The sequence below is a fragment of the Miscanthus floridulus genome, chromosome 17, assembly GCF_019320115.1.
Source record: "Miscanthus floridulus cultivar M001 chromosome 17, ASM1932011v1, whole genome shotgun sequence".
NCBI classification, from domain to species: Eukaryota; Viridiplantae; Streptophyta; class Magnoliopsida; order Poales; family Poaceae; genus Miscanthus; species Miscanthus floridulus.
The window spans coordinates 42,287,035-42,359,123 of record NC_089596.1 but is presented as its reverse complement, the minus strand read 5'-3'; positions in this window follow the sequence as shown (position 1 = coordinate 42,359,123).

Genomic DNA, 72,089 nt, shown 5'->3' with positions numbered 1-72,089 from the left:
GGTTGCCACCTCCTAGATGGCTTGGTGGTGGTCTCTGTCGAGGCCCACAAGAAGCTTGTGCGGTGCTCCAGAGAAGAGCTTTGTGAGGGGCAGTATGCTCGCCCCACGGGAGCCACGAAGAGCAACTCTAGTTGAGCGTGTCATTAAGCTACCCTCACTTTCAAGGTAGGTTCTTGTAGTGTCCGACATGCAAGCTCGGCGGGTGATGCCATTTAGCTGCCGAACCACCAAGTGAGCGGTCGACACAATGGGGACGTAGCTTGGTGGCAACCAAGTGAACCTTGGGAGAAAATCATCGTGTCATCCTTGTATTCCCGTTGGTTTGCATCCTCGTTACACAAGCTTGTAATTACTTTCATATACATTGTGCTTGTGTAGTTTCTCTTGTAATTAGTTAGCTTGTGTAGCTCACTAATTACCTTCTTGCTTGTGTAGCATAGAAGTAGCTCCCTTGCCTGACTAATTTGGTTTGTGTAACCTTATTAGTCATATTGTTTAGTTTGTGTAGCTAAGTATTTGTGCTCTCTAATTTGTCATTGGTTGCCTTGTTATTGAGCATTGCTAGTGAGCTTAGGAGCTTTGTGCTTTTGCTTACTAGCATGTGTAGGAGATCCCTCATTGCTTAAAGTACTAGTAGCATAGGTTTGTGTGACCTTGCTTCTAGAATTGATTAGGTGAGCTCTAGCTAGCCCAGCACCTTTGTTGCCTAATTAGGATCATTGCAAGGTGCTAGGGAACATAGATATAGGGGTGTAGTCTTGGCTAGACCGATAGTTTTAATTCCACATTTGTTTTAGTTAGCCGGCATAATTAAATTTAGAAAGGACTATTCACCCCCCTCTAGTCCACCATCTCGACCTTTCACCCGTTTGTACCCTAGGCACAAACAAGACCAACCCATTCCACTCCTATCATGGGGTCCAGGTCCCCATACAAACTTGGATTCCAAGCCCCCACACTTGAGACCTGGTCTTAGTATGGTGCTTAGTCCTCTACCTTTCCCCGCCTCCAATCAATCAGTCTAGAAAGAGCCGGAACCCACGACAAGAGCGTAACAATCCTTCCCACTCCCATAAGCAAGTATGTGCTCAGGATAATAAGTCTATGACCTAACTACCATCCATAGCAATGGATGGTCCTTAATCGACACGAACAAGAAAAACAGTGTAACCAAGCTAAGCCCCGTTGGCCGCGGGACACAACCTATTACACCCACCAAAACCCATACCATATCCCTATTCGGTCTCCATTTTTCCTTTCATCATTTTATCATGAGAGTAAATATAATAATCACTTATTGTGAGTAACGGCAGGTTACTCACACTACCAAAAATGTAAGCATAACATCTACTCGAACCTACACTAGTAAGACTCATAGGACAGATATATCTATGCATGTGGTTTTCATAAAATTCCTATAACATAAATGCACATCACATATATATTCAGTGATTATAAAAAATAAGGGTTATGCACCGGGGCTTGCCTTGGGCAGGCACGGTGCCAGCTGAGTCAGTCAGTGGCGGCTCCAGGACCTCCTCCTACATGAGAATCTCCTCCTCGTACTCCTTGATGATCTCCTCGAACTCATGATCACCGGTGGTCACGATCTCCGCCAACTTGTTCTCAACATGCATGCGATGATGATGCACCACTTAGCATTTAGGCAACAGCAACTCTTAAACTAAGAATACACATACTAAGCTACTAACCTAGCCCTAATGACAAAGGTGCTAAGCTAACTATCATCTTCATCAAGCAAGGTGTTGAATTCAACTAACAAACCCTTAGCTTGGCAATTTAAGGATATAGCTTTGTTAGTACTAGTGATTTAATGTATATTGAAACAAAGAGCATTTAACTACCATAATGCTTAGTCTATTCTAAGGCTACAAAAATTACAGTGAGCACATAATAATACAATGAAGCTATGGGGGTATTAACCCCTATACCCTTATGGCTAAGCTTGGGCCGGCCTGGATCGGTGGGTCCGATCCACCAAAAGACGACGTGCGGCCCGGCTAACCTGATCGGAGTCCCACACAAGGAGTCAAGGCGGATTTGGTGATCAATCAAGATCCTGGTCGGTTAGAATAGGAATCCTTATCCAGCCACATATGGCAATTGTAACTGGCTAGGATTAGTTTCCAGATCTGCATCCCTGCCCCTCGGACTATATAAGGTGGGCAGGGGACCCCTCTAAAAAACATCTCTCATTGACATACAGCAATACAAATCAGACGCAGGACGTAGGTATTACGCCTTCTTGGCGACCGAACCTGGATAAAACCTCGTGTCTGTCTTGCGTCACCGTCTTGTTTGTGGCTTGCGCATCTGTCTGCCGACAATCTACTACCTTGGGCATACCCCTAGGTAGAATGCCGACCATATTTTGTCGACAGTGGCGCGCCAGGTAGGGGGTGTGCGTACTGCTCTCCAAGCAAACAAGATGGTCATCATCTCCGGCTCCATGGCTATGCCAAACGGCCTCACGTTCACCGTTGGCCAGATCACCTGGACCACTAGCTCTGATGACTTCATCGTCATGACCCTAGAGGAGGTGTGGATTCAGTCTGCATCGACCACTGCTTCACCTACATCGGCTATGGCTCCGACCACGGTGGATACGGCTCCGACCACGACGGATATGGCTCTGACCACGATGGATACGGCTCCGACCACAGTATATCTGGCTCCGACCACGCCTGCATCACCTTCAGCCACGCTGACAACTCGTCATCTGCTTCCCCACTACAAAGGGAAGCAGATCGACAACACCGACCTGCTCGACTCCATCGATTGGGTTGGCACCAAACTCGCTGAAACCCTAGCTCTGGTAAGTACGATTCAAAGTCAACCTAATGAGCAGGTAACCGCTCCCCACAATAGATCTACCCGACCAGCTCGGACCAGTCGCCCTGCACGACTTGGTACAGATCTCGTGGTCACATCTACTCCTGAAGGGCGCTCTGCTCATCACTGGCCAGCCTTCGCGATGGGTCTCTGACTCTCCGAGTATGAAGCCTTGATGGAGAATCACCAGGCCCAGCCCTACGGCCTGCCAAACGCTGCCTCCAGCTATGCCTACAACCTACAACGCCGCTTGGATCTGTGTTTTATGCACCGACCTCGGTCGAAGCCACACAACTTCGTCAACATGGTCCAGATTGAAGATTATCAAGAAGGGTCCATCCACATAGTCCAAGAGGGTGACTCCAGCTCCTTGTCTGGCACCGCATCTAATGCATCTGTCCACACCGAACTTCAGCATCACGAAGATGAAGGCGTCAAGTACGATCTGGATATCCCAGACCACGCCCCGGGGTTCTCACAATTCATGTCTTTCCCACCAAGATGAGGGGATTTGATCCATGTTGTCAGCAATGACGAACCACCAGCAGTTGGCGAAACAGAACAAGAAAGGACTGCACGCGAAGCACACAATATTGACCGGTTTAATCACTGACAAATCGAAGCCGAAGTAGACCAGGAGGCACGACGCATAAGGGTCCAGCCACGTGACCTCAATGATGCTTTTGACAGGGTGGGGGACAAACAGGTCTTCCGGACTCCAAGTGCCAACGTAGCCGTCGCCATGGCGATAATGCAACGCTACCCAACACCCCAGAAACCCAAGTAGTTCGCGATGAAATACAAGCCTATCTAACGGCTGCTATGGCCCAGACCGCGGAGATTGTAAACCAAGCTCGGGCTCCATCCGTTTCAGTCGAGTCAAGCCATAGCCGCCAGCACCCAGTCGCTCACAGCCACTCAACCAACGTGGCTCGCACAACAACGACCCATCAGACAACTGTTAAGGTGGAAACGGTGGCCATGATGGTGACCAGGATGACAACCGCCATTGCGAGGACAGCCGCCGCGACGTCCGGGATGATAACCGCCGGGACAACCGTGACAATCGCCGCGATAACCACGGTCACAGGGCTAATCTAGATGGCAATCGAGATCACCGCGATGGCAATAACGATCTCCGCCATTACCTCGGTGGACGCGATCTGTGTGCTCGCATCAACCAGAGAGCCGACGATCGAGCATCCCATGAAAGTTATCGCCATATGGAATATGACACTGCCCATGGCCCGCCGGGTTTGAAGCAGTTTACTCCACACCTTCGCCAAGTCATATGGCCCAAGAATTTCAAGCTCAAAAAACTTCAGAAGTATGACGGCAAGGAAAACCCCGAATTATGGGTCATGCTTTACGAGACTGTGTGCAGATTAGCCATGGCTGACGAGCACATCATGTCTAACTATTTCCCAGTCGCTGTTGGCCATGCGGGTCACCAATGGCTGGTCAGCTTGCCGGTGAACTATTTCGACTCTTGGCAGGAGCTCAAGCAAGCCTTCATCGACAACTTCATTGCTACTTGTGAACAACCAGGCAACAAATACGATCTGCAATGGATTCGAGATCGAAAAGATGAGCCACTGCGCGAGTACGTCCAGCGTTTCTCGGAGATGCGCATCAAGGTCCCATCAATCTCCGACAACGAGGCAATTGCGGCTTTCATCGCTGGCCTCCGCTTCCACGACGCCCTAAGGGACAAGCTTCTCCGCAAGAGACCTGATTCAGTCACAGCACTCCTGGCCACCGCTAAGAAATATGCGGACGCCGACGACGCTAAAAAGATAATTATTGAAGAAGCAGCAAGGGTTCCACGCTTCGACCACCCCCCACACCACGACGACTACCGCCGCAACCATGGTCGGAACGACAATTTTGACCGCCGCAACCAGCGCAACGACTCCTGCGACCACCGTGACCAACGTAATTAGCGGCGTAACCGCCGTGACGATTACAGGAGCAAGCGTGCTCGGGAAGACGACGGCGAGGTCAACACCGTTAAAAAGGGTGGCGGATGTCGTAACTATGAAGATGACTACACCAAAGCATTGAAAGGGCCCTGCCAGCTCCATCCTAAGTCAAACCATACCATGGAGAATTGCCACGTCCTCAAGTCTATCTACACGCGTCAACAGGCTCCGGATACGTCTGACAAGCCTAACGACATAGGGGAACAACGCAACAAGGATAACGACGATGATGATGTAGACCCTCGTCACAAGTATGTCAAGCCAACCGATCGTGTGCACACCATCATCGGAGGCAAAGTGTCCATCAAGACCAAACAAGAACACAAGCTGCTCGCCCGTGCTTGCTTGAACGTGGCCAACACCGACAATCTCCTCACCGATCCGCGGCTCCCTCCGTGGTCTCACCACGAAATCTCCTTCAGCGGAAAGGACCAATGGGCCGCAATACCTTAGCTAGGGCATTTTCCCGTGGTCCTTGATCCTTGTATCAACAAGGTTCAGTTCAACAGAGTACTGATCGACGGCAGCAGCTCCATCGATATACTGTTCAAGAACAGTCTGCCCGCCCTGAAGATAGCTCAGGCGGACCTCAAGCCGTACGAGGCATAGTTCTGGGGTGTTCTCCCTAGACAGAGCTCTACACCTCTCGAGCAGATCACGCTACCTGTGCAGTTTGGGACCCCGGACCACTTCCGCACCGACTATGTCAACTTCATGGTCGCCGACTTCGACGGCACCTACCATGCTATTCTTGGTCGACCGTTGCTCACCAAGTTCATGGCCATACCTCATTACAGGTATCTGGTGCTCAAGATGCCTACCGAGAAAGGAGTTCTAACCCTCCGAGGCAACATGTACGCAACTTATACCTATGAAGATGACAGTTTCAAAATAGCAGAGGCTCACGACCTCTCTATTCGCATGGCCTAGACCGTGCTCGATGCCAAGAAGACCTCGACCGACCACCAGGAGATCCCAGAGCTCAAGGCTCCACGCAGGAACATCAAGTCCAAGGAGCACAAGGTGATCCAGCTGGTCAATGGTGATCCCAGCAAAACGGCCCTTATCAGGGCCAACCTAGATCCCAAATAGGAAGACGTGCTCGTCAGGTTTTTGGGGAGCAACATGGATGTGTTCACATGGAAACCTGCTGACATGCCTGGTGTACCTCGGAACTTGATCGAGCACTCCTTGAGTGTCAACGGCAAGGCCAAACCTATCAAGCAGAAGCTACGACGGTTCGCTCGCAACAAAAAGGAGGCGATTAGGGTAGAAGTTACATGGCTTTTGGCAGCCGGATTTATCAAAGAAGTGTATCATCCGAAGTGGTTAGCCAACCTGGTTGTTGTACGCAAAAAGAATAATGAATGGAGAATGTGCGTTGATTACACTGATCTCAACAAACACTACCCTAAGGACCCCTTTGGCTTACCTCGCATAGACGAGGTCATAGATTCAACCACCGGTTGCAAGCTCCTTTCCTTTCTCAATTGCTACTCTAGTTATCACCAGATCGCTCTCAAAAAGGATGACCAGATCAAGACATCTTTTATCACGCCCTTCGGCGCCTACTGCTACACGACCATGTCGTTCGGGCTCAAGAACGCTGGGGCTACCTACCAACGCGCTATACAAGCTTGCCTCAAAGACGAGATAAAAGATGACCTCATCGAGGCTTATGTTGATGATATAGTTGTCAAAACCAAGGAAGCTCATACCCTTGTTGACAACCTGGAACGCACCTTTGCATCCCTTAATACATTCTAGTGGAAGTTAAACCCAAAGAAGTGCATCTTTGGTGTTCCTTCTGGCATACTACTCGGCAACGTCATCAGTCACGATGGCATATGCCCTAACCCAGAGAAAGTCAAAGCTGTCTTGGACATGAAGCCGCCCAAAAAGGTGAAGGATGTTTAGAAGCTTACCGGATGCATGGCTGCCCTCAGCCGTTTCATATCAAGATTAGGCGAAAAAGGATTACCGTTCTTTAAACTACTCAAAGCATCTGAAAAGTTTGAGTGGTCGGAGGAAGCAGACGCTACCTTCACACAGCTGAAACAATACCTTACGTCACCTCCGGTCCTCACTGCTCCAAGAGAAGACGAAATACTCCTGCTATATATTGCGGCTACTAATCGAGTGGTCTCCACGGCCATGGTGGTCGAGCGAGACGAGCCCGGCCACGTCTACAAGGTACAGCGACCAATCTATTTCATTAGTGAGGTACTCAATGAGTCCAAGACCAGGTACCCATAGATTCAGAAGTTGATCTACGCCATACTGATAACATCCCGAAAGTTGAAACATTACTTCGATGGATATCGTGTGGTGGTCATGACTGAGTACCCTCTGCGAGACATCATTAGCAACAAGGATGTGAATGGGCACATTGTCAAATGGGCAATGGAGCTATGCCCCTTTTCCTTGGAGTTTGCAAGCCGCACTACAATCAAGTCTCAGGCACTTGTCGATTTCATCGTCGAGTGGACAGACTTAAGCATGCCTGCCTCTCCCGGATCCGATGAATATTGGACGATGTACTTCGATGGCTCTCTCAACATTGATGGTGCGGGAGCAGGAGTCCTTTTCATGTCGCCATCCAAGGAGCAGCTCTAGTACGTCCTTAGGATTTATTTCCCAGCATCTAATAATGCCGCCGAGTACAAAGCATGCCTACATGGTTTGTGCATTGCGGTTGAGCTCGGTGTTAAACGTCTCTACGTCTACGGAGACTCTGCTCTGGTCATCAACCAACTCAACAAGGACAGGGACACAACCAGTGAAAAGATGGATGCATACTGCAAATTGATTAGAAAGCTGGAAGGCAGGTTCTATGGCATCGAGTACATACACGTGGTCCGGGACAAGAATCAAGCAGCGGATGCACTATCAAAGTTAGGATCATCCTGAGCAAAAATCCCACATGGCGTATTCGTCCAAGACCTGCTCACGCCTTCCATCGAAGAGGAAGATTCCACGGTAGACAAGCCTCTAGACTAGCAATTGGTGGCTACGGTTCCGGCATCAAGCACCACCGAGCCCCCTTCGACCACTCATGAGCCCGACTGGAGAATACCTTTCATCAAGTACCTAACAGATGGCAGCGGTTACACTAATCGGACAGAGAACGAGCGCCTGATGCATCGTAGTAAGCAGTACCTGCTCGTCGATGGCAAGCTATGGCGCAAGAACGCAAAGGAGGAAATCTTGATGAAGTGTATAACCCAGGAGAATGGTGAACATCTCCTGGACCAAATCCACTCTAGCTCCTGTGGCAACCACGCGGCCTCAAGAACGCTGGTCGGCAAGGCTTTCTGAGCAGGGTTCTATTGGCCGTCAGCAGTAGCCGATGCAGAGAAGCTAGTCCGCCACTGTGAGGGTTGTCAGTTCTTCGCCAAGAGAATCCACGTACCGGCACATGAGATCCAGACAATACCAGCCTCCTGGCCCTTTGCATGCTGGGGACTGGATATGATCGGGCCCTTCAAACCAGCTCCAGGGAAATTTACATGCGTCTTCGTGCTGATCGACAAATTTTCTAAGTGGATAGAATACATGCCTTTGGTACAGGCATCCTCAGAAAAGGCTGTCACGTTCCTCGACCAGGTCATCCATCGTTTCAGCATACCGAACAGCATCATCACTGATCTGGGTACTCAGTTCACCGGGAACGCTTTTTGGGACTTCTGCGATGAAAGGAGCATAGTGGTAAAATACGTCTCGGTGGCGCACCCTAGAGCTAATGGACAAGTCGAGTGGGCAAATGGCATGATCTTGGACACGTTGAAGAAGAGGATGTATAGAGAAAATGACAAAGCTCCCAGAAGATGGCTCAAAGAGTTACCAGCCGTGGTCTGGGGACTCAGAACTCAGCCCAGTCGTAACACCGGCGTCTCGCCATACTTTATGGTTTATGGCGCTGAGGCAGTCCTCCCTACAGATATAGCTTTCAGATCAGCATGGGTAGAAAACTTTGATGAAGGCAAGGCCAATGAAGTACGGGAGCTAGAAGTGAATAGCGCAGAAGAGAAGCGGCTTGATTCTTGTGTACGTACGGCCAAATACCTTGCTGTTTTGCGCAGGTACTACAACAAGAACATTAAAGAGTGGTTTTTTTGTGGTCGGGGACCTGGTCCTGAAGTGGAAGATGAACTAGGCTGGTGTCCATAAACTCGCAACCCCATGGGAGGGGCCCTTCATGATCAAGGAGGTCACACGACCAACGTCTTACAGGTTAGCTCACCTGGACGGTACGGACATACCCAACTCGTGGCACATCGATAAGCTTAGACGTTTCTATGCTTAACTATTGAGATATGTACCCCTCTTGTACTTTCGATTTACTTCAATAAAGCTATTATGGTTTCTCCGACCACTCTAATATGTCACTTCAACTTTTATGGTTATTCTAACTTAGCCAGTAAAAGCCAACCACCACCCCTTCTACGGTTTTCGGAGCAGGACCTGTCTCCGGTTCCTCCCAACACGTGCATGGGATCCGCTCTCTACGTTACGGGTGATCGGCGGGTCCCCCTTGGTTTGACTTGTCCGCGTCTATGTGTGCACAGGTCACTCACCTCACACTCCGACCACATGACAAACTAGGGCCGCACAAACTTTTCGGGATGATGTGTCGAGCAAAATGGTACAACTAAGCAGAACGTTATCATGTTCTCACTTAGTTACACCAACATAAGTTTCAAGCTTAAATACGTTTTATACAAAGCAAACAAGCTTATAATGATATACAGTTACATTATTACAAGCTTGCCTGAAGAGGCCCAAGTTTACAATAACACAACTATGTCCTCCTTCTACAGCTCTAAGCCTATTACATTGGCTGGTCAGGGCGCACAACACCTACTGCTCGCTGCTTCCGATATCCTACTCGAGTCTCGGGGACTCTTGTGCTAGTCGAGCTGAAGGGGATGGCCCCGCCGATGCCTGGCTGGTCGAGGCTGCAGGTTTCGTCGATTGGCTTGCAACTGATGGCGTTTCCAGCTGACTTGTCGATGGCATACCCTGTACAGGTGCTGTCCCACCTCCACACAGGTTAATGTCACCAATTATCTTTGACGATAGGTCTAGCTGGGCCATCCGAAGCTCCTCTGCCTTGTCTAGGTCTACCTCCTTTGGGTATCCAGCCTCCAGGCGCTTGAGATCGATCAGGGGGTAGTGGGCACACACCATGCTTAGCACATGGGCACCCGTGTACTCACCCGCCTCCTTCACGAACTCTTGGAACCATCCCCATGCTTGTCTACATCTCTCGACCAATCCGAGCTGGGGCGTCCTTGGCTCTTCCTCTGTGAGCGCTGGGTCGACAAGGTCGAGGATGGGCAAAATGCTAGTTGCCACTTCCTAGCACCGGTTCTTCCATGTGTCCCGATCCTCGGTGGCCTCGAGGCATCGTGCTTTCCAGTCGTCACGCTCTTTCATCACGGCTTCTAGATGCCTCTTGGCATTGACTTTTAAAACTGCACACCATACAAGACATCAAATATAATGGCACGACAAGATAAGGCGGGCAACAGAATGAGAACGGTGGTCTAGAATACTTACTCTTCAGTTCCTCCTTCATTTTGGTGGTGTGGTCCTAGAGTTGAGACTGGCTGCGCACCAGTTTCTCATTGTCCTCCTTCAGGCAACCACACTCTGCGGTCACGCGGCTATTCTCCTCTTGGAGGCGGGTTACCTCAGCTTCTAAGCCTGCATTACAGCTGTCATTACCAACAACGCAACAACACGTGTCATACACTTGCTGTGATAAAATGACAACTTACTCGTTTTTTCCCACTCTTTGTCATTGAGCTGGCCGACCAGGTTCTGGTTCTATGTTTCTTGCTCTGTCCTCTCCTGGTCGGTGGCTTCAAGTTGGCAGCGCAAGCGTTCCACCTCGACCGCCAGTTCTCTATTGTTCGCCGTGATTCCCTCAATCTGGTCGAAGCACCTCTTTCGGTACTTTGCGGTCTTCATCAAGTCCTGCATATAAATAAGCTAAGTCAAACAGTTCGACTACATAACAGGGTCAAGTGGTCAAGCCAAACATACCTAGACTTCTGTCACCAAATGCTTTGCCGCTCGTTCAACTTTTAGGGTCTCTTCGACCTCTGGGATTTCTTCATGCATAACCCACTCGTCGTTCCGCCAGCGCGACACATATACATGTTGTCATTTGTCTTTGGGACGGCCCAGGATCTCTTCGACTTCGTCCTCTTTGGCCTCTTGTTCAGGGGGCGGCGCTGGTCCGGAGATAGTAGTCTCCGCGACCACTATGGCTTTCCCACGAGCCATAGCATCGGCAAGCGTGCTCTGTGCCAACTCCGGTTGCTGCTCCTCGGCTTGGTCTGGTTCCCTTGGCGCCAAGGTATCGGCCTCAGCAGGATTAGTGCTTGGAGCACTTGTACTTTGCTCAGCTATCTTCTCGACCAGTTGCTCGGGGACTGACGTCGGGCCGCTCGTCTACCGAGGTTTCGGCGGAATTTCTTCTACAGGTTCCTCCGTAGTCGGCTGCTGAGCAGTTCTTTCTGCCAGTACTGGCGAAGCCGTGCCACACCCGGCTAGCTGGTTACGATTTTCAGTGGACGCCGACCTAATATACCAGAGAAAAGTTTAGAAGACAATAGTATTCAATACAAATTATAAGATTACATCAAAGTTACAGATACTTACAGCTTGGAAGCATGGAATGACGTGGCAAAGGAGCGTCTCTTTGACCACGCCTACTCCATGTGCTCAGCGGGTTCCACCGGGTCTTTTTCCACCACCGATACTGGCACCGGGGTTTGGTGCTCGACACTTCCCCTGCTTGTCCTCTGTGTTGTAGTGGTCGGTGATGCGATCACTGCTAGCACAAAGGAGCCACCCTACTCTGTTGACCCCATTTGTCTCCTCCTCTTTCGAGGGACGAGTCAGAAGATGTTCGCATCCTCTGTTTCATTGTCTGAAAGGGGGAAGATGGCCTGGCGACGTTTGTTGGCAGCCGGCCGCTTGCCAGCAGCCCTGGCCGTTGCATCCTCCCCAACCCCGAGTACCGCCCAGTCGATGTCTTCGGTCCTAGCACTGGTCTGGGCGGTTGAGCTGGCAATTTGCGGCCAATCCACACCAGGGGGCGGAGACACGAACACTGCTGCCCGGTCATGACCATTACTCTAGGAAACATAAAGGAGACAACAGTCAATTTTTTGTTACAACATAATTCTACAGGTACAAGGAAGCATCATTTACCTTTGGGGGAGGTCGGGCCAGCTTGAAGGCGTGCTCGATGTCGTTTAACCTGACATAATTGGGATCGGCTAGGTTGAATAGCTCCCCAATTTTGACCTTGATTTCTATCTTGTCGAGCGCCTCTTTTCTGGTCCTCGTTGGATCTACGCTCCCCTAGTACTCGAAGCCAGGATGTACCCTCTTCTAGTAGGGCTAGATCCTTTGGCTGATGAAGTTCCCGACCACGCTTGGACCATCCAGCTTTCCCCACGGGATCATCCCGAGCAGTTCTGCGATCTGCTCCAAGTGCTCGGGCTTCTCTGACCAGCTGTTCTTCTTCTTTGGAATCAACCCCACGTCGCATAGGGTGATCGTGTTTGGCTCTTCGCGGATGTAGAACCACTTCTTGTACCATTCGTCTAGTGAGGTGTTCCAGGGGCAGTGTAGGTACTAGGCCTTCATACTGTCACGTAGATTGAGGTATATGCCTCTGGCTATCTTCGAGCCGCCGCTCCCTTTCTTCCACAGATAGAACAAATGGTGAAAGAGGTCGAAATGGGGCTGGAAGCCGCCATAAGCTTTGCAAAGATGGATGAAGGTGGAGACAAGAAGAATCGAGTTGGGATGCAGATTGCAAATCCCAATCTCGTAATACAAGCAGAGCCCATGAAGGAAAGGGTGCACTGGAACCCCAAAACCCCGCTTGAAGAAATCCTCGAAAACCATAATCTCACCTGGTTATGGATCGGGGAAGCTTTCTCCTTCCGGCGCACGCCATCCCGCGAGTGCCTTGTTGTGGAGCACTCCCATGGCGATGAGGTCTTCAATGGTCTACTCATTGCTCCTTGACTTCCACCACTCCTTCACCATGACTCCGCCTTTCTTTTGGGCGTCTCTCTTCGCCATTAATCTGCCCTTACTAAGGGGGTGGATGCGGTGGAGGGGGGATTGGTGGTGATTTTTGGAGGAGTAGGGTTCGGCAAGAGGAAGAAGAAGGTTGCGGCAGCGAATGACAATGGGGATCGGTAAAAAGTAACTTACCAGCTCTATATTATAAATAACCAAGAGCTCCGTCGTTTCGTCCGCCCGAGATTCTTGGGAGACATGCGCACGCGCTGCAGATGGTTGTTTTCACAACCTCGAGATCTGCGCCAATAAACGCGCCTCTTCGTTTCTAGTGTACGCGCCTCTTCGTTGATAATGTGAGAGGGCCCACACTGACGCACCTCCATACAGGCGCCAAGCGACTGTTTGCCAGAAAGAGTAAGAAGGCAGAGTGATATGTTATATCCATCTGCTTTTTTGACCAGACGTGGCAGATTGGACTTGACAGAGTAAGGAGATAAATAAATACACCAAATAATAATACAAGCGGCATTCGTTTTTTTTTTCGCTGCATGTCTTGAGCTCAATGATGGACCAGACCACTGCCGTGCTCGGGGACTGCCCAGACCACTGTCGTGCTCGGGGACTGCCCAGACCACTGCCATGCTCGGGGACTGCCCAGACCACTACCATGCTCGGGGACTGCCCAGACCACTGCCGAGCTCTGGGACTGCTCTGACCACTATCGTGCTCGGGGACTGCTCCGACCACTGCCGTGCTCGGGGACTGCTCTGGCTACTAATGTGCTCGGGGACTGTCCCGACCACTGCTCGAAGATCGTTCTTCTTGGCTACATGTGATTTGTACTCACATACAGTTGAGAGACATTTATTTAGACCTTGCTACAGGGCTCATACTTCGCCTTCCAGCAAGCTCGGGGACTACATCGGTACGATGCACCTACTGGTGCATCTCGTATTGCTTGTATGACAATTGGGTTCTCAACTTAATTGGGAATTCTTTTCAGACCCTGGCACCACGTGCCTACATCACCTACTACTAGGCTCGGGGACTAAGTGGGCACACTTCACCTTGCGGTGAATGTGTTTGTTTAATCGACCCTTATGCTTTGACTGATTGTAAGGATTACTATCGTGCTTGGGGACTGTCCCAACCACTACTCGGAGATCGTTCTTCTCGGCTACATGTGATTTGTACTCACATACAGTTGAGAGACATTTATTTAGACCTTGCTACAAGGCTCATACTTCACCTTCCAGCAAGCTCGGGGACTACATCGGTACGATGCACCTGCCGGTGCATCTCGTATTGCTTGTACGACAATTGGGTTCTCAACTTAATTGGGAATTCTTTTCAGACCCTGGCACCACGTGCCTACGTCACCTACTACCAGGCTCGGGGACTAAGTGGGCACACTTCACCTTGCGGTGAATGTGTTTGTTTTTTGACCCCTACGCCTCCGATGATCAAGGACGCTACGCTTCAAGACGCACTTACATTTCTGTTCAGAAATACATGTGGGCACACTTCCCAGGACGGAAATCTTTTTCTTTTTTCTTAAGAGCACCATATATTCTTCGGACAACCTACTTCTCTAGTGACAACGGTGGTCAGAGATGTCAAGGACTCAAGCCTTACTTGTCGGAGAAGGTTAAAATGGCGTGTCGTAGCATAATACATGGTGCTAGGGGACTAGCTATGGGGGTATTAACCCCTATACCCTTATGGCTAAGCTTGGGCCGGCCCGGATCGGTGGGTCCGGTCCACCAAAAGACGACGTGCGGCCCGGCCAACCTGATCGGAGTCCCGCGCAAGGAGTCAAGGCGGATTTGGCGATCAATCAAGATCCTGGTCGGTTAGAATAGGAATCCTTATCCGGCCACATATGGCAATTGTAATTGGCTAGGATTAGTTTCTAGATCTACAACCTTGCCCCCCATACTATATAAGGTGGGCAGGGGACCCCTCTAAAAACATCTCTCATTGACATACAGCAATACAAATCAGACGCAGGACATAGGTATTACGCCTTCTTGGCGGCCGAACCTGGATAAAATCTCGTGTTTGTCTTGCGTCACCGTCTTATTTGTGGCTTGCGCATCTGTCTGCCGACAATCTACTACCTTGGGCATACCCCTAGGTAGACTGCCGACCATATTTCGTCGACAGAAGCTTCCATAAAAATTTTAGGACTAAAGCTATCACCAATTTACCACAAAAATTCCTACAATATTTAACCTCATAATATTGAGCACTCTCAAATGATGTAATAGCTCCTGGTATCAACATATATATATATGAAAAAAATACACTAACAAATAGAGCACAATTTTAGGAACCTAACAAAATTTGTTTCACAATTTTTGGACACCTACATGATTTTATATGATTTACCAAAGATCAGCTCAAAAATTAAATTAGAAAACTATTTCTAATTCCTTATGAAAAAGAAAAATGAATTTTTCCGCATGGCCCATGCGACATAGCGCGCATGTGCAGTGGCCTGCAGGCACGGCCCACGGGAGAAAAGCCTGCGCACACTGGCATTTTAGTAGAAAAGCCCCTAAGCTTTCTGCTATTAACGCGACCACTATGAACCCTATTCCATTAGTCAGCAGTTATGCACGAAGGCCCCCAAAGAGACTCATCTCCGCATCGAGGAGGTCCCCGAAGCCCTCGCGCTTACCAGTGCGGTGGTGGCCAGCATGGAGCCCCTACGCCGACCAACTAGGACCTGTGCAGACCTAGCTAGGGTGTCGATGCTCACCTATGGACCGACGCGCAACGCTGGGTAGCGGTTAGAAGACCGGAGACAAAGTGGGGTGACTTCTCCACATCGGCGGGCAACCTACGGTGGCGACGATAATGTTCTGATGAGCCATGGGCTAAGGAAGCAGTAGAGGTAGCGGGTGAGCATCAGCGACTCACCAAGGACCTGGTCGAGGTGATGCCTCAGTGGCGAGCCGTGGCAGACACGACCACGTTAACAGTGTTGGGACAATGGTAGGGGTATGGCTCAAGTGCGCATGGCGAGGAGGGGTTCAAGGCCAGTCTAGCAGTGCAGCTAATTTGGCTCGAGGTGGTTAGATGGGAGCTGCCCTCAGTGATGGGTGGACTCAGCCTTATCAGCACGGTGGCGGGGAAAAGCTCTAAAATTGAAGCTTGATCGAGCGCCTTTTAAGGCGTGGTGGGGGCAGGTAGCTAGGTAGCTGGGTGATGGAGCCAGCGATGTGATGAATTGAGCAATGGCGACTCCTCCCTTCTTGTTTTTAATGATGTGGCTCTATCCACCAAAGCAGCAGCGAAGAGAGAGGGGAGCGGTAAGGTCAGAGCTCAGCTCGTCCTCGCCTTGGAAGGGACGTGAGCGACATGATTAGGAGACCCACGGGCAGGCACTATGGACAAGGCATGTGCGCGTCCGTGACCGACATGGCATGAGCGACTGCCGTGCCTTATTGGGCCAGGCAACAACAGGTATAGCCATGTGCCGATGCCGTGGATACGCCAAGTGCGCGAGACAGCAGGTACGACAAGTATTTCATTATCATCTACAAAGTTTGTAGTTCAAACTTTATTTAAGTATCACGCACATGTTCTATATTATTTTTTCTTAATAAAATTTGGTTTTCCGCCCTACTTGATATACATGAGCTATTGAATCAACTTTCATTTAGCATTTTTATTGATCATTTTAAGTTACAAGAAATTGATCTACACACTTTATCACATGCATTAACACATAAACATGATGCTCATAACATGTTTTAGTAAATGATTTAGGGTGTAACACCCAAGGTGTTACAACTCTCCCCCCCCTAAACAAAATCTTGTCCTGAGATTTCATGTGAGTGCCTAGTGTAGGAAAAGGGTAAGAGTGAGCATTTAACATAACCTATTACCTCGGCACACCGGGGAGAAGATGGGGATAATGCTCTAGAATATAACTCTCCTGTTCCAAAGTTGCTTCGTCCTCCGAATGGCTTTGCCACTGGACTTTATAAAATTTTACCACTTTGTTTCTAGTAACTCTCTCTTTTTCATCCAAGATTTTGACAAGATGCGGAATATAAGAAAGATCAAGTTGGAGAGGTAGTTCGTTAATTTCCACCACTTCATCGGGAACTTGTAAACACTTTTTTAGATGGGAGACATGAAATACATTATGTACTGCTGACAAAATATCCAGAAGTTGGAGACGATAGGCAACCACACCACATCTCTCCAAAATCTTATAAGGTCCGACATAACAAGGAGCTAATTTTCCACGGACTCCAAACCGATGCACACCTCTCATCAGGTATACCTTTAGGTACACATGGTCACCAACTTCAAACTACAAGGGCCTTCTTCTCTTGTCCGCATAAGGTTTTTGACAGTTCTGAGCCGCTTTCAAATGACTCTGAATAACACTGACCTATTCTCTTGCTTCTTGATAAAATCAGGTCCAAAGTAACCACGGTCACCCACTTCAACCCAGTTAAGAGGTGTCCTACATTTCTTACAATATAGGGCCTCGAACGGTGCCATTCGAATGCTCTCTTGATAGCTATTGTTATAGGAAAACTTAGCTAAAGTCAAGCATTCATCCATTTTTCTGGATAAGAAATGGCACAAGCTCTCAACATGTCTTCAAGTACCTAATTGACTCTTTCTATCTGACCGTCAGTTTGTAGATGATAAGCTAAACTTTTGAGGAGATGAGTACCAAGACATTTTTGGAGTTGCTCCCAGAAGCGAGAGACAAAGACTGACCCTCCATCAGAAACAATGGTAAGAGGAACTCCATGCAAGGTTACAATATGATCAAAATACAGCTTAGCATACTTCTTGGCCGAATACCTTGTATCCACCGGAAGGAAATGAGCGGACTTGGTAAGGCTACCCACAATGACCCAAATAGAGTCATACCCCTTTGTTGTGTAGGGCAAACCCACAACAAAGTCCATGGAAATATCCTCCCATTTCCAAATAGGGATAGGCAAGGGTTGTAGGAATCTTGGCGTACGCATATGGTCTGCCTTAACCCTTCCACAAATGTCACATTCTGAGATGTATTTGGTAATATTCTGTTTCATATTTGGCCACCAATACAAGTGATGCAAATCATGATACATCTTGTTACTTCCTGGATGAATGGATAATTTGGAATTGTGAGCTTCATCCAATTTTTTTCTCCTAAGTTCATCACTTGAGGGAACCACCAATTGGTTCTTGAACTTCACCACACCTTGATCATCAACACTGAAATGAGGACCACATCCTTCGTCAATTAACTTCTTGATATGCTGAATTTTCAAAGCATCTTGCCTTTGCTCTATAATAATTTGCTCAAGTAAATCCGACACTACGGCAATATGGGCTAACACCTCAGAATGGTTGAGAGACAAGGATTCTTCTTCAACTTGATGTGACTTTCGACTTAAAGAATCAGCTACCATGTTAGCTTTTCTCGGATGATAATGAACTTCTAAATTGTAATCCTTGATTAACTTGAGCCACCTCCATTGCCTCATATTCAACTCAGATTGAGTGAAAATATATTTGAGACTTTTATGATCCGTGTAGATATGCACTTTATTTCCCAATAGGTAATGTCTCCAAATTTTTAGAGCATGCACCATTGCAGCTAGCTCTAAATCATGGGTGGGATAATTTGACTCATGCTTTTTCAGCTGACGTAAAGCATAAGCAATCACATGTTCGCCTTGCATAAGCACATATCCCAGTCTCATCCTAGAGGCATCACAATACACATCAAATAGCCTGTCAATATCTGGTTAGGCAAGAATAGGAGCAGAGGTAAGAAACTTCTTCAGGGCTTGGAAAGCTTCTTCACAAGCCAGACTCCATACAAACTTGACATCCTTTTGGAGTAACTTGGTCATTGGTTGATCTATTTTGGAAAAATCAGGGATGAAGCACCAATAATACCCAGCAAGACCAAGGAGCTAACAAATCTGATGCACTAACTTTGGAGATTTCCAATTTTACACAGGCGCAGGGCCAGCGGCTCGCTGCGGCCGGCCTCGGTCAAGCCTAGGTGGCCCGATCGACCCAGCATGGTAGCATGGGGTGACCACATGGGATGCGGCCATGTGTGTAGCGTGGGGTGGCCACGCAGTGACCGCGCGCATGGCGCCAACCATCCCGAGGCTGTGTCGTGCACAAATTTTAAAGCGCCCAAAACGACTAAACGGTTGTTTCACTAGCCAAACCATCTTCACCATGCTCAAGATGGCATACGAGACTACCAAATCGAGCTATAACACTACACCACCCCTTAACCCAATCTCTCAAAATAATTTGCTAAACATAGCAATGTCTAGCTGTTGACAACTTGGAATTTTTCTAAGTTTTTGAGCTGAACTTGATTTCAATTTGCAATTTCTAGGCTAGTAGAAATATTAGCTAGTAAGATCATTTTTCAACAACAAGTATTTCACTATCATCTACAAAGTTTGTACTTCAAACTTTATTTAAGTATCACACACATGTTCTATAGTTTTTTTGCTTAATAAAAATTGGTTTTCAACCCTACTTGATATACATGAGCTATTGAATCAACTTTCATTTAGCATTTTTATTGATCATTTTAAGTTACAAGAAATTGATCAACACACTTTATCACATGCATTAACACATAAACATGATGCTCATGACAAGTTTTAGTAAATGATTTTGGGTGTAACACCGAGGGTGTTACAACAGAACTAAGAGATGGCATGACAAGATGATCAAGAAGGAGTTCGCCCACGAAGATAAGGTGTTACTTTTTAATTCTAGGGTTAAGTTATTCGGTCATGGAAAAGTTCGAAGCAAATGGGAAGGACCATTCAAGGTGATAAGCATGTCGTCGCATGGAGCGGTAACACTTCAAAATGACGAAGGTACGTTATTTAAGGTAAATGGCCACCATCTCAAGATCTTTCTAGAATCTAAAAAACCACCTGAGGATTTAGATGAGGTAGGAGATTTTTTGATTTTACCATAGATTTACACCACTGCCATCCTCTGTAATGTTTCATAACACAAAAATATACTTTTCAGGATTAGATAGGAGTTAGAAACCACCGCTAGAAAAATCACCCTGAGACCTCGACATGTGGGGCCAACCGGCCCCACCTAGAGGCTGCCCAGCCCACTATTAGTCCCTCTCGCATCCTGTCAACTCTCTCGTGTCTTCTAGATCCTTCCTCTTTGTAATCCCGCAGTTTTTTGATGCATTCTATTTTTCCTCGTTATGAGACCTCATATGGATAGATCTTGACCCCTGCTGCAAGTTGAAGCCCCTATATAAATGAGCCCCTACCTATCTCCATAGCCATCCCATCAAAGCTTTCTCCTCCAACAGCAACAAAGCTCTTCTTCTCTTTAGTTCCCATGGCCGACAAGCAAATCATCCCCTATGCAGCTAACCTAAACAAGAAGCCCAACATGCTTGCGCTGACCATCGTTCCACCAGTGGTCACCCCCATTTGCTCAAATCAATCCTACTACGCCCAAGCTGTTCACCGCCTGCTAATCGCTCCATCGCCACTACTGCTACATCTTGAAGGAAAGCCTCTCCAACAAGAACCGAAGCTAGACGCCTAGAAGCTTTTCAAGGTGACGAAGGAGATCAACCATCTTCTGCCGAAGGATCATGAGGTGCTGACTAGACTAAAGACCAATAAATTTGGAGATGTTACTTGTGCAAAGTATAAGTCGGTCACCCCTCGTACCTCCATTAATGGAGTCCAGGCTATGCTAGAGTAGATCAAGGTTGTTCCTCCCAAGAGGAAGGCAACATCACCACCTATTCCAGAGGTTGAGAAGCATCCAAGGATGACCATTGCCCTCTTAGAAAAGAAGATTGAAGATCTGAGCGATGTTATCTATACCTTAGAGCAAAGGATCGATGAGGAACATGTCTACCGCAAGAGTCTACAACATGATTTAAACACTTTGAATCATTTTGTTGCTAAAATAAAGAAGTGGGAATTATGTAGTCATTTTGATAAGGCAAGAGTGTTAGGTTAAAGTGTGTGATATCGTGTGTTTAGGTTTGTCACTTAGCTCAGATGGTTAAAAGATTGTGTTAGGTTAGTAAAAGTTTGTGCTTAGTGTGTGCTTGTGTAATAAAGTGCCATATTGAAGTTAATGGAGTCATATTATTATTTGCTCTCTATTTCTTTTGGGTATGTGTTTGTCTCCACATGTTGTGCAGGAAGTTATGTAGGAAAACAAGTATGGGAGAGACACACCATGACAATAAGATGAGATCCGATCGTGAAAATCACAAAATTTAGAAAATAATGGACCCCAAACCAGGCCTATCAAAGTTGGACTCGAGCAAACCCTAAAGTGGGCCACCCGGCCTCCTCTATGGGCCGCCCGGCCCATCAATACGCCGCCTCGCCCTACGCTTTGTCCACGGTTAGGTTTGCATCTCATACATTCTATTTTCATATGTTTTGCTTTCCATTTCGAACTGAATTGAAAATCACTTGATAAAACAACTTAAAACTACTTGTCATTGTATTGAGTTTGGTCAAACCTTATGACCCTTGTTGATGGAACTTATCATGCTCACAAGATCAAGATCTCGTACACTCCACATATACCTGCTGCTCCTACACTAGGAGTACACAACAACATGTTTTTCATCCACCCAAAAATGTTCCTACACTGGGAATAGACACAAAAATATGATTGATAGGGTAAATGCTCCAAGTTCTTGTAAATGTCTCTCTTGAAAAGTTTCAATTGCAGAAAAAGAGGCGTGGGCTATACAAAAGTTATTCATGAAAAGAAAAGGCATTGAAAAAATGGACAAGTGTCCAAGATATAAAAAACAATGGGTACTCAGATGCCCACCATGGAAAAAAGAAAAAGAGAAGATGAATAAGATAGCCCATGCCCATGTTCTTACAAAAAGTTTTCCAAGTTTCAAAAACAAGAGAGATATGTTTCAAGGAGCAAAGTAGAATTAGGTTAGCCACCATATATATATTCCACACACATGCACATCTTGATCTAAGAGTTTGACATTTTTCTTTTTGGATCCTTGTTTTGAATTTACAATATATGCAATGTAAGTATGTTCTTACATTTATCCCTACTTGAGCTCCACATAAGCTTTTAGAATTAGGCAAGAAGAAGGCAAAGTCATTAATGCCTGGGTGAGGATCCAAAAATAACACATATATAGAGTGATTTGAGAGTACTACAAAAGGAGAAGGTAAGCTATGTTTCATTTTAAAAAAATCTTAAACTATTTCTCCAATCAACTTGACAAAAGGAGAAGGTAAGCTATGTTTTGTCCTAAGGTCATGTCTTGAGTAATCCATCCTTTTATCGAGGACGAGTAAAAGCCTAAGTGTGGGGGAGCTTGTTGATAGTAGTTAACACTCATCACAAACCATCAATGTAACTTGTATAAATGGCTAAAATAGATCACCAACATAGACTTATTGGTTTAAACTAACAAATTCCACGAGTTTTGGTGAATTTGTATTTCCAACAGGATTTAATCAGAAAACCATCAAGGGGGACCTATTTGTCAAAGGAAATCATAGAATTTCGCCACGGGATCAACGTGGGAAGGTTCCAGGAGGCTCTCCACCAAAGCAGGGCTCGACCCACTAACATGTGGGGTTGCCCAGCCCCTATGGGCCCCACCTGTTGTCCTCTTTGTTATGTCGGTTCTCCACCACCACCTAGGATGCATCTCTACCATTTATTTAAGTCAGTTTGATCCAAGGGCTAAGGATTAACACTCTAGCCTATATATAACTGCTGCACCCCCCCTTAGGGAATGCCTCATTTGATCTTGAGAGCTGAGAAGCTAGAAACCCTAATCCATATGTCCACCAGGATCAAGGCTAGCAATCAAGAGAAGATTAGTCCTCAATAGGATCTAGTCTTGTATTAGAGATAGAGAGATAGAGTGAGAGGGAAGAGTTTTGGAGGAGTCCCAGCCTATCGGTGCTCTCTCTATGGCTTGTACCCTGGCAGAATCAAGTTATTCTGGAGCTTGCTTCTGAGATTTCTCTGGTAATCGACTTCTAATTCAAGTAAGCATCTTGTTCATATTATTATTTAGGTTTGCGACTCTCTTTTTTAGTACTTTAATCCTTGTAGCTCTAGGGTTAAAGTATTATTCATAGTGTAAGCGTGGTGCTTAGACTCGGTTACTCGTGGATGTACCCTATTTTTCAAATCGATGGTAGCTCACGAGGGTGACTCTTATAGCCTCGTTGAATCCTCTATAGTCCACCTCCCATTAGTAGGCTTAGTAGGACTTTGTTACTATAGGAAACATACTCTGTTTGTGTTTTCTCTAGTAATATCCCTAGAATTGAACAATAGAAGACAAAGCTTACCAAAGTTCAAACTAGAAGACCTTAGCAGTCTCCTCTATGCCCCTATTATCTAGCCTTGATTATGAAGTTGGGTAAAGTTAGAATTAGTTACTCTCACCTCCTTTCCTTTGGGTTTAATATAAAACTGGGTTACTCTCGGTGAAGTGCTACAATGGTATAATATATGTGCGCTTGCGGATTATTCTATGTGCATTAGTTTATACCAACAAGGATCAATCTCGACACCATCATTTCCCGTTTGAGTATATGTCTACTCTTGATGTTTGCTTCTCGGAGGTGGAGGTGTTGATGCAGACTAGGACCAATCTTTTGAAAGGTATGATAGCGTCGATTGGTGGAGACTCGACATTCATGATCTAGGCTTCGAACCAAGATTGATTTAGACCCCCGCAACTGTTACACCACTGCTTCGTTGGTTATCAACCATGCAAACGCGATTGACCTCGTCGATAAGGCTTTCCTACAAGCGAATCGAGAACTCAAGCAAGAACGGGATGAACGCAATCTAAAATTGCAAATAAATATGAGGCTTATCATAACGAAAAGGAGTTCAAGTGTTTATTCGAAAGGACTAATCGCCACAGGCGAACAAGATCAAGAACTGGGGCCCTGGTTCACAGCAAGCAGCCTTAGTGGCACAGTTGCAGCAAACACAATGTCTGTTTCACGAGGAAATCAAGAACTAAACAAAACCCAAACCCTAAGGAGAGCGATGGCTGCTATTTATAGAGTCTTGGGCGTCACCCCCCTGGACACGCCCCCTAATGGGCCCAAACATGATACACGGTCCAACGGACCAAAAGACGGTGTTGCAGCACCCTAGTAGATTCTGGACGCTGACTTGTTTCGATGATTCTTGTTGATTCCGAAGAGCTTTTGACGTGAAACCACTTGGATTAGCTTCCTTATCAAATTAGCTTTTCATCCACACGTGGATCATCGAAAATGGAGTCCAGATGCGTCCTGGGTGAACAATTTAAGTCAGACTGGTCCTGGAAATCTAAAGGAAAAAACAAAGGTATACCTAATGGGCAACAATGTCTCTGATACCACTTGATGTAGACTAGGCCCGATCTTCCAAAAGGTATGATAGCGTCGATTGGTGGAGACTCGATATTCATGATCTAGGCTTCGAACCAAGACTGATTTGGACCCCCGCAACCGTTACACCACTGCTCCATTGGTTATGAACCACGCGAACGCGATTGACCTCGCCGAGAAGGCTTTCCTGCAAGCGAATCGAGAACACAAGCAAGAACGGGATGAACGCAATCTGAAATTGCAAATAAATATGAGGCTTATGATAATGAAAAGGAGTTCAAGTCTTTATTCGAAAGGACTAATTGCCATAGGGGAACAGGATCAAGAACTGGGGCCCTGGTTCACAGCAAGCAGCCTTGGCGGCATAGTTATAGCAAAACGATGTCTGTTTCATGAGGAAATCAAGAACTAAACAAAACCCAAACCCTAAGGAGAGCGACGACTGCTATTTAGAGAGTCTTGGGTGTCACCCCCTGGACGCGCCCCCTAATGGGCCCAAACACGATACATGGTCCAACGGACCAAAAGACGGTGTCATAGCATCCTGGCAGATTCTAGATACTGACTTGTTTTGATGATTTCCATTGATTCCAAAGAGTTTTTGATGTGAAACCACTTGGATTAGCTTCCTTATCAAATTAGTTTTTCATCCTTATGTGGATCGTCGAAAATGGAGTTCGGATGCGTCCTGGGTGACCAGTTTAAGGCAGACTGGTCCTAGAGGCCGAGGCAGACTCGAACTTGAGTTGCTTTGGGCCTCCACCTCGGGGACTCGAACCGAATTAGCCTCGGACCTCCTTCTTGACTTGAACACCCTTGCTGGCCTCCTACCCCTCCATACCATGTGCCAAACATGGTCATATGCATGGGTGTCATGTCCTCATTAGGTGTGGTCAGTCATCTGGGACATTCCAGCGAACAAGGCGCTGGGGACAGATAGGTTCATGGGACTTTTCTATAAGTGGCGGCCTTGGCATATCATCAAAGATGACATCGATCATGAATGCTTTCAATGCCTTCTAGTCACTAGATGGCGGGAGCTTCCATCTCCTAAAGACGCTTGCATGATCCTGTTACACAACAAAACTAAAGCACATGAGATCAAGGACTATTGCCCTATTAGTTTAATGCATAGCTTCGAGACCACTACTACAGTAAGCATTTTTGGGGCGGCTAGCGATGGTTTGTAGAGGTGGTTTTGCCAGTTGCCCCTACCACACCATCTCTACAAATCAAGGGTTTGTAGGGGCGGTTTCCAAGCCGCCCCTACAAATCGATTTGTAGAGGCGGCTTGTGTCACCAGCCATCCCTACAATTGTATTTGTAGGGGCGGTTGGTAATACCAGCCGCCTATACAAAAATAATTTATAGGGGCAGTTGTAACACCAGTCGCCCCTATAATTCCTATTTGTAGGGGCGGTTCACTCTAGAACCGCACCTACAGTACATTTTCGCACCAAAAAATTTGAAATTTGAAAATTCAAATCTGACCAGAACATATATACATATATATATTATATAATTCACAAGGACATTATATCAACAGCTAATTGACAAGAAGATATATACATTACAAACCCATAATAATTTAGATTACTTCATTACAAACCCATTCATTACAGACACATAATAATTTAAATTTATTCATTGCAAACCATAATAATTTAGATCAGTTCATTATTACAACTAATAGTAATTTAATTTCCTAGAACTTCCCAACGTCGTGCCACGTACTCAAAGAAGTGTAGATCATTCATTTCATATGCCAAAATATCAGTGATGTAGCGCAAAGTATTTACTAGTGCACTCTCCCTTACTTCACAAGATCGTTCACATGGTCTACTAACGATGATCAACATTGGTCGAGAACCTTCCCTCCTAGTCACAAGAATTTTTTCCTAGATTCCCTCTGAAGTGAGAATAGGACCACCATATTCCCATTTATAACGACCCAAGTGATACATGGCCTAGTTTAAAATGGCTTCAAAGCTACAACTTGCGTATGTTACGTCATTCTCCTGAATCTGCAAGTTTTGGGAAAAATGTGGTTATCAGAACCATGCATATATATAGACATAACAATTAATCTAGATATAAGTTATGAGACTGACCACATCATTCATGTTGTCCTAAGCAAGCTATGCACAAAACAATCCAATATCGTGGTGGAGGCCCACATTCAAAGTAGCAATCCTCATGGAGGAGTATGTAGGAATATTGTACCTAATATTTTGAAGCGCCCTTAAACATGCTTGCACAACATTTTTTGCGCACTAATGTCATGAGGTTGACCACTACTCATCCTATCGATGTATAAAACCATACCTTGTTGGTTACCCGCCCTAGCGAGAATAAAAAAGCCAATTCAACATTGCTTGAGTCCACCATCTATAGGGAGTGTACCAACATTGATGAAATCAACCCCGAAATTTGAGAGTGTCTCTTTGAACCATGGTATAGGATGAATTGTCTACATTTAAGAATTATATATATATCAGAACAAAATATCTATAGAGGTGTCTTTAAAACATGTTACTTACTATGCTTGGATATAGGTGGTTTGCCCTCCCCAATGTTGGTTGGAATCCTAGATCAAATGCATAATTATTTGGCAGATCCAGTGAAGGGAGTTTGGCCATCTCTTCTCCTAAATTTATGTCAAGGATAACAGTTATAGTAGCAGAGGACAGGAGAGGAGAGGAGTAGGAGAAGTAGGAGCAGAGGACAGGAGAGGAGAAGAGTAGAAGTAGTAGGACTTGGAGAGGAGTGTCTACAAAGCAGCAGCTGCCTGCCAATGGAGAGTAGTAGTAGTAGGACAGCATCAGTAGTATTAATAGTAGGACAGTAGCAGCAGTAGTATTAATAGATGGAGTTGCATTGCACCCAAAATATAGCTGTCAACATACAATTAGTGTTATCCAAACTAATAGGCCTCAGACACCATAATTAAATCATCATACAATTGTGTTATCCAACTACATCGACCATCTAATTGTGTCATCACAGGCCTAAGTATTGCAATTGCATTGGCAGCTCATGGAAAGCCTCATCCAAAGTCCAAGCACCATCACCAATAGACTGATAATCACCATATTCTTCCAAGAACTAGTCTTACCACCCTGAGAGGGGATGCTTTCACCACAATCAGCTAGGACCAGTTTAGGGGAGGTAGTTGTTGCTCCAACAGGCATTGAAATCTCCAAGTGCATGGTCATAGTTGTTGTACTTCTTGTGTATTGCATTTTTGAACCCAAGCACATGTTCACTACACTCATGCCAAGACATGTAAATCCTAGGTTTCTTCCCATTGAAAACAACATAGCAAGGGCCCATTTCCTATGAGTGGAAGTTAAGAAAATAGCCATCAATCAGGAGTAGTAGTGGCAGCAGTAGTATTAGTAGTAGGACAGCAATAATCATAGTAGTAGTAGTACTAGTTAGTAGTAGTAGAAGTAGTACTAGTTAGTAGTAGTACAAGTACAAGGAAGAGTAGTAGGGAAAAAGAGTAGTAGTAGTAGCAGGATAGGAAAGGATAGTTGGATAGCAAAAAATACTTGACAGAAATCGATCACAAAATGAGTAAAAGTAGAGGCCTCAGAAACATGTCAATCATCATTTGACCATGAACTTGGAGCATAAAGACATCATAACAAAGAAGTGTGAGAAGGTAATGTAGGGGTGGCTGGTAATGATGTCAAGTTCCTCACAAGTTCTTGATCATCAGCTCATATTCTAGATAATGTATGGAGTTGGACAATTTCATCATAGGCAAAAACAGAGGAGAGGAGAGGAGAGTTGGCCAAAAAAGCAATAGGTTGGTTGCCAAAAAAATAGAGCAGCTGCTGCCAAACCAAACATAGAGTAGAGGAAAGCAACTAGTGCTTGCCAAATAAAATAGAGCAGCAACTGCCTACCCAAAAAATATAGCACCTGCTACTTGCCAAACATATAGGAGAGGAGAGGAGAGTAGGAGTAGTACAAGTAGAGGAGAGAAGAGGAGTAGTAGGATAGGAGAGGAGAGGAGTAGTAGAAGTAGAAGTAGTAGGATAGGAGAGGAGAGGAGAGGATTAGTAGAAGAAGAAGTAGTAGTAGTAGTAGTACAGGAGAGGAGAGGAGAGGAGTAGTAGAAGTATTAGTAGTAGAGGAGAGGAGAGAAGTAGAGGGAAGTGAGAAGAATAAAGGGGAGGAGAGTAGGCCAAGAAAGTATCAGCTACTGCCATATATAATCACAGAAATAGCGGCACCTATTGCAAAGGATATGAGAGCAAAGGAGAGAAAAAACAGCAAGTTAACTGAGGATATAACATAGAGTAATCCATAGTACATGATAACCTAGTGTTTAATCTAGAAAATGAGCTATAAGTGTTTAACTCAACATGGTGCATGATAACCCTTATTTGGAGGTGTGAAGAAGCTTGCCCTTGGATCAAAACAAGTTAAATATCTTTTGCAAGTGATCTAGATTGAACCAAATTGGGAAAATGATCCTCACATTACATGGTTTCACCCTAACCTATCTAAAATTTGAGCTCACCTTTTGTGTTAATTGTTGACAAAGGGGGAGAGAATTCACAAAGATACTAAAGATAGGGGGAGCAAACAAATAAAATGACATTGTAAGGGGATCAATTAAAATTGAAGCACACAAGTAGGGGGAGCAAGCTCATAAACTTGTATGTGCATTACATATGTTTGCTTGCATGGCACAAGTTTTTAAATTCCATATCCATGCTTGTGTGGTGTATGATAGATCATAGAAAATAATTGATGAAATAAAAACTAGCATGCATAGGAAGGGTAACTAGACTTGTGCTTATCTTGTAAAAACTAGACCCTTTCATATAATGTTGATCTCACGGGGTTTTCTAGTTTTTGTGAATGTCTAGTTACTAATGGTGCTAAGGATGGTGTTCAAATAGCAACTCCAATTGGTATCATGCTTCAAAGGTCCATTCTTTACACCTTAGCATCATTTGGTAGCTATCACTCTCCCAAACTTCAAATCCATGCATATGTGCAAGCTTTCAAATCCAAACTCTTAGCACATATGTAGGGGGGCTAATACTACCAATTTGGGTTGATGAAACTTGTCCATAATCTTTACACATGGTAATATGCTTGGGCAAGCAACATGAATCCAAAAAGATTTAATTAAATATCTTTGTAAATAGGTTATCATCAATTACCAAAAAGGGGGGATTGAAAGCCCTAGATTGGTTTTGGATAATTGATGAAACCTAGCACTAACCTTTGTCGTAAGTTGTGATATGAGCTAGGTTGGTGCAATCCAAGTGATTGAGCAAGATGAGGTCCATGGTGATGAAGGTGGACATGAAATGATGATGATCAAGTGCTCAACTTGGAAAAGAAGAAAGAGAAGAACAAAACCCTATAGAAATCAAGGCAAAGGTATAAATAGGGATTTTGTTTTAGTGATCAAGACACTATAGAGAGTGTGATCACATTTAGGATAGACAGCCATGCTATTAAGAGGGGTTCTTAACTAGACAATTCGATCATCTAGTGCCACTAGGTGTTGGACTTCATGCTTTGCATTTAGGCCTAGTTCACTTTGAAGAGCAAGCAAAAATATTTATTGAAAATGTTTTGAGAAATGCTAACTTGGATCTAACATGTTTTGATAAAACACTTTGAGGGTTAGCAATGCTTGCAAAATAGTGTTAGATTGCTTGTGGATCGAATCGAGAAACGAAATCGCAGCTAACGATGGAGTTTGCCTCAGGGTGGTCACCGCCATGTGTGTGGCGGTGCACCACCCTAGCCTATCCGGTGACTGGCTGGCTGAGGCAGCGAAGCGCTAGAACTAGGGCTGGCATCACCACTATTCTAGTGGCACCACCACCCCTAGGGAGGTGCCTACTTGGAGGTGGCCGAGAGCAGCGAGTTTGAGAGCGATCACCAGCATGCCTGGTGTACACCGCCATGTGCATGGTGGTGCACCGCCCTGGTCACCGCCATGGGTGTGGCGGTGCACCGCCCCTTTTATCCAGAGAGTAGGAAAAACAGGGGGCTCGGTTGGGTGGTCACCGCCACCCCTACGGTGGTGCCACTGCCACCCTATCTAGTGCCCCAACGGCTTGTTTGTGACCGTTGGGAAGGTCACCGCCATGTCCGGTGCTAGGCACCGCCCTATCCGGTGATCTCGCAGAAATAGCTCCAAGGGGTACAACGGCTCTATTTGCTTGTGTGGCTATAAATAGAGGGTGTGGCTAGCCTTGGCCACTCTCTTGGCACCTCTTACACTTGTGCGCACCCTTTGGAAGCAGAGCAACACACTTCACTAACTTGTTCACTTGATTTCTTCATCTTGAATGAGTTTGGAGAGCCTCTAGTGCATTGCATTGTGTTGCATCATCTTGTGGCACTAGTTGGGTGATTTGGGCTGGTTGTTTGTTACTCTTGGTGTTTGCTAACACCTGGATGGCCTAGTGATTGGAGGATCGTTGAGCGGAGTTGGTGATTGTCTTCGGCCTCAATCATTTGATTGTGAGGGGTCTTGTGCCTTCCCTGGTGGAGTGCCAAAGGCAACTCTAGAACATTGCTCATGTCATTGAGCTACCTCACTTGTGGGTAGGTTCTTACGGTGTCTAATTATGTGGACGAGGCTCGTGCAACATCTCTTAGCTGTCGAACCTCCAAGTGTTGGTCGACACAATGGGGACTAGCATGCCGGCAAGCATGTGAACCTCGGGAGAAAAATCTTGTGTCTCTTCTGTGATTGGATTTCTCCTAGTGATTGGTTTGTCTACATCTTGTGGTTGGTTCATTCCTCAATGTAGCGGTATAATCACCCTACTCACCCCTTTACATTCCTTGCAAACTAGTTGTCAAGCTCTTTAGTGTAGTTAGTCTTGAGAGCTTGTTAGTTTGGTTAGTGTGGTTCTTTAGTTAGTCTTGGAGAGCACACTAGCTTAGTGAGTAGTGACCAAGCTTGTTGTGTGTGCTAGTGATTATAGAAACTAGATTGGTTGGAATAGGTGGCTTGCAACCCATGTAGAGCTAGAGCAAAATTGTATTTCACCATTTAGTGTACTAACCTCTTGCTCTAGTGATTTTGTAGAAATTTTTATAGGCTATTCACACCCCTCTAGCCATTTAGGACCTTTCAAGTGGTATCAGAGCCGTGGTCACTGTTTGTTTCAAGGCTTAACAACCTTCGATGCAAAATATGGCTCAAATTGTGTTCAACCATGTTGGGGTAAACCACCGTTCTTTGATGGCACATCTTTTGATTATTGGAAGAGAAAGATGAAGATGTATCTTGGTTCAATCAATGACAAGGTGTGGGATGTGGTAGAAAATGAGTTTGTGATCCTTGATCCTACCAATCTCATAGACAATGACAAGATCAACAAGAAATGCAATACTTTGGCACTCAACACAATATACAATGGCATTGATTCAAAGGTGTTTGAGCAAATCAAAGATCTTGAGAAGGCAAGTGAAGTTTGGGTGAGACTAGAAGAAACATATGAGGGCACTTCAACAGTAAAAAGTGCCAAGCTCTACATGCTCAAAGACAAGCTATCAAACTTCAAGATGAAGGAAGATGAGTCCATTCTAGAGATGTTCTATAGGCTACAAGTTATCATTAATGATCTCAAGAGTTTGGGTGAGAAGGTGAAGGATGAGGACTTCTCTCACAAATTCTTGATGTGTTTGCCAAAGAGATTCAATACATTGAGAACTATCATCTTTAGAGGTGGATTGAAGGATGTCACTCCAAATGAGGTGTTTGGTGATGTGATGACTGAGGACCAATACAATAGTGATGGTGAAGAGCTTGTGAAGGAGGAAGACAAGAAGAAGAAGAGTGTGGCATTCAAGGCTAGCTCATCATCCAAGAACAAGGGCAAGTCCTAGAAAGAATCAAGTGATGATGAAGATCTTAGTGACATTGATGATGAAGCTATGGCTCTCTTTGTGCGCAAGATGGGAAAATTCATGAAAAAGGGCTATGGTGCAACAAAGAGAAGAGATCACACCAAGAGCAAAGAATATGTGAGAAGATGCTACAATTGCAAGAGCCCCAATCACGTTATAGCGGATTGTCCCTACAATAGTGACAATGATGAGGATGAGAAGAAGAAGCACAAGAAGGACAAGAAGGAAAAGAAGGAGAAGAAGAAGGAGAAGAAGATGACCTTCCAAAAGAAGAAGGGTGCAGTCTATGTGGTCACTTTGCATAGTGATGACTCTAGTGATGATGGCAAGAAATATATCAAGAAAGCACTAGCAAGCATCACCATCAACAACAAGCCTTCCATCTACGACACTCCATCGACATGCCTCATGGCAAAGCCTACCAAGGTAAAATATGATATGATTGATGATGATGAATGTTAAAGTGATGCTTGTAGGAGTGATGATGATGATGATGATGATGAGTACACCAAGGAGGAGCTCATGGACATGCGTGAGCAAGTACACACTTGCTTTGAGATAAAGAGAAAGGAGTGCAAAGAATTGCGCAAGAAAGTCAAATTTCTTGAGGAATCCTTTGATGAGCTCAATGCCACTCATGAGAGGCTAATCGAAGCCCATGAGAAGCTTGGCAAAGCTCACTCTAATCTTGAAAAGGCTCACTCCTCTCTCATCTAGCAAGTCAAGAAGGAGGAGGCCAAGAAGGAGCAAGTGATTGTGTCTTGTGATGTGGGACTAACATGTGATATTATTGATGAATCTTTTTATAAGCCCATTGTTGTTGCTCCCACAAACCCTTCTTGTAGCACTACCACTTCTACTTCACATTTGAGTGATGGTTTCACTTGTGATGCCTCACTAATGGTGGAAAATGAGACCCTCAAGAAGGAGGTGAATGAGCTCACTCATGCCTTGGTCAATGTCTATGGTGGAGATGTCTGCTTGCTAAAGTGCTTGGGTAGCCAAAGATTTTCTCTCAACAAAGAGGGATTAGGCTATAACTCCAAGAAAGGCAAGGGGGCCTTTGTCACTCCCAAAGCTAGCTTTGTGAAGGGCAATGGTCAGTTTTGTAATAGATGTTAGCAAGTTGGGCATATAGAGCAATATTGCAAGACTAACAAGAACAAGCAACCTAATGTATCCTCAATTAGTTTGATTCTTGTTACATGCTTGTTAAGGGTGCCAATGGTGTGAAGACTAAGTTCATTGGTACACCAATTGTGGGCCCAAAGAAGAAGGCCATTTGGGTACCAAAGACCTTGGTAAATAACCTTCAAGGACCCAAGCAAGTTTGAGTACCTAAAAAGAATTAATCTTCTTTTGTAGGTCAATTATAAAGCCAGAGGAAGGCATTGGGTGCTTGATAGTGGGTGCACACAACACATGACCGGTGATGAAGAATGTTCAATTCAATCATTGCAAATGATAGCAATGAGATTGATAGTATCACATTTGGTGACAATGGCCAAGGCAAGGTCAAAGGTCTTGGTAAGATTGCAATATCCAATGAGTTGAGCATTTTGAATGTGCTACTAGTAGAGAGCTTGAACTTCAACCTATTGTCGGTAGCTCAATTGTGTGATGTTGGTTTCAAGTGCATATTTGGAGTTGATGATTTAGAGATCATAAGTGTAGATGGCTCCAACTTGATATTCAAAGGATTTAGATATGAGAATCTATACTTGGTTGATTTCAATGCTAGAGAAGCTCAATTGTCAACATGTTTGCTCACTAAGTCTAGCATGGGTTGGTTATGGCATAGAAGGTTTGGTCATGTTGGAATGAAACAATTGAACAACTTGATCAAGTGTCACTTAGAGGCTTAAAAGATGTCACATTTGAAAATGATAAGCTTTGTAGTGCATGTCAAGCAAGAAAGCAAGTTGGTAATACACATCCTAAGAAGAACATGATGAGCACATCTAAGGTATTTGAGTTGTTGCACATGGATTTATTTGGACCAACCACATACACTAGCATTGGTGGAAACAAATATGGATTTGTGATTGTGGATGATTTCACTAGATACACATGGGTGTTCTTTCTTGTTGACAAAAGTGATGTGTTTGCAACCTTCAAGACATTCATCAAGAGAATTTACAATGAGTTTGAAACAACCATCAAGAAAGTGAGAAGTGACAATGGAAGTGAGTTCAAGAATACAAGAATTGATGAGCTTTGTGATGAGTTTGGAATTAGGCATCAATTTTCGATCAAGTACACTCCTCAATCAAATGGCCTAGTTGAGAGGAAGAATAGAACTTTAATTGATATGGCAAGATCAATGTTGAGTGAGTATAATGTGAGTCATTCATTTTGAGCCAAAGCAATCAACACGGCTTGCTACTATAGCAACTAACTCTATTGTCATCCATTGAAGGAGAAGACACCATATGAGCTCTTGAATGATAGAAAGCCCAACATTGCATACTTTAGGGTTTTTGGCTGCAAATGGTCATATTGAAGAAAGGCACTAGATTGAGCAAGTTTGAGAAGAAATGTGAGGAAGGTTTCTTGCTTGGTTACTCAACTATTAGCAAAGCTCATAGAGTTTGGAATTTGGCTAGTGGTACTCTTGAGGAGGTGCATGATGTTGAATTTGATGAAACCAAGGGTTTCTAAGAGGAAGAAGAGAATTTAGATGATGTGAGAGGCACTCAAATTGTTAATGTAATGAAGAACATGGATGTTGGTGATATGAGGCCTAGAGAGGTGATTGATGTTGAAGATGACAAGAATCAAGTGCACTCTAACTCAAATGTGTAAGTTGATACAAGTCAAGCTAGTTCATCATCTCAAGTGCAAAATCAACAAGTGGCTAGTTCGTCATCTCAACCAAATGATCAATTAAATGCAAGCAATCAAGTGCAAGTGCTCCAACCAACCAATGTTGCAAGAGATCATCCATTGGATTCTATCATTGGTGATATTTCAAGAGGTATGCAAACAAGATCAAGATTGGCATCGTTTTGTGAACATTTCTCATTTGTATCATCCATTAAGCCTAAGATAGATGAAGCTTTGTTGGATGTTAATTGGGTGGATGCTATGCATGAAGAGCTAAACAACTTCACAAGAAACCAATATGGGAGTTAGTTAAGAGGCCTAAGGATCATAATGTGATTAAAACAAAGTGGGTCTTTCACAACAAGCAAGATCAAGATGGGATAGTTGTAAGGAACAAAGCAAGATTAGTGGCTCAAGGTTACACTCAAGTTGAAGGTCTTGACTTTGGAGAAACATATGCCTCGGTTGCAAGATTGGAAGCAATTAGGATCTTATTAGCCTATGCTTGTGCCCACAACATCAAGTTGTACGAAATGGATGTGAAGAGTGCATTTCTCAATGGGTACATCAATGAGCTTGTGTATGTTGAGCAACCTCCTAGCTTTGAAGATGAGAAGAAACACAACCATGTTTACAAGTTGAGAATGGCTTTGTATGGCTTGAAGCAAGCACCAAGAGCATGGTATGAGAGATTGAGGGATTTCCAATTCTCTAAGAAATTTTGGATGGGAAAGGTTGTAACACCCTAGGTGTTAGCCTTGCATAAATTGACTTGCATTGCATGAGCATGAGCATCGAGCATTCATATATAAGCTTTTACAATTGAAACATGTGATTGAAACATATGCAACATTGCTTGTTATTTTATGTTTCCTTGTATATATGCATATGATCATGAGTGAATACATGTAAATGATGGATGTGAGTCACTAGAACATATTATCTACACTTATGATGACTAGTGGAACAATGTTCATGAAGATCATTTTGTCTAATCAAGTACTTAAGTGATGCTATGTGTGTTGAACTGGGAAGCTTTATGTGCAACTAATGTATGAAATGATAGTGTGACCTTGCAAATAGCGTAAACATGTTTAGAGTATCATGATGAACAACTTTGGTATTCATGGCTAGGGCCAAATTGGTCACTAAGTCATAGTTCAAGCATAAGGCATCATTTGAATGTAATGGGTTTGACCAAGTTTGAACCATATGATAGAGACTTTGCATGTATGTGGTCACTAAAGCAAAGTTGTAGTATTTGATAAGGGGAAAACTTTTATGTTTGGGTCAAGGACTAGTTTAGCTCCTAACTTGCTTGAAATTGGCTCACAAAAATCAACTTTGCACTGTTTTCAACACTTAGCAAATTTCGTGAAGTCATTTTCGACTGACAGTTGACAAGCTCAACTTTGGTTTGACTTTACTCAGTTTTGGTTGAGAATTAGCACTTGATTCTTTAAGAGTAATTGGAGCTGGTACATAGGTCTACAAATTATGTTTAGGTTGTTTGCACTAACAAGCCACGGGCTAGGAGATTCTGCTGCTTGAAATCACGCTGTCAGGCTCGGTTCGGGTCACTGATGACTGAACCAGACCAGCCTTCAGTGGCCGACCAGCCACAGGCGTTGGCCGCCGCGTGGTGCCGGTGGAGAGCCGCGCGTCGCCACCGGTCTGCCCAGCTTGGCCGTGCCGGGCCAAAGCGCGCCTTTATCACCCCAGTGCTCGTCCATGATGCCCTGTGCTCCCATTTTCATTTTCACTGCATCTTCCTTCGCCGTTCGTAGCAGCGCAGCACCGCCGCGACACAAGCAGCGCCGCCGTCGCCATCATCGGCACCAGCTCGCTCCGCCTCGCCCATTCGCCACCGCAGCCACTCCACTACCATCACCGAGTCTCACCGCACCCGCCTGTGCTCACCAACAGTGCCTGGTAAGCCGTCATGCCACGCACGACCTCGCCCGAGTATCACCGCTGAGCCCCGTCCTTGTGGCTACACCATCTCCATCCACCATCCACTGTGTAATCTTGTGCGCTAGGTTCACCATGGTCAGTAGAGGTTCGTCCGAGCCTTAGCTTGAGTCGTCGTGGTCACCGCCAGCGTAGCGCCGTCGACCCACACCGCCGAGCCACCATGGCCGCCATCGTCGTGCTCCGCGTCGCTAATCCACCCAAATAACTAGTCTAGCATGTGCGCAAGGCTGATGGGATCACAGTAGTCGACGTGCCATCGCCAGAGAAGTCACCGTCGGTGAGTTATCGCTGCGCCATGTGATTCCTCTGTTTTCTGTTTGCTGACAGATGGGGCCGACTGACAGCAGGTGCCAGTTGTCACTGACTGTACAACAGTAGGGTAGTTCATTTATTTCCTATTTAGATGAAATCTTTGAAAATGGATAAGTTGAGCTATAGAGATCCAAATATTATGAACCAAAGTTTGTTGTGTTCTTTAGGAAGTGTAGTATTTTATAAAAATATCATATGTACAGTTTTTGATGTTTTTATTGGAGATTTAAATGTGTTTATATAAATGCTTTTTGTATGTTTACCATTTTATAAATTTGATATCTTCAGCTAGAAAAATGATAAAAATGTGATTCCAATTTTGTGGGTTCTGTATTGACATGCTCTAGCTAGGAAAAATAATAAGCTTGCTGTAAACTTGAATTAAATATGGTCTTTCTATTTACTCATTAATAAATAGCATTTTTCTAAGGAAATTTGTAGGGATAAAAATATGTAATATATTGTTATGCAAATTTTTGTACAGTAGTATGGCACCATTATGGTGCTAGGAAAAATATATAATCTATTGTTTGACACTTTTCTATAGGGTTTACTATTTTTGCTAAAAGTGGCATTGCTAGCTTGTCATTTTCGTAAAGCAGGATATATATGTGCAAATGGTATAAAAATTTCATAGTAGCCTATTGTGAGCATTAGGAGTCCATTGTAATTTTTTGAGAATTTATTATCCACATTGGGTATATGTTTATTATTTAACCTAATTATCTAGTTTATTTGATAAAGGCATTTAAATGAATAGTTTGGGATAGACATTATGTTTTCTGGAGTTTATTTGATGTCCTTGAACTGTTGGTATGCTTGGTAAGGTTAAATTTGGAATGTTTATATGAAGTATTTGATGTCCTTAAATTTATTATGCCTCTGTTTTTATTGTATGAATTTGAGATTTTCTCCAGTAATTTCAGTTTGGCATGATTAAAAATTCATCTGCAATCTCTTAACATCATCTAATAATTGCTTATTGTTGCAACCTCGTAGATGACTCGCACTTGTGCAGGAGCTAGTAGCAGCCATGATGGCAATGGCGATGACTTACCACCACCGCCACCGCCGTCTGCTCAGGAGTTCTTTGCCCAATTCTTGGGAAGCCAAAGGACAATGGAAGAAGCTCTGCGCCTCATTGCGCAAAACACAGCTCATGCCCACCCACAGCAACAAGGGCCTGAGCCTAATCAACACAGTACCTTCAAGGAATTTTTGGATACAAAGCCTCCTATCTTCAAGGTGGCAGAGGAACCGCTAGTTCAGGCCACAGTTCCGCCCACCTACACCTAAGTTCAGGCCTCCACCCGTAAAAGCTCAGAATGACAGGCCTCAGAAAGTGTTCCGTAAGGTATTCACTATTGCCTTACCAAAAGGGAATGGCGGTCAAGGAAACTCCACAGGACCTAGGAGTAATCAACCTTGCTACAACTGCAATCAAGTGGGTCATTGGGCCAAAGAATGCCCCCACCCTAAGAAGAATGGCAATTAGAATTAGAACAATCAGAGGCAGGCGAACTCAAGGGCACGTCCTGGATACATGCACTATACCACTGTTGAGGAAGTGCCCGTAGGAGAAGTTGTCACGGCTGGTATGTTTCTTGTCAACCAGCATCCCGCTATTGTTTTATTTGATTCGGGAGCTTCTCATTTATTTATGAGTCAAGCATTTGCATCTAGACATAATCAGAAAGTAATTGAAGTAAGCAAGGGTGGTTATAATATAAGTTCAGTAGGGGCTACTATTTCTACAAATAAGATAGTCAGAAATGTGCTCATCTCTATCCAAGAGAGGGAGTATACCATGGATTTGATAGTATTACCCGGGTTGTCCATAAGTGTAATCTTAGGCATGAATTGGATGAAGGATCATGGTGTTCTTATTGACACTAGCACTCATACTATTATGTTGAGAGAACCAAAGGGGGGTAGTGCTTTTCTAGTACCACTTTCCCAAAATTTTGAACTCCAACACTTAGCGTGTGCTATCCAAACCACTACCCTCTGTGATATTCCAGTGGTTTGTGAGTTTCTGGATGTATTTCTAGAGGAGTTACTAGGTTTACCACCTGATAGGGATGTGGAATTTAAGATTGAGTTAGTGCCAAGTACGACACCTATCTCAAGAAAGCCTTATAGGATGCCACCAAATGAGTTAGCAGAACTTAAAATTCAGCTACAGGATCTGTTGGACAAAGGTCTCATTCAACCTAGTTCATCTCCATGGGGATGTCCAGCATTGTTTGTAAAGAAGGACAAGTCCTTGAGAATGTGTGGATTTCAGACCACCTAATGCTGTGACCATTAAAAATAAGTACCCGTTGCCTCGCATCGACATCTTGTTCGATCAGTTGGCGAAGGCAAAGGTATTCTCTAAGATTGACTTGAGATCAGACTATCATTAGATAAATATCAGGCTAGAGGACATACCTAAAACTATTTTTTCCACTAGGTACGGCTTATATGAGTATTTGGTTATGTCTTTCAGACTAACGAATGCTCCTGCCTACTTCATGTACCTAATGAATTTGGTATTCATGCCCGAGCTCGACAAGTTCGTGGTTGTGTTTATTGATGATATATTGATTTATTTGGAGAATGAGGCAGATCATGTAGAGCATCTAAGGATTGTTCCATCCAGATTGAGGGAGCATAAGTTATATGCAAAGTTTAGCAAGTGTGAATTTTGGTTGAGCAAGGTACCTTTCTTAGGTCATATCTTATCAAGGGATGGAATCTCTGTAGACCCATCGAAGGTACAAGAGGTCATGGATTGGAAGGCCCCGACATCGGTTCATGAAGTTTGAAGTTTTCTAGGGTTAGCAGGATATTATCGTTGTTTCATTCCAGATTTCTCCAAAATAGCTAAGCCCATGACTAGGCTACTTCATAAAGATGAGAAGTACAATTGGACACCAGAATGTGAAGTAGCTTTTCACACCCTCAGGACTCTATTAACTACAGCTCCTATTTTAGCACAACCCGACATTGAAAAGCCTTTCGATGTATTTTGTGATGCATCAGGTATAGGTTTGGGATGTGTGCTTATGCAAGAAGGAAGAGTTATTGCATATGCTTCTCGGTAGTTGAGAAAACACGAAGTCAACTACCCCACACATGATTTAGAACTTACAGCAGTTGTTCATGCATTAAAGATATGGAGACATTATTTATTGGGCAATGTATGTCATATATATACTGACCACAAAAGTCTCAAGTATATCTTTACCCAACCAGAGCTGAACATGAGACAACAAAGATGGCTAGAGCTGATTAAGGACTACAATTTGGAAGTGCACTACCATCTGGGAAAAGCCAATGTTGTAGCCAATGCACTTAGTTGGAAATCTCATTGCAACACTGTAGAAGCATTATTGGAAGATGGATTCAATTTGTTACATCCTGTTGTACTGCACAATATCATTATCAGTTGCTCACTTGAGAGCAAAATCATAGAGCTGCAACAGATAGATGTAGGTATAAGTCACATCAAGAGAAAGATGCAAGAGCAAGTAATCAAACATTCCATATTAGATGAAAAGGGTGTGCTATGGTTTGAGGACCGACTTGTGGTACCAAAAGACCATGAGCTTAGAAATCAAATTTTAGATGAAGCTCATTCATCCAAATTGTCTATCCATCTGGGTAGTAGTAAGATGTATCATGATTTGAAAACCCATTTTTGGTGGACTAAGATGAAGAAGGAGATCGCAGCCTATGTCGCTAGGTGTGATAACTATAGTAGAGTGAAAGCTGTTCATAGGAAATCTATCGGGTTACTTTAGCCATTGCCTATTCTAGGTTGGAAATGGGAAGAAATCAGTATGGACTTTATCACAAGCCTTCCAATGACACAGCAAGGTCACGATTCAATATGGGTCATTATAGATCGTCTCACCAAGTCAGCACATTTTATACCTGTGAACATAAGGTATCACATGGGGAAGTATGCTGAGCAGTATGTTTCTCATATCGTGAGACTACATGGAGTACCTAGGATCATAATCTCAGATCGAGGACCACAGTTTATAGCCTGTTTCTGGGAACACTTGCACCAGGCTTTGGGGACTAAATTGATCAGAAGTTCGGCATACCATCCACAAACTACAGGACAGATAGAGCAAGTGAACCAAATCTTAGAAGATTTACTAAGAGCTTGTGTTATATCTTCCAAAGGTTCACGGGAGAAATGGTTACCTTTAGCTGAGTTCTCCTACAACAACAGTTATCAAGCAAGCATCAAGATGGCTCCGTTTGAAGCCTTGTATGGTAGAAAATGTAGAACTCCATTAAATTTGATTGAGCCCAGTGAAAGGAGATACTTTGGTATTGACTTTGTAACTGAAGCTGAAGAGCAAGTGTATATTATCCAATAGCATATGAAGGCAGCTCAATCCAGACAAAAGAGTTATGTTGATAGAAGAAGAAGACCACTGACTTTTGAAGTGGGTGACTATGTATACTTGAAAGTATCACCCATGAAAGGGGTGAAGAGATTTGGAGTGAAAAAGAAGCTTGCGCCTAGATATGTAGGACCATACAAGATTATGGAACGGAAAGGGAATGTTGCTTATAAATTACAACTTCCACCAGAGATGAGTGCAATATTTGATGTCTTCCATGTTTCTCAGTTGAAGAAATGTCTTCGTGTACCTGAAGAAGCTATTGCACCCACCAACATAAAGCTTCAATCGGATTTGACCTATGAAGAGAAACCAATTCGAGTGTTAGAAGAGATGGAAAGAGTAACACGGAGTAAGATCATTAAGTTCTATAAGGTGGTGTGGAACAATCACAGTGAACAAGATGCCACGTGGGAACGAGAGGATTATTTACGAGAGGTTTATCCCGCCTTTTTCCAAGAATGGTAGGTCTCACAAATCTCAGGACGAGATTTTTATAAGGGGGAGGGGTTGTAACACCCTAGGTGTTAGCCTTGCATAAATTGACTTGCATTGCATGAGCATCAGCATCGAGCATTCATATATAAGCTTTTACAATTGAAACATGTGATTGAAACATATGCAACATTGCTTGTTATTTTATGTTTCCTTGTATATATGCATATGATCATGAGTGAATACATGTAAATGATGGATGTGAGTCACTAAAACATATTAGCTACACTTATGATGACTAGTGGAACAATGTTCATGAAGATCATTTTGTCGAATCAAGTACTTAAGTGATGCTATGTGTGTTGAACTAGGAAGCTTTATGTGCAACTAATGTATGAAATGATAGTGTGACCTTACAAATAGCTTAAACATGTTTAGAGTATCATGATGAACAACTTTGGTATTCATGGCTAGGGCTAAATTGGTCACTAAGTCATAGTTCAAGCATAAGGCATGATTTGAATGTAATGGGTTTGACCAAGTTTGAACCATATGATAGAGACTTTGCATGTATGTGGTCACTAAAGCAAAGTTGTAGTATTTGATAAGGGGAACAACTTTTATGTTTGGGTCATGGACTAGTTTAGCTCCTAACATGCTTGAAATTGGCTCACAAAAATCAACTTTGCACTGTTTTCAACACTTAGCAAATTTCGCGAAGTCATTTTCAACTGACAGTTGACAAGCTCAACTTTGGTTTGACTTTACTCGGTTTTGGTTGAGAATTAGCACTTGATTCTTTAAGAGTAATTGGAGCTGGTACATAGGTCTACAAATTATGTTTAGGTTGTTTGCACTAACAAGCCACGGGCTAGGAGATTTTGCTGCTTGAAATCACATTGTCAGGCTCGGTTCGGGTCACTGATGACTAAACCAGACTAGCCTTCAGTGGCCGACCAGCCACAGGCGTTGGCCGCCGTGTGGTGCCGGTGGAGAGCCATGCGTCGCCATCGGTCTGCCCAGCCAGGCCGCGCCGGGCCAAAGCACGCCTTTATCACCCCAGCGCTCATCCATGATGCCCCGTGCTCCCATTTTCATTTTCACTACATCTTCCTTCGCCGTTCGCGGCAGCGCAGCACCGCCACGGCACAAGCAGCCCCGCCGTCGCCATCATCGACACCAGCTCTCTCCGCCTCGCCCATTTGCCACCGCAACCACTCCACTACCATCACCGAGTCTCACCGCACCCACCTGTGCTCACCAACAGCGCCTGGTAAGCCGTCATGCCACGCACGGCCTCGCTGGAATATCACCGCCGAGCCCCATCCTCGTGGCTACACCATCTCCGTCCACCATCCACGGTGTATGTTGAGCAACCTCCTAGCTTTGAAGATGAGAAGAAACACAACCATGTTTACAAGTTGAGAATGGCTTTGTATGGCTTGAAGCAAGCACCAAGAGCATGGTATGAGAGATTGAGGGATTTCCAACTCTCTAAGGAATTTTAAATGGGAAAGGTTGTGACACCCTAGGTGTTAGCCTTGCATAAATTGACTTGCATTGCATGAGCATGAGCATCGAGCATTCATATATAAGCTTTTACAATTGAAACATGTGATTGAAACATATGCAACATTGCTTGTTATTTCATGTTTCCTTGTATATATGCATATGATCATGAGTGAATACATGTAAATGATGGATGTGAGTCACTAAAACATATTAGCTACACTTATGATGACTAGTGGAACAATGTTCATGAAGATCATTTTGTCTAATCAAGTACTTAAGTGATGCTATGTGTGTTGAACTGGGAAGCTTTATGTGCAACTAATGTATGAAATGATAGTGTGACCTTGCAAATAGCTTAAACATGTTTCGAGTATCATGATGAACAACTTTGGTATTCATGGCTAGGGCTAAATTGGTCACTAAGTCATAGTTCAAGCATAAGGCATCATTTGAATGTAATGGGTTCGACCAAGTTTGAACCATATGATAGAGACTTTGCATGTATGTGGTCACTAAAGCAAAGTTGTAGTATTTGATAAGGGGAACAACTTTTATGTTTGGGTCATGGACTAGTTTAGCCCCTAACATGCTTGAAATTGGCTCACAAAAATCAACTTTGCACTGTTTTCAACACTTAGCAAATTTTGCGAAGTCATTTTCGACTGACAGTTGACAAGCTCAACTTTGGTTTGACTTTACTCGGTTTTGGTTGAGAATTAGCACTTGATTCTTTAAGAGTAATTGGAGCTGGTACATAGGTCTACAAATTATGTTTAGGTTGTTTGCACTAACAAGCCACGGGCTAGGAGATTTTGCTGCTTGAAATCACGTTGTCAGGCTCGGTTCGGGTCACTGATGACTGAACCAGACCAGCCTTCAGTGGCCGACCAGCCACAGGCGTTGGCCGCCGCGTGGTGCCGGTGGAGACCCGCGCGTCGCCATCGGTCTGCCCAGCCAGGCCGCGCCGGGCCAAAGCACGCCTTTATCACCCTAGCGCTTGTCCATGATGCCCCGTGCTCCCATTTTCATTTTCAATACATCTTCCTTCGCCGTTCGCAGCAGTGCAGCACCGCCACGGCACAAGCAGCCCTGCCGTCGCCATCATCGACACCAGCTCTCTCCGCCTCGCCCATTTGCCACCGCAGCCACTCCACTACCATCATCGAGTCTCACCGCACCCACCTGTGCTCACCAACAGCGCCTGGTAAGCCGTCGTGCCACGCACGGCCTCGCTGGAATATCACCGCCGATCCCCATCCTCGTGGCTACACCATCTCCGTCCACCATCCACGGTGTATGTTGAGCAACCTCCTAGCTTTGAAGATGAGAAGAAACACAACCATGTTTACAAGTTGAGAATGGCTTTGTATGGCTTGAAGCAAGCACCAACAGCATGGTATGAGAGATTAAGGGATTTCCAACTCTCTAAGGAATTTTGGATGGGAAAGGTTGTAACACCCTAGGTGTTAGCCTTGCATAAATTGACTTGCATTGCATGAGCATGAGCATCGAGCATTCATATATAAGCTTTTACAATTGAAACATGTGATTGAAACATATGCAACATTGCTTGTTATTTCATGTTTCCTTGTATATATGCATATGATCATGAGTGAATACATGTAAATGATGGATGTGAGTCACTAAAACATATTAGCTACACTTATGATGACTAGTGGAACAATGTTCATGAAGATCATTTTGTCTAATCAAGTACTTAAGTGATGCTATGTGTGTTGAACTGGGAAGCTTTATGTGCAACTAATGTATGAAATGATAGTGTGACCTTGCAAATAGCTTAAACATGTTTCGAGTATCATGATGAACAACTTTGGTATTCATGGCTAGGGCTAAATTGGTCACTAAGTCATAGTTCAAGCATAAGGCATGATTTGAATGTAATGGGTTTGACCAAGTTTGAACCATATGATAGAGACTTTGCATGTATGTGGTCACTAAAGCAAAGTTGTAGTATTTGATAAGGGGAACAACTTTTATGTTTGGGTCATGGACTAGTTTAGCCCCTAACATGCTTGAAATTGGCTCACAAAAATCAACTTTGCACTGTTTTCAACACTTAGCAAATTTTGTGAAGTCATTTTCGACTGACAGTTGACAAGCTCAACTTTGGTTTGACTTTACTCGGTTTTGGTTCAGAATTAGCACTTGATTCTATAAGAGTAATTGGAGCTGGTACATAGGTCTACAAATTATGTTTAGGTTGTTTGCACTAACAAGCCACGGGCTAGGAGATTTTGCTGCATGAAATCACGTTGTCAGGCTCGGTTCGGGTCACTGATGACTGAACCAGACCAGCCTTCAGTGGCCGACCAGCCACAGGCGTTGGCCGCCACGTGGTGCCGGTGGAGAGCCGCGCGTCGCCATCGGTCTGCCCAGCCAGGCCACGCTGGGCCAAAGCACGCCTTTATCACCCCAGCGCTCGTCCATGATGCCCCGTGCTCCCATTTTCATTTTCACTACATCTTCCTTCGCCGTTCGCAGCAGCGCAGCACCGCCATGGCACAAGCAGCCCCGCCGTCGCCATCATCGACACCAGCTCTCTCCGCCTCGCCCATTCGCCACCGCAGCCACTCCACTACCATCACCGAGTCTCACCGCACCCACCTGTGCTCACTAACAGCGCCTGGTAAGCCGTCGTGCCACACACGGCCTCGCTGGAATATCACCGCCGAGCCCCATCCTCGTGGCTACACCATCTCCGTCCACCATCCACGGTGTATGTTGAGCAACCTCCTAGCTTTGAAGATGAGAAGAAACACAACCATGTTTACAAGTTGAGAATGGCTTTGTATGGCTTGAAGCAAGCACCAAGAGCATGGTATGAGAGATTGAGGGATTTCCAACTCTCTAAGGAATTTTGGATGGGAAAGGTTGTAACACCCTAGGTGTTAGCCTTGCATAAATTGACTTGCATTGCATGAGCATGAGCATCGAGCATTCATATATAAGCTTTTACAATTGAAACATGTGATTGAAACATATGCAACATTGCTTGTTATTTCATGTTTCCTTGTATATATGCATATGATCATGAGTGAATACATGTAAATGATGGATGTGAGTCACTAAAACATATTAGCTACACTTATGATGACTAGTGGAACAATGTTCATGAAGATCATTTTGTCTAATCAAGTACTTAAGTGATGCTATGTGTGTTGAACCGGGAAGCTTTATGTGCAACTAATGTATGAAATGATAGTGTGACCTTGCAAATAGCTTAAACATGTTTAGAGTATCATGATGAACAACTTTGGTATTCATGGCTAGGGCTAAATTGGTCACTAATCATAGTTCAAGCATAAGGCATCATTTGAATGTAATGGGTTTGACCAAGTTTGAACCATATGATAGAGACTTTGCATGTATGTGGTCACTAAAGCAAAGTTGTAGTATTTGATAAGGGGAACAACTTTTATGTTTGGGTCATGGACTAGTTTAGCCCCTAACATGCTTGAAATTGGCTCACAAAAATCAACTTTGCACTGTTTTCAACACAGCAAATTTTGCGAAGTCATTTTCGACTGACAGTTGACAAGCTCAACTTTGGTTTGACTTTACTCGGTTTTGGTTGAGAATTAGCACTTGATTCTTTAAGAGTAATTGGAGCTGGTACATAGGTCTACAAATTATGTTTAGGTTGTTTGCACTAACAAGCCATGGGCTAGGAGATTTTGCTGCTTGAAATCACGTTGTCAGGCTCGGTTCGAGTCACTGATGACTGAACCAGACCAGCCTTCAGTGGCCGACCAGCCACAGGCGTTGGCCGCCGCGTGGTGCCGGTGGAGAGCCGCGCGTCGCCATCGGTCTGCCCAGCCAGGCCGCGTCGGGCCAAAGCACGCCTTTATCACCCCAGCGCTTGTCCATGATGCCCCGTGCTCCCATTTTCATTTTCACTACATCTTCCTTCGCCGTTCGCAGCAGCGCAGCACCGCCACGGCACAAGCAGCCCCGCCGTCGCCATCATCGACACCAGCTCTCTCCGCCTCGCCCATTTGCCACCGCAGCCACTCCACTACCATCACCGAGTCTCACCGCACCCACCTGTGCTCACCAACAGTGCCTGGTAAGCCGTCGTGCCACGCACGGCCTCGCTGGAATATCACCGCCGAGCCCCATCCTTGTGGCTACACCATCTCCGTCCACCATCCACGGTGTATGTTGAGCAACCTCCTAGCTTTGAAGATGAGAAGAAACACAACCATGTTTACAAGTTGAGAATGGCTTTGTATGGCTTGAAGGAAGCACCAAGAGCATGGTATGAGAGATTAAGGGACTTCCAACTCTCTAAGGAATTTTGGATGGGAAAGGTTGTAACACCCTAGGTGTTAGCCTTGCATAAATTGACTTGCATTGCATGAGCATGAGCATCGAGCATTCATATATAAGCTTTTACAATTGAAACATGTGATTGAAACATATGCAACATTGCTTGTTATTTCATGTTTCCTTGTATATATGCATATGATCATGAGTGAATACATGTAAATGATGGATGTGAGTCACTAAAACATATTAGCTACACTTATGATGACTAGTGGAACAATGTTCATGAAGATCATTTTGTCTAATCAAGTACTTAAGTGATGCTATGTGTGTTGAACCGGGAAGCTTTATGTGCAACTAATGTATGAAATGATAGTGTGACCTTGCAAATAGCTTAAACATGTTTAGAGTATCATGATGAACAACTTTGGTATTCATGGCTAGGGCTAAATTGGTCACTAATCATAGTTCAAGCATAAGGCATCATTTGAATGTAATGGGTTTGACCAAGTTTGAACCATATGATAGAGACTTTGCATGTATGTGGTCACTAAAGCAAAGTTGTAGTATTTGATAAGGGGAACAACTTTTATGTTTGGGTCATGGACTAGTTTAGCTCCTAACATGCTTGAAATTGGCTCACAAAAATCAACTTTGCACTGTTTTCAACACTTAGCAAATTTCGCGAAGTCATTTTCAACTGACAGTTGACAAGCTCAACTTTGGTTTGACTTTACTCGGTTTTGGTTGAGAATTAGCACTTGATTCTTTAAGAGTAATTGGAGCTGGTACATAGGTCTACAAATTATGTTTAGGTTGTTTGCACTAACAAGCCACGGGCTAGGAGATTTTGCTGCTTGAAATCACATTGTCAGGCTCGGTTCGGGTCACTGATGACTAAACCAGACTAGCCTTCAGTGGCCGACCAGCCACAGGCGTTGGCCGCCGTGTGGTGCCGGTGGAGAGCCATGCGTCGCCATCGGTCTGCCCAGCCAGGCCGCGCCGGGCCAAAGCACGCCTTTATCACCCCAGCGCTCATCCATGATGCCCCGTGCTCCCATTTTCATTTTCACTACATCTTCCTTCGCCGTTCGCGGCAGCGCAGCACCGCCACGGCACAAGCAGCCCCGCCGTCGCCATCATCGACACCAGCTCTCTCCGCCTCGCCCATTTGCCACCGCAACCACTCCACTACCATCACCGAGTCTCACCGCACCCACCTGTGCTCACCAACAGCGCCTGGTAAGCCGTCATGCCACGCACGGCCTCGCTGGAATATCACCGCCGAGCCCCATCCTCGTGGCTACACCATCTCCGTCCACCATCCACGGTGTATGTTGAGCAACCTCCTAGCTTTGAAGATGAGAAGAAACACAACCATGTTTACAAGTTGAGAATGGCTTTGTATGGCTTGAAGCAAGCACCAAGAGCATGGTATGAGAGATTGAGGGATTTCCAACTCTCTAAGGAATTTTAAATGGGAAAGGTTGTGACACCCTAGGTGTTAGCCTTGCATAAATTGACTTGCATTGCATGAGCATGAGCATCGAGCATTCATATATAAGCTTTTACAATTGAAACATGTGATTGAAACATATGCAACATTGCTTGTTATTTCATGTTTCCTTGTATATATGCATATGATCATGAGTGAATACATGTAAATGATGGATGTGAGTCACTAAAACATATTAGCTACACTTATGATGACTAGTGGAACAATGTTCATGAAGATCATTTTGTCTAATCAAGTACTTAAGTGATGCTATGTGTGTTGAACTGGGAAGCTTTATGTGCAACTAATGTATGAAATGATAGTGTGACCTTGCAAATAGCTTAAACATGTTTCGAGTATCATGATGAACAACTTTGGTATTCATGGCTAGGGCTAAATTGGTCACTAAGTCATAGTTCAAGCATAAGGCATCATTTGAATGTAATGGGTTCGACCAAGTTTGAACCATATGATAGAGACTTTGCATGTATGTGGTCACTAAAGCAAAGTTGTAGTATTTGATAAGGGGATAAACTTTTATGTTTGGGTCATGGACTAGTTTAGCCCCTAACATGCTTGAAATTGGCTCACAAAAATCAACTTTGCACTGTTTTCAACACTTAGCAAATTTTGCGAAGTCATTTTCGACTGACAGTTGACAAGCTCAACTTTGGTTTGACTTTACTCGGTTTTGGTTGAGAATTAGCACTTGATTCTTTAAGAGTAATTGGAGCTGGTACATAGGTCTACAAATTATGTTTAGGTTGTTTGCACTAACAAGCCACGGGCTAGGAGATTTTGCTGCTTGAAATCACGTTGTCAGGCTCGGTTCGGGTCACTGATGACTGAACCAGACCAGCCTTCAGTGGCCGACCAGCCACAGGCGTTGGCCGCCGCGTGGTGCCGGTGGAGACCCGCGCGTCGCCATCGGTCTGCCCAGCCAGGCCGCGCCGGGCCAAAGCACGCCTTTATCACCCTAGCGCTTGTCCATGATGCCCCGTGCTCCCATTTTCATTTTCAATACATCTTCCTTCGCCGTTCGCAGCAGTGCAGCACCGCCACGGCACAAGCAGCCCTGCCGTCGCCATCATCGACACCAGCTCTCTCCGCCTCGCCCATTTGCCACCGCAGCCACTCCACTACCATCATCGAGTCTCACCGCACCCACCTGTGCTCACCAACAGCGCCTGGTAAGCCGTCGTGCCACGCACGGCCTCGCTGGAATATCACCGCCGAGCCCCATCCTCGTGGCTACACCATCTCCGTCCACCATCCACGGTGTATGTTGAGCAACCTCCTAGCTTTGAAGATGAGAAGAAACACAACCATGTTTACAAGTTGAGAATGGCTTTGTATGGCTTGAAGCAAGCACCAACAGCATGGTATGAGAGATTAAGGGATTTCCAACTCTCTAAGGAATTTTGGATGGGAAAGGTTGTAACACCCTAGGTGTTAGCCTTGCATAAATTGACTTGCATTGCATGAGCATGAGCATCGAGCATTCATATATAAGCTTTTACAATTGAAACATGTGATTGAAACATATGCAACATTGCTTGTTATTTCATGTTTCCTTGTATATATGCATATGATCATGAGTGAATACATGTAAATGATGGATGTGAGTCACTAAAACATATTAGCTACACTTATGATGACTAGTGGAACAATGTTCATGAAGATCATTTTGTCTAATCAAGTACTTAAGTGATGCTATGTGTGTTGAACTGGGAAGCTTTATGTGCAACTAATGTATGAAATGATAGTGTGACCTTGCAAATAGCTTAAACATGTTTCGAGTATCATGATGAACAACTTTGGTATTCATGGCTAGGGCTAAATTGGTCACTAAGTCATAGTTCAAGCATAAGGCATGATTTGAATGTAATGGGTTTGACCAAGTTTGAACCATATGATAGAGACTTTGCATGTATGTGGTCACTAAAGCAAAGTTGTAGTATTTGATAAGGGGAACAACTTTTATGTTTGGGTCATGGACTAGTTTAGCCCCTAACATGCTTGAAATTGGCTCACAAAAATCAACTTTGCACTGTTTTCAACACTTAGCAAATTTTGTGAAGTCATTTTCGACTGACAGTTGACAAGCTCAACTTTGGTTTGACTTTACTCGGTTTTGGTTCAGAATTAGCACTTGATTCTTTAAGAGTAATTGGAGCTGGTACATAGGTCTACAAATTATGTTTAGGTTGTTTGCACTAACAAGCCACGGGCTAGGAGATTTTGCTGCATGAAATCACGTTGTCAGGCTCGGTTCGGGTCACTGATGACTGAACCAGACCAGCCTTCAGTGGCCGACCAGCCACAGGCGTTGGCCGCCACGTGGTGCCGGTGGAGAGCCGCGCGTCGCCATCGGTCTGCCCAGCCAGGCCACGCTGGGCCAAAGCACGCCTTTATCACCCCAGCGCTCGTCCATGATGCCCCGTGCTCCCATTTTCATTTTCACTACATCTTCCTTCGCCGTTCGCAGCAGCGCAGCACCGCCATGGCACAAGCAGCCCCGCCGTCGCCATCATCGACACCAGCTCTCTCCGCCTCGCCCATTCGCCACCGCAGCCACTCCACTACCATCACCGAGTCTCACCGCACCCACCTGTGCTCACTAACAGCGCCTGGTAAGCCGTCGTGCCACACACGGCCTCGCTGGAATATCACCGCCGAGCCCCATCCTCGTGGCTACACCATCTCCGTCCACCATCCACGGTGTATGTTGAGCAACCTCCTAGCTTTGAAGATGAGAAGAAACACAACCATGTTTACAAGTTGAGAATGGCTTTGTATGGCTTGAAGCAAGCACCAAGAGCATGGTATGAGAGATTGAGGGATTTCCAACTCTCTAAGGAATTTTGGATGGGAAAGGTTGTAACACCCTAGGTGTTAGCCTTGCATAAATTGACTTGCATTGCATGAGCATGAGCATCGAGCATTCATATATAAGCTTTTACAATTGAAACATGTGATTGAAACATATGCAACATTGCTTGTTATTTCATGTTTCCTTGTATATATGCATATGATCATGAGTGAATACATGTAAATGATGGATGTGAGTCACTAAAACATATTAGCTACACTTATGATGACTAGTGGAACAATGTTCATGAAGATCATTTTGTCTAATCAAGTACTTAAGTGATGCTATGTGTGTTGAACCGGGAAGCTTTATGTGCAACTAATGTATGAAATGATAGTGTGACCTTGCAAATAGCTTAAACATGTTTAGAGTATCATGATGAACAACTTTGGTATTCATGGCTAGGGCTAAATTGGTCACTAATCATAGTTCAAGCATAAGGCATCATTTGAATGTAATGGGTTTGACCAAGTTTGAACCATATGATAGAGACTTTGCATGTATGTGGTCACTAAAGCAAAGTTGTAGTATTTGATAAGGGGAACAACTTTTATGTTTGGGTCATGGACTAGTTTAGCCCCTAACATGCTTGAAATTGGCTCACAAAAATCAACTTTGCACTGTTTTCAACACAGCAAATTTTGCGAAGTCATTTTCGACTGACAGTTGACAAGCTCAACTTTGGTTTGACTTTACTCGGTTTTGGTTGAGAATTAGCACTTGATTCTTTAAGAGTAATTGGAGCTGGTACATAGGTCTACAAATTATGTTTAGGTTGTTTGCACTAACAAGCCATGGGCTAGGAGATTTTGCTGCTTGAAATCACGTTGTCAGGCTCGGTTCGAGTCACTGATGACTGAACCAGACCAGCCTTCAGTGGCCGACCAGCCACAGGCGTTGGCCGCCGCGTGGTGCCGGTGGAGAGCCGCGCGTCGCCATCGGTCTGCCCAGCCAGGCCGCGTCGGGCCAAAGCACGCCTTTATCACCCCAGCGCTTGTCCATGATGCCCCGTGCTCCCATTTTCATTTTCACTACATCTTCCTTCGCCGTTCGCAGCAGCGCAGCACCGCCACGGCACAAGCAGCCCCGCCGTCGCCATCATCGACACCAGCTCTCTCCGCCTCGCCCATTTGCCACCGCAGCCACTCCACTACCATCACCGAGTCTCACCGCACCCACCTGTGCTCACCAACAGTGCCTGGTAAGCCGTCGTGCCACGCACGGCCTCGCTGGAATATCACCGCCGAGCCCCATCCTTGTGGCTACACCATCTCCGTCCACCATCCACGGTGTATGTTGAGCAACCTCCTAGCTTTGAAGATGAGAAGAAACACAACCATGTTTACAAGTTGAGAATGGCTTTGTATGGCTTGAAGGAAGCACCAAGAGCATGGTATGAGAGATTAAGGGACTTCCAACTCTCTAAGGAATTTTGGATGGGAAAGGTTGTAACACCCTAGGTGTTAGCCTTGCATAAATTGACTTGCATTGCATGAGCATGAGCATCGAGCATTCATATATAAGCTTTTACAATTGAAACATGTGATTGAAACATATGCAACATTGCTTGTTATTTCATGTTTCCTTGTATATATGCATATGATCATGAGTGAATACATGTAAATGATGGATGTGAGTCACTAAAACATATTAGCTACACTTATGATGACTAGTGGAACAATGTTCATGAAGATCATTTTGTCTAATCAAGTACTTAAGTGATGCTATGTGTGTTGAACCGGGAAGCTTTATGTGCAACTAATGTATGAAATGATAGTGTGACCTTGCAAATAGCTTAAACATGTTTAGAGTATCATGATGAACAACTTTGGTATTCATGGCTAGGGCTAAATTGGTCACTAATCATAGTTCAAGCATAAGGCATCATTTGAATGTAATGGGTTTGACCAAGTTTGAACCATATGATAGAGACTTTGCATGTATGTGGTCACTAAAGCAAAGTTGTAGTATTTGATAAGGGGAACAACTTTTATGTTTGGGTCATGGACTAGTTTAGCCCCTAACATGCTTGAAATTGGCTCACAAAAATCAACTTTGCACTGTTTTCAACACAGCAAATTTTGCGAAGTCATTTTCGACTGACAGTTGACAAGCTCAACTTTGGTTTGACTTTACTCGGTTTTGGTTGAGAATTAGCACTTGATTCTTTAAGAGTAATTGGAGCTGGTACATAGGTCTACAAATTATGTTTAGGTTGTTTGCACTAACAAGCCATGGGCTAGGAGATTTTGCTGCTTGAAATCACGTTGTCAGGCTCGGTTCGAGTCACTGATGACTGAACCAGACCAGCCTTCAGTGGCCGACCAGCCACAGGCGTTGGCCGCCGCGTGGTGCCGGTGGAGAGCCGCGCGTCGCCATCGGTCTGCCCAGCCAGGCCGCGTCGGGCCAAAGCACGCCTTTATCACCCCAGCGCTTGTCCATGATGCCCCGTGCTCCCATTTTCATTTTCACTACATCTTCCTTCGCCGTTCGCAGCAGCGCAGCACCGCCACGGCACAAGCAGCCCCGCCGTCGCCATCATCGACACCAGCTCTCTCCGCCTCGCCCATTTGCCACCGCAGCCACTCCACTACCATCACCGAGTCTCACCGCACCCACCTGTGCTCACCAACAGTGCCTGGTAAGCCGTCGTGCCACGCACGGCCTCGCTGGAATATCACCGCCGAGCCCCATCCTTGTGGCTACACCATCTCCGTCCACCATCCACGGTGTATGTTGAGCAACCTCCTAGCTTTGAAGATGAGAAGAAACACAACCATGTTTACAAGTTGAGAATGGCTTTGTATGGCTTGAAGGAAGCACCAAGAGCATGGTATGAGAGATTAAGGGACTTCCAACTCTCTAAGGAATTTTGGATGGGAAAGGTTGTAACACCCTAGGTGTTAGCCTTGCATAAATTGACTTGCATTGCATGAGCATGAGCATCGAGCATTCATATATAAGCTTTTACAATTGAAACATGTGATTGAAACATATGCAACATTGCTTGTTATTTCATGTTTCCTTGTATATATGCATATGATCATGAGTGAATACATGTAAATGATGGATGTGAGTCACTAAAACATATTAGCTACACTTATGATGACTAGTGGAACAATGTTCATGAAGATCATTTTGTCTAATCAAGTACTTAAGTGATGCTATGTGTGTTGAACTAGGAAGCTTTATGTGCAACTAATGTATGAAATGATAGTGTGACCTTGCAAATAGCTTAAACATGTTTCGAGTATCATGATGAACAACTTTGGTATTCATGGCTAGGGCTAAATTGGTCACTAAGTCATAGTTCAAGCATAAGGCATCAATTGAATGTAATGGGTTTGACCAAGTTTGAACCATATGATAGAGACTTTGCATGTATGTGGTCACTAAAGCAAAGTTGTAGTATTTGATAAGGGGAACAACTTTTATGTTTGGGTCATGGACTAGTTTAGCCCTTAACATGCTTGAAATTGGCTCACAAAAATCAACTTTGCACTGTTTTCAACACTTAGCAAATTTTGCGAAGTCATTTTCGACTGACAGTTGACAAGCTCAACTTTGGTTTGACTTTACTCGGTTTTGGTTGAGAATTAGCACTTGATTCTTTAAGAGTAATTGGAGCTGGTACATAGGTCTACAAATTATGTTTAGGTTGTTTGCACTAACAAGCCACGGGCTAGGAGATTTTGCTGCTTGAAAGCACGTTGTCAGGCTCGGTTCGGGTCACTGATGACTGAACCAGACCAGCCTTCAGTGGCCGACCAGCCACAGGCGTTGGCCGCCGCGTGGTGCCGGTGGAGAGCCGCGCGTCGCCATCGGTCTGCCCAGCCAGGCCACGCTGGGCCAAAGCACGCCTTTATCACCCCAGCGCTCGTCCATGATGCCCCGTGCTCCCATTTTCATTTTCACTACATCTTCCTTCGCCGTTCGCAGCAGCGCAGCACCGCCACGGCACAAGCAGCCCCGCCGTCGCCATCATCGACACCAGCTCTCTCCGCCTCGCCCATTCGCCACCGCAGCCACTCCACTACCATCACCGAGTCTCACCGCACCCACCTGTGCTCACTAACAGCGCCTGGTAAGCCGTCGTGCCACACACGGCCTCGCTGGAATATCACCGCCGAGCCCCATCCTCGTGGCTACACCATCTCCGTCCACCATCCACGGTGTATGTTGAGCAACCTCCTAGCTTTGAAGATGAGAAGAAACACAACCATGTTTACAAGTTGAGAATGGCTTTGTATGGCTTGAAGCAAGCACCAAGAGCATGGTATGAGAGATTGAGGGATTTCCAACTCTCTAAGGAATTTTGGATGGGAAAGGTTGTAACACCCTAGGTGTTAGCCTTGCATAAATTGACTTGCATTGCATGAGCATGAGCATCGAGCATTCATATATAAGCTTTTACAATTGAAACATGTGATTGAAATATATGCAACATTGCTTGTTATTTCATGTTTCCTTGTATATATGCATATGATCATGAGTGAATACATGTAAATGATGGATGTGAGTCACTAAAACATATTAGCTACACTTATGATGACTAGTGGAACAATGTTCATGAAGATCATTTTGTCTAATCAAGTACTTAAGTGATGCTATGTGTGTTGAACTGGGAAGCTTTATGTGCAACTAATGTATGAAATGATAGTGTGACCTTGCAAATAGCTTAAACATGTTTAGAGTATCATGATGAACAACTTTGGAATTCATGGCTAGGGCTAAATTGGTCACTAAGTCATAGTTCAAGCATAAGGCATCATTTGAATGTAATGGGTTTGACCAAGTTTGAACCATATGATAGAGACTTTGCATGTATGTGGTCACTAAAGCAAAGTTGTAGTATTTGATAAGGGGAACAACTTTTATGTTTGGGTCATGGACTAGTTTAGCTCCTAACATGCTTGAAATTGGCTCACAAAAATCAACTTCGCACTGTTTTCAACACTTAGCAAATTTCGCGAAGTCATTTTCGACTGACAGTTGACAAGCTCAACTTTGGTTTGACTTTACTCGGTTTTGGTTGAGAATTAGCACTTGATTCTTTAAGAGTAATTGGAGCTGGTACATAGGTCTACAAATTATGTTTAGGTTGTTTGCACTAACAAGCTACGGGCTAGGAGATTTTGCTGCTTGAAATCACGCTGTCAGGCTCGGTTCGGGTCGCTGATGACTGAACCAGACCAGCCTTCAATGGCCGACCAGCCACAGGCGTTGGCCGCCGTGTGGTGCTGGTGGAGAGCCGCGCGTCGCCGCCGGTCTGCCCAGCCAGGCCGCGCCGGGCCAGAGCACGCCTTTATCACCCTAGCGCTCGTCCGTGATGCCCCGCGCTCCCATTTTTCATTTTCACTACATCCTCCTTCACCGTTCGTAGCAGCGCCGCCGTCGCCATCATCGGCACCAGCTCGCTCTGCCTCGCCCATTCGCCACCGGAGCCACTCCACTACCATCACCGAGTCTCACCTCACCCACCTGGGCTCACCAACAGCGCCTGGTAAGCCGCCGTGCCACACACGACCTCGCCGGAGTAGCACCGCCGAGCCCCGTCCTTGTGGCTACACCATCTCCGTCCACCATCCACTGTGTAATCTTGTGCACTAGGTTCGCCATGGTCAGTAGAGGTTCGTCCGAGCCTTAGCTTGAGTCACCGTGGTCACCGCCAGCGTAGCGCTGTCGACCTGCACCGCTGAGCCGCCATGAACACCACCGTCGTGCTCCACGTCGCTAATCCACCCAAATAACTAGTCTAGCATGTGCGCAAGGTTGATGGGATCACAGTAGTCGACGTGTCGTCGCCGGAGAAGTCGTCGCCGATGAGTTATCGCCGCGCCATGTGATTTCTCTGTTTTCTGTTCGCTGACAGATGGGGCCGATTGACAGCGGGTCCCAGTTGTCACTGACTGTACAGCAGTAGGGTAGTTCATTTATTTCCTATTTAGATGAAATCTTTGAAAATGGATAAGTTCAGCTATAGAGATCCAAATATTATGAACCAAAGTTTGTTGTGTTCTATAGGAAGTGTAGTATTTTATAAAAATATCATATGTACAGTTTTTGATGTTTTTATTGGAGATTTAAATGTGTTTATATAAATGCTTTTTGTATGTTTACCATTTTATAAATTTGATATCTTCAGCTAGAAAAATGATAAAAATGTGATTCCAATTTTATGGGTTCTGTATTGACAAGCTCTAGCTAGGAAAAATAATAAGCTTGCTGTAAACTTGAATTAAATATGGTCTTTCTATTTACTCATTAATAAATAGCATTTTTCTAAGGAAATTTGTAGGGATAAAAATATGTAATATATTACTATGCAAATTTTTGTACAGTAGTATGGCACTATTATGGTGCTAGGAGAAATATATAATCTATTGTTTGACACTTTTCTATAGGGTTTACTATTTTTGCTAAAAGTGGCATTGCTAGCTTGTCATTTTTGTAAAGCAGGTTATATATGTGCAAATGGTATGAAAATTTTATAGTACCCTATTGTGAGAATTAGGAGTTCACTATAATTTTCTGAGAATTTATTATGCACATTGGTATATGTTTATTATTTAACCTAATTATCTAGTTTATTTGATAAAGGCATTTAAATGAATAGTTTGGGATGGACATTATGTTTTCTTGAGTTTATTTGATGTCCTTGAACTGTTGGTATGCTTGGTAAGGTCAAATTTGGAATGTTTATATGAAGTAAAAATATCGTTGCTTTATAATTCGGGTGAGAAGAGTTTTCGGACAGATTTTGTAGTTTGGAATGTTACATAGTAAAAATGATGTTTGCTGCAAAAATGGTTAATAAAAAAGTTGTAGGTAGCTTCGTCACACATCTTGTGTTAAAATTTCAAGACAATAGGCCAAAGGGTTTAGGTGTCATAACTGTTTAAAGTTAGTATTCCGAAATGCTTGCTCTCTGGAATTTCTAGACAGCACTGGACTGTTTGCCTGTTTTGGTTAGGATAGAGTGTGAATTAGATTTTGGTGATTAAATAAGAGTTGTAGACAATTTATATGCTTTCCAGAAAGTCCAAGATCACAGCATTTGGATAAACAGAACTCTAGTTATGAGTAAAACAAGTAGCCACTGTTTTGTGGTGTAGTAAATGAATTGCTGAAGTGTTTGATTTAGTAATTAAGAAGAGATATGCACATGCTCAGTAAAACATGATACACTTGTTATTACTTTCACAACATGTTGTTAAGAATACTTATAAGAATGCATTCAACATGTATCATTATACTATACTTGTCAGCATGTATGCATTCACAATATCTTATGCCATATTCATGCATATAGGATCGACAGAGGAGATAACGTTGCTGGAATTCAACGAAGGAGAGGAAGGGGACCAGCAAGAGATTCCTCAAGCCACAGCTCCCAGAGGCGAGGAGCAAACCCCAGAAGAGCTTCCGGAGTGCCCTGACCACCATCCCACTTCCTTTCAGAAAGGCAAGCCCCAGAGCATTCTAAGTCTCCCAGTGTTTTACAAAATTTTACTCGAGTCCTTTATGATTGATGCATTAGGTTATAAGAGTTGATTGGAACCACTTGATGAATATGATTTTCTTGTCTAGAAATACTACCTTGAACCCTATGTAGATCCAGGATCCAATATATGCTTAGCTATGCTTAGACCGGTTGAAGTCGGGTGATTTCCTATCACCTGCGAGATATAGGTGGATACTGAAGCACGGTTGGCTATATTTGCTATCGTAGAAAAGAACCATGGGGTGATGTAAATCGAGGCCGGACGGAGTCTATAGTTGGTTGACTCATGTGATTCCATCTGTGCTGATTAAGGACCATACCGTTGTTGGCACTTCTGACAAGATTGAGCGCATGCCTATCACTTAGCTGGCATGATAACTCGTTCCGACCGCTAAGCCGAGTAGCTCAACTCAGGGCGGGCCCCGCTCTGTAAGAGTGCGCACTTTGGATGGTAGTAAAGATGTGTGGGGAGCCAAACTGAGCCCAAGGGTAGGCTGGGCCTGAACGTCCTGGCATTTGGTTGTCCCTGATTGTGCGGCGCTGGGCGAACCCACGAAATGTGTACTTGAGTTGTACCAAAGATGACCTAAGGTGACCGTTAATCTAGTCTGCCTGGGTTTGTTTTAGGAATAAAATTCCTAGCTGGTTGAAATCGATTCGAATCACCGTCTCTCCCGGATAGTGTGAAACTTGGCTAGCCCCAACATCGTAGTAATTGTATTATGGAATATGATGGTTCTGATAAACATGGAATTACAATACCTGCTATGGTTACTATTGTATGCTCTTAAAATGATATACCACATGTTTAGCATAGGATAGTTGCTAATTTAGAGATGGATAGTCATGATTAACTTGATAATAGAATTACAATTGTATAACTGAGTTAATCGCTTTTTATGCAAAATGTTGTCAGGCTATATCCACTTATACAGCCTTGCATAATCCTTGGAGTCAATTTATTTCTGGTTTATGACGGGTAAGTCTAGCTGAGTACCTTCTCGTACTCAGGGTTTTATTTCCCATTGTTGTAGATGGCACAGTTTATCATGGGTATTGCAAGAGTTGCTTCTATCCCGCTGTGGATGAGGAGTAAGCCTTGGGCAGGCTTATTTGTTAATCCTTCTACATGCTTTTCTAGATTGTGATCGTATGTTGGCACTGTATTAAACTATGTTGGCAAATGCTACTTTCAAACTTAATTTGCTTCTGCTATTATCTATCAAACTTGGTTTGTAATAACTTTGTTTCATACTCTGATGATGGAAATGTATCTATGAACTTTATGTAATATGTGACATGTATGTTGAATCATGTATGATCTTGGTTGTTGTGAATCGTTTATCGAGACCCGTCGTGGTACTCGACAGACTACCAGGTTTATATGGACTCAAGTATGACAGTGCAACCGCTTGTGGGCTACCATTGTACTTGTGCTCTGATAAATTGGTCGGTTCTGCGACAAAGGTTGACACCACTCTCTTCACCAATGTGGGGGTACAACCTCAGATACCCATGGCACAAGATATGGGCCGTGTCGCCAAGGATGACCTAGCCCACAACACGAACCCTGGCGGAGCATGGTGCTGCTCGGCGCGCTCTGCAAGACTTCAGGAAGATATCCTGAAGATACTGCGTAATCTGTTAGGATATGTTACGATCCCATGATTCATGTAATCTGTTATTACTTACCGGTTATCTCCTAGATCTAACTAACTTGTAACCCTATCCCTCAACTATATAAGGCGGGTAGGGGACCCCCTCAAAACACACGTAATATCATATGATAGCCAATACAAACCAACAGACCACAGGAGTAGGGTATTACGTCATGCTGGCTGCCTGAACCTGTCTAACTCTTGTGTCTCTATTGCCATCTTGTTCTTGATCTCACACATCCCTCCGATCAATCTACAATCATGGGGATCCCCCTCGGTGGACTACCAAGCATATTTAGTCTACAGTTGGCACGCCAGGTAGGGGTGTACGTGTTGTTTCATGGCAAACAAGATGGTACGATTTTCAAGCTCTCCATTCTCCCCAAAGCCCATCCAAACCTTCACAGTTGGGTCAATCTCCTGGTTCATCAATGACAACAGTGATGGGAAGATTGTCAAGCCGGTGCAAAACTCTACTGCATCAATTACGCCTATGCCTGCGCTAGCAGATCTGATCTCAGAACCACCTCTGAGGTCATCTTCATCAGCAACTCGTTGGTCGCTCCCTCGCTACCTAAGGAAGCAAATCGACAACGACGACTTGGTCGCATCTATCGATCAAGTAAACCAAAAGCTTTCCAACTACTTGTCCATTACCAAATTGGCCCTTGTCTGACCTGCAGATGACAAGGCATTTTTGCCATGTCCACATCGCCGAATGACATGCTCTGACGAGTCCATACACTTCCGCCATCGTAGGTGGTCTGAGGAGCCCCTTGTCATCATTATGACGTAGGAAGTGCGCATGATCCATCGCCGACCAGCCACTCAGTGTCAACTACCTCATAGATCTAATCTACCTAGGCTTGATCAGCATAGCCAAAGAGATGGCGCCTTAACAGCTATCGGCACAAAAATGTGCTGGGCACATGAGCAAGCTGGAAGGGTTTGCTCGATGGAGCTGGAGATCCGTCTGGCTTCAACATAGGGATGATCGGTCCTACGTACTCCTCCCGAGACATGCCAGTAAATTTGACCCTGTAATTGACAAGGAGAGAAAGTTTATCAGTAATTTAAGGTGGAACATGCCGGTCTATGCCTAGACAGTTCCAAGTGTGCCGCTTCAGGAGTAGCCATACGAGAGAGCGATTGAATAGCCGATCCGCACAGAAATCGGCTGTTACAGACTGTATAGCTCATGGGTAGAGATTGATTTCATGTTGATAGGTACATTGCTCGTATATGTAAATGAGATCATTAGCTAGATAGATATTGCCAGTGTAAAGTCTTGAGCCGACGAATCTAATCAGGAAAAGATATAGCACACGAACGAATCGACTATCTGATATGAACGGATCTATAAACACTCTAAATCTAATCTATTACCACCAATAGTGAGGTTCGATCGGATTGATGGCAGTTATGATGATAGTAACAAACTAAAACAAAAGAATCCGCAAAAACATCCGTACTTCGACAGGCTTTCTAAAAGACATGCTATACATGAAGGCTCGGTTAAATCGGCTAAAATAGTCAATTTAGGTGAAAAGGAATACAGCATGTGAACAATCGACTATTTCACATGAACAAACCCATGGACTCCTCAGACTCAACCTGCTATCTCTAATAGTGGGGTTCGACCGGATCGATGCAGCCGTGAAAAATACAATGAATCAAACCCTTAAAGTACACAAATCTATTCATGATTAACAGAGTCATGGAAGCACACTGTAGGCATTAACGCACAGGCGATCGGCTATTTAGCCGATGCAGGCATAGCAAATAGCTAAGGTCACACCTAACCAGGAACAAATCTACTAACTAACATCCTCCAATCTACAGTGCCGTCAGTGGGGATCGACCGGATTGTTACAGCCATAATGGTGAACTATAAATTAGATTCAACTAGCTAGCAAACCTCTTCAAGATTATTCATGCCTTAACTACATGCTATGCATGATCAAGATCGAAGTAAAAACAGCCGATGAAACATAAACCGTCGTTCAAGGTAGACAATATCATGTTTTAACAAAACGAACAACGGATCTAAAGGATATGAGACCGTTCTAAATTGATCTTGACCGGGCAGATTGATGTTGCTGTAGACTAATAACAATGAAAAACATCAGCAAGATCAGTAACTTAATAAATCTACCAAAGATTGCCACTCTTGGGTATAGCTGATAACTTGACCTTAATCTAGTTTGAGCAGTGGAGGTCGACCGGATCGATGTAGCCGTACTTGAACTAGACAAGAGTTGATAACTAGCTTATACTAGAGTCGCTGTGGAGGTTGGCCGGATCGATGCAGCCATACGAACAGAAGTATAAGCCATGACGGTACTTACAGACGAGCCGGAGGTCAGCCGAACCGATGCAGCCCTGCTCACTGAAGAACTCGCCAAGATCTACTCTACTCCTACTCCTAACAGGTGGCCGGAGCCGAAAAAGTAAGTAACTTGTATTTGATTGATTGTGTATCTTTTACAATAGCCAGGGTCCAATATTTATACCCGAAACCTATGCATGAATCCTATTTAAGCATGACTCATTACAATCTTTGACACAAGAGAAAACATTCCTAATTTAAGATAACTTGTACCCTAATCTTTCCATTTTTGTAGAGTCCAACATGTTTTTCCTGACACCAACTGTAGCTTTTATCGTTATCTATTGGCGCTATCTGAAGAGAACCGATTCCAGTACTACATTCAAATCAGCTAATACCAATTTTTATGCAATCGATTCCTCGATGACATGATTTTTGGAGCATTCGAGTTCCTGTAATTCTTCTACCCAAATTTTGGTGTAAACACATGCCCCCAATTTTGGGATAAAAGTAATTTTATTCCAAAATTATCATGCCTATACCCTCGATTGGTCCGTGGTCATGGGTAGAGAATCTTGATCTAGGGTCTACCGTCTATCACCGTCTTTGCCAGCTTATGAGCCCATGCTTCAAAATTTTTACGAGAGCATCATTGCTTCACTGACGCTTGGATCCATCTTTCTAGGCCAACTATAAAATGTCTTCCGACTCTGGCGAGAGCAATTCAACAACTCAGTTATGTTTCTCTGCTGCCTGCTTCCTCGAGTGCCTCTGGCTCTGCTAGACCCTCCATGGTCTAATTTTTCGCCATGAAGATCTTGAGTGGTTAGAAGAATTCTTGTGCATAGGGTGATTGTGTCGCTCATCTTAACACCTTGTCAAGCAAGAGGATCAACTACTACGGTTAGAAGAATTCTTGTGATATCACCTGAGTCTTCTCTCCATGCTCGCAGAGCTGTTCTAGTGTTTGCGGGGGCTAAAATGTGTGGACACCTTCCCCTTGTTCACTCCATCAAATGCCCATCGGGAAAGCCACAGACTTCTTTCCCATAGTTTCTTAGCCACTGAGAAATCAGTTGGGCATCTGTTAAGCAGGTGGCTTTTCCCCTTCTCTTGGTATAATTTTATCAATGGGCCAATGTGACTCGGTTCATGATGACCTCTGGCCTTGTGGGGACTCGGACTCCCTTCAATCCAAAGAAGCCTTGGTAGGTTGATCGCTGATCAATGTAAACCCTTCGTATCCATCCCATGATATTTTGTGATTATGGGAAGCAATAAGTCCGAATCTGTTATCTCTTCATGATCCATCCCCTAAATTTCTAGAGTGTCGATCCGTTTCCATATCTGACTTCAATTTCATAACTCCGACAAAATCTATCCTCCCACCTTCCTGGGCTATATATACGGGTCATGGCTATGGATCGAAAAATAATCTGCTTCGTCCCAAACCTTTCGTGTCTTTGGTGCGATTTCTGCTTTCCCATAGGTTTAAGATCATGGAGAACAACAAGAGGTCTGCTGAGGGGGCTCTCAATAGATCTGCGTTATCATGCCAACGCCTTTGTTATCAGGAGGGTGCAACTCAGGATGCCCCTACTATCCTAGAACATAGGGCCGACTCTACTAAGCTTTTGGGATCATCCTTGTCAACAGCTCACCGCTTGCTCCCCTGCTATCTGAGGAGATGGATCGACAACGATGATCTACTCGCCTCTATTTATTGGGCGAGCTAGAATCTCACCGACTGCCTCTCCCTTGCAGAATCCGCTTTGGCCACGGTTCGATGCCGATCGCCTTCCGAGGCCGATCCAGTGGAGGATAGGTTGGCCGAGGCTGAGGCTAGAATCACGGGTGAGATGTCTACCACAACTATTCGTCTCTTCTTAATTTTATCTTCAAGATCCTGATCATCGCCCCTTTGAATCTTTTAGATCTATCAGCTCAGCTAGAAAGCCTCCGATCAGCTATGGAGTACATGATAGAATTTGTCAATGCCAGAGACACCGTTCCAGTGGTTCGCTTGCATGACATCCCAAACCATGTCAGGGAGGTCGCTCTGCATGGCATTTGTCATGGTGCTGCCATGGCGTTGGCCCTGCGCAAGCCTGTTCTGGCCACGAGCTCTAGCTTTTCCCCATGGTTTTCCAGCCACGACACATCCTAGGGATCATGAGCACCTGGTCGAGGATTTCTTCGATGCCACCAACTCTGTAACCCTTACTTCCTAGGCCGATGATATAGTAAACAAAGTGTTTTCTAGCCTATAGTTTGTAATAGGTGATATCAGCAAACAATTTCTTCGTCTTAAGTGATTTTTCTTTTGCTTCGTACTCCATATTCCATGCATCAATCTATCCATGTTGCTTTGCTCTTGTAGGCGATACATATCATACCGGCTTCTACCCCTTCGGGTTTATTTTTGTACTAGAGGCGATACCCTTCTGGTATCAGCTATTAGAGCCGATGACCGAACAAATCAGTTTTTAAGTATTAATCCAAACGCTAGGATAATATTTCTTTAGATATTTCCCATTGATTGCTCTACCAAATTCTTCCTCTCCTCTTAGTGTTTCCAAAATATAAGCATTACCAGGCGCACAATGTTTAATCCGATAAGGTCCTTCCTAGTTAGGTGACCATTTGCCGAACTTGCTGTCTTTTGACCCGATCGGCAATTTTACTTTCTAGATCAAGTGTCCTTTAGAAAATTGCTTGCTCTTGACCTTTCTATTGTAATATTTTGCAACCCTCAGTTTATTGGCTTCAATATTCTTAAGAGCACGCAGCTGATGGCAACTCAAGTCCTCTAAGTCATCTATCATAAGATTCTTGTAGACTTCGGCTGACAAATCATTTTGCAATGTAACACGCCTCGATCCAGTTTGAACTTCCCAAGGAAGGACTGCATTATGGCCGTACACAAGTTCATAAGGTGACATTTTAATCGATTCATGATAGGCCATCCTATATGCCCATAATGCCTCATTAAGCATTGAATGCCACTTCCTTGGCTACTCCTCAATCTTTTTCTTGATCAGCTTAATCATAATCTGATTGGACGCCTCTGCCTGGCCATTAGCCTGAGCATAGTAAGGAGAAGAATTTAGTAGCTTAATTCCCATACTGGCAGCAAAATCTCCAAACTCCTCTGATGTGAACATTGTCCCATGATCGGTAGTGATAGTTTGAGGAATCCCAAAACGATACACAATATGCGCCTTGACAAAATTAACCATGTTCTTTGAGGTTACAGTCTTCAAAGGAATTGCCTCAACCCACTTAGTGAAGTAATCCATTGCTACCAATATGAACTTATGTCCTTTACTTGAGGGCAGAAAAATCTGGCCAATTAAATCAATTCCCCAGCCTCGAAACGGCCATGGTTTGATTATTGGATTCATAGCCGATGTAGGCGATTTCTGGACATTACCAAAATGTTAACAGTCCTGGCACCCCTTATAATATTCAAAATAGTCTTCCAATATTATTGGCCAAAAATATCTAGTTCTGTGAATAATACATTTCATCTTATAAGCCGATTGATGAGCTCCGCATATCCCTTCATGCACTTCGCCCATTAACACCTTAGTTTCCTCTTGATTTAAGCATTTGAGCAACACCCCATCGACTGTTTTATAATTGATCATCCAGTAAAACATACTTAGTTGATTTATATCTTAGCTTTTTGGCAACTTTCTGTGATGGATTCCTAAGGTAATCGGCTATTTCAACTCTCCAATCATCATTTGGGGTTTCACTACTCAAGACTTCTTGAAATACTCGATAACTTGACGCACTTTAAGCTAAACGATTAGCCTCTTGATTCCATGCTCTCAGAATATGTTAAAAAGAGACATGAAGAAATTCCATGAGCAACCTTTGACACTCATCATAGTATCTTCTCAGAGTATCTTCTTTGCACTCATATAGGCTGATCAACTGATTAATAATTAACTGTGAATCTTCAAATATTTCAATTGCTTCGGCCTTTACTTCATGAAGACATTGATGTCCCTTAAGAATAGCTTCATATTCTGCTTGGTTGTTGGTAATCATTGGTTCAGTTGGAAGAGAAAACTCGAAACTTGCCCCCCGAGGTGAAATAATAGCAATACCAATGCCACCACCTTGCTTGCATTATGACCCATCAAAGAACAACGTCCATGGTACCGGCTCCACATAGCCAACAATTGGCTTATGATGCTGGGTGACAAAATTGGCTATTACTTGCCCTTTGACTGCTTTAGCCGATTCGTACAACAAGTCAAATTCTAACAATGCAAGAATCCACTTTCCCACTCTCCCATTTAGTATTAGCATTGATAACATGTGCTTGATCACATTAGCCTTGGAAACAACCATACACTTGGCCGATAATAAGTAGTGTCACAACTTAGTGCAAGAGAAATATAAGCACAATCATAACTTTTCGTTGGGAGAATATCTTGTTTCTAGATCTAGGAGTCTTCTACTCAGATAGAAAACAACTCGCTCTTTTCCTTCAAACTCTTGCATCAAGGCCGATCCAATTGTTTTTTCATCGCCTGATATGTACAACTTAAAAGGCTTACATTGCTAAGGAGGGACAAGCATAGGTGGACATTTCATATATTCTTTTATCTCCTCAAACGCCTTTTGTTGTATGCCACCCCACTTAAATTCTTGATCATTTTCAACTTCAATAAGGGAGAAAATGGCAGAACTCTTTTCAACAAATTTGAAATAAACCTTCTGATAAAATTAATCTTACCAAGCAAAGATTGTAACTCTGTTTTAGTAGTCAGGGGCACTGCCTCATCAATTGCTTTTATGCTTTTTTGACTAACTTCGATTTCTCTCTCGTGGACCATGAAACCCCAGAATTGTCTAGCTGATACTCCAAAGGCACACTTATTAGGATTCATCTTTAGACCATGTTTTCTTGTGGATTCTAGAGTCTCCCACAAATTAGCTAGATGCTCCTTGTACCCCTTGGATTTTATCATCACATCATCAATGTAGATTTCAACAATCCTGCTGATCAACTTATGAAAAATATAGTTCATTGCCCTCTGATAAGTTGCACCGGCATTCTTCAGACCAAAGGTCATCATGACCCACTCAAATAAACCGATTGCGCCAGGGCACCTGAAAAGCGATCTTTGCTATGTCTTCCTTAGCCATGAAAATTTGGTTACATCCTGCATTGCCGTCCATGAAGCTAATAACCTTGTGCCCGGCTACTGCATCTACCAACATATTGGCTATTGGCATTGGATAACCATCCATGGGTGTGGCCTTATTCAGATCTCTGAAATAGATGCAAACTCTTAACTTTCCATTCTTCTTATACATAGGGACAACATTCGACATCCATTCTACATATCGACATGGTCAGATAAACTTTGCTTCTAGTAACCTTTCAGTCTCTTTTTTGATATCATCAAGCACGTTTAGGTTGAATCTCCTTGGAGCTTGTTTAAACGGCCGATATCCAGGTTTGATTGGCAATTTATGTTCAACAATCAATCGGTCTAGACCAGGTTCTCATAGTATTCCCAAGCAAAATAGTCTTTAAATTCCTTTAATAAATCAACTAACTCTTGCTTATACTCAGGATCCAACTTAGCACTTACATACATCGGCCTAGGCCTATCTCTAGAACCAATATCTACCTCTTCCAATTCATCGGCTGACATGAAGCCATGTCCTAGTTTGCCATCTGTACCATCTATTGGATTATCCATTAAAACAAATTTTCAAAGTCGACTGCTTGGATCGACTATTGGCTTTCATTATTGATCTTAATGAAGCCTCCTTCCCACAACTTGCCAGAAAAGCATTCGAAGTTTTCTAGCTCCCAAAAGACTAGATCGACTGTTGCGATACTCATAGACTCATCAATGCAAACCAGCTCGACATCATCTCCATGCTATTGAATCAAACACTAATGCATGGTTGATGGCACACAACGGTTTGCATGAATCCAATCACGACCAAGAAGTAAACTATATGACCCTTTTCCATCAATGATAAAGAATGTGGTGAGCAGAGTCTTACTCTCGATTGTCAATTCGATGTTCATTGCCCCCCGGGTCTTAGACGCATTGCCCCCAAAGTCCTTAAGCATCATATCAGTTTTAATGAAATCTCCTAGTCCCTTGCTAAGTTTATGAAAAGTGGTGTAAGGCATAAGATTGACAAAAGCACCTCCATCCACCAACATCTTGTTCATTGGCTTCCTATCAACAAAACCTTTTACATATAAAGCCTTTAGGTGCTGATGCTTGACTGGCTTATCAAATATAGACTGATGTATAACTATCAACTTGGCAACTATTTCCTCATACTCTGATTCATCAAAATCTGAATAAACTTCTTGATCTGCTAGAGCTCTAAATTCTGACGGCAATAGAAAAGCCATCTGAATATTAGCCGTTGGTTGCTCTCTATTGACTGTTTGCTTAACACGCCACACTTGAGGTTTATCAAACACCTAAGTCTGTTCTAGCTCTTTGTTCCTTAGGCGTTGCACTCTTCTTTTCTGGCTTCTAGTCAAACCTCTTGGACACCACTGTCCTTCCTGCCAAACATATTCTTCATCATTACTTTCTTCTTCATAATCAGCCCAGTTTTGATCAACAACTCATTTTCCAAGCCGATCATGAACACTTCTAATTTTTAAGCGCCAGTCCATGTTATTATGATGATACGCATCTTGAGCATGGATAGACCGGTAGTTGGCTTGAGATTGCCTAAACTCCCAATATTGCTCACTACATTCTGGACAGTTATTTCTGGTAGGCAACTTCAAACCTTTATTCCAGCAATGTCTGAAGAAAGGACAATTCCAATGTGATTCAGCTTGCTCTCTTTCATACCTCTCTTTCTCCTATTGACGCCGGTGTTCTTGCTCTTCCAACCAATGCTGATAATCCTTTTCCTTCTGCTGCTACCATTTATTCAACAAAATTTGAGATGTAACACATGGCTTTGTTGCCCCATCCTTTGATGTTACTCCATGGTCATATTGGTTCTTTTGCTCATCACGTCGCCTTCTGATTTCTCTATATTCATCAACCGATATTTGCATCTTGGGATCGACTGTTCTAGTTTCTTTAGATCTGACTGATGTTAGGACTTTAGTCTTCCCTTTGAGCAGCCTAGCATCAACCATGTTCTGATCTCCTAGGAAAGGATTATCATCGACTTTCATCTTCCGAGGCGTATCAAATTTGAGCCTTCCTTGCTAAATAGCCCTCTATATATGCTGTCAGAAAACTCTGCACTCATTAGTAGAATGAGAAGTGACATTGTAAAATTTGTAGAACTTCTTATTCTTCAACTGATCAGGTGGCAACATAACATGATTATCGGGCAATTTGATCTGTCCCTTCTCAAGCAAGAAATCAAAGAGCTTGTCTGATTTTATGATGTCGAAGTCATAGCTCTCTTCGATTCCTCTTCCCCAAGGATTTGGCACCATTACTATCTTCTTACCCCAATTCCATTCGGCCATAGCAACCTTATCTTCTTCATTGTCCTCATAGCAGTCATCGACTGAATACGGATTATAGGCTTCAGCCATTGTGGTACTTTTCTAGAATCAGGTATCTCTACGCATATTCTGGAATTGGCTATTGAGCGCTGCCACTCGTTGAGCCAACTAACACAAGTTGTCAAATTCTTATCCCAACAGCTTCTCTCTCCACATTGGCAACATTCCTTGAACGGCCAAAGCAGCTAGTTGATCATCAGTCAAGTTCAGTGAGAAGAACAGATTTCTAGTCTCTTGGAACCTCTAAAGAAACTCAGTGCCCGATTCATTAGTTCTCTATCTTATAGTTGTCAAATCGGTAATCCTCTTTTCTCCTATCCCAATGTAAAAATATGTATGAAACTTCTTCTCTAGGTCAGCCCAAATGGCAATGGAATTAACTGGCAGTGATGAAAACCAGGTGAAGGCTGGCCCTGATAGTGACAAGGAGAAGAAACGAATTCGATGGGCCTCTTCAACGGATGCTTTGCCCAATTGTGTAAGATACCGACTAACATGTTCTATTGTGCTTGTGCTGTCTTGGCCAGTGAACTTAGCAAACTCTAGGAGCCTATAATTTGTAGGAAGAGCGACCAAATCATACCATTCTAGTTATGGGCATTTGTACAAGAAGGTCTGCTCTTTCGGCTTCAAACTAAATTGATTCTTCATCATCTCGGTTACTCTCAGCAATAACTCATCAGCATTTGAATTTGGATTTCTCTACACCTGCTGACCCATCTATGGATTGAAATCCCGTGTA